At 43.4% G+C, this 72,089-nt stretch overlaps 1 protein-coding gene and 1 long non-coding RNA gene across 3 annotated transcripts; one reads left to right on the top strand and one right to left on the bottom strand.

Annotated features, from left to right (window-relative positions):
• Positions 1-11,435: 11,435 nt before the first annotated feature.
• Positions 11,436-37,952, bottom strand: LOC104607240 (uncharacterized). 2 transcript variants are annotated; one of them, XR_016068498.1, is made up of 4 exons: positions 37,491-37,952; positions 37,149-37,338; positions 12,374-13,378; positions 11,436-12,281 (listed from the first exon to the last, which is right to left on the bottom strand). It is a non-coding gene; the product is annotated as an uncharacterized LOC104607240 (long non-coding RNA). The 2 variants fall into 2 exon arrangements; XR_016068497.1 differs by having other exon boundaries at positions 12,374-13,374.
• Positions 37,953-46,406: 8,454 nt separating this feature from the next.
• Positions 46,407-70,931, top strand: LOC104607241 (uncharacterized). The gene is made up of 5 exons (XM_010272815.3): positions 46,407-46,573; positions 46,681-46,781; positions 46,885-47,030; positions 47,203-47,284; positions 70,400-70,931. Exons 1-5 carry the CDS (start codon positions 46,540-46,542, stop codon positions 70,511-70,513), a joined length of 477 nt encoding a protein of 158 aa, XP_010271117.1. The 5' UTR covers positions 46,407-46,539; the 3' UTR covers positions 70,514-70,931.
• The last annotated feature ends 1,158 nt before the right edge of the window (positions 70,932-72,089 follow it).

Raw genomic sequence — 72,089 nt, 5'->3', positions numbered from 1 at the left:
TTTTACTAATTCAAAATTGTATTTTAATGCATTTATTGAACGGAATTAAAACAAAAATTAATATAAAAAAGTTAAGAAAATATTCAGCATGGGTTAATCAAGTCAATTGTTGTTGGAGTATGTATATGTGGCATTAATAATGTGCAAGAAGTTAAACTAAAAAAAATTGAACGAAATTAAAACAAAAATATAAAAAAAAAAAACAATAATAATACTGAGTAATAAGTACGAACGAAATTAATAACTTCACGCATAACTAATACAAACATCGATAAAGAAAAATGTGAATTAAATTAAATTAGGCTGTGTTTATTTGAGGTGTAAAGGCAAAACTCCATCGGTGTAAAAGAAGATAGGTCCAATATACAAGTGCAAAAAATGAACCGAATAAATGCAACTTTTACACTGCTGTGCGTTTGGAAGAATAGTGTAAAATATCAATGCATTTTCTGTATAAGTTTGGATGAACAATGGTGTAAAACTACACCCATGTATCGATGACTGATGAAGGGAAATTTGGCCCGGCCTCGCGATCGCCCGACACGTGGCAAAGGCAAGCAGCTCGGGACAGTAGAGCACCCAAAGCAAACATCGGAAGCAAGTCCAAACTCACTACCGAGCCCGAACTCCAGACCGCTGTACTTAGTCCGAGCTCTTTGTTAAGAGTGAGCTCCCTGTCAAAGGTCTGAGCTCCCTAAATCCAGAGCTCCCCAAGTCCGAAGCTCGGTACCAGGAGCCCGAGCTCGCTAAATCCGAGCTCCCTACTAGGAGCCCGAGCTCCCTGATTAAGAGCGAGCTCCCTATCAAGGGTCCGAGCTCCCTAAGTCCGAAGCTCGGTACTAGGAGCCCGAGCTCCCTAAACCCGAGCTCCCTAAAACCAGAGCTCCCCAAGTCCGAGCTCGGTACCAGGAGCCCGAGCTCGCTAAATCCGAGCTCCCTACTAGGAGCCTGAGCTCCCTGTCAAGAGCGAGCTCCCTATTGAGAACCCGAGCTCCCTGCAAGGAGCACGAACTATACTGGGCCCCAAGCCTCACAAAGCTGGCCCGAGCTGACCCGTGACAGCTCGGAACACTCCAAACCGAACTCAAGGCACTTCGCTCGCCACTCCAACACTTCACTTCCAAAGCACCAGGCCAGCCAAACATACCCGACACCAAGGACGTCTTTATCCAAGGGCGACGTACTTGACTGATTTGGGATCTGACGCCTGACAACCGCATTTCAAACGGCATCCTGCCACCGCCACCTGCAACCATCGTCACTAGCCGCAGAGACGGCTCCGACAAAAGGAATAGTGGCGGTTCTGTCCGACCAGAGGAAATGACACCCGAACTGGCAGGAGTTCAGAAGTAATCATGCCCGACCTGACGGAGGCCTGGAAGTGAGTGCGCGAGGTGGTTATAAAAGGCTTCTACCCCCCAGGGACGAGGTATGCTAACTCTCGCGCTATCTGGTTATTCTTGCCTTTGAAGGATTCTAACTTAAGCTTCGGAGCCCTTACGCCGGGTTCTCCCCGGAGCTTCTCTTCTCCTCCCGTTTCAGGCCCCTGTTACTCAGTTCAGAGGCAAGATCATCGGCAGCTAAGACCGGCCAGATCGTGCATCATCAATTGGCGTCGTCTGTAGGAATACGCTTCAAAAAGCCTCCCTCCAAAACTTTCATACCCTTTCCTTCTTCTCTGAAAAACTCGTTACTTATGGCCTCATCCAGCAACGCCGGACGCGGCACAAAGACAAACACCACCGGGGAACAGCTCCAAGTTCCCGTGGTGTGTGTGGGGCAGTTCACCATCCCCCTCACGGTGGATGGAATCCCCAACCTGACTACGCCACAAACAGTGGCACCTATAAGCCTGCCCTCCACAAACATCTCCTTCCCTCTTCCCATCGAGACTACCTTCTCTGAACCGACCGCCGTCCCCCTGGCAGCTAGCCAGAATCGGTTGGACGACTTAATGCAATGCATGCGGGCAATGCAAGCCCAGATGCAGCAGTTACAGCAACACCAGCTTCACCAACACCAAGTGTTGCACAACCTCTCCCAATACCACTATCAGCAGCAGTTTCCCCAACTGACACCGAACCAGCCACCGCTTCCACCTCGCCACCCAGCCCCGAAGCCAGTAAAGGCCTCTCCGCAGGATGGGCGCCTTCACCAAGGAAAGGCCTCTAGGCCCCAGAACCCCCCAAACAGCCAGGCCTCGTCCCCAGGCCGGAGAGAAAGAAAAGTCATCCCCGCCTCGCGGCTCGCAGGCGGATCAGGAACCTCGCCCGCGAGGTCAGCACCTCGGGTCTCAAAACAGGAGTCCCCACTGGTGGGAAACCGATTCGGCGCACTAACAGCAGTGGACTACCAGAACTCCGAGCCCATCAAGCTCGGAAGCACGGAGGCCAGCAGCGCCAGCACAAGGCCCACTCAGCAGCGGAGACGCCGTCGAAGTCGACGAACCGCCACCCGCGTCTTATTCGAGCTCAGAGGCAAAGGCGAGGCGAGCAAGGACGAGGTAGGAATCGCCCCGATCCTCTCAGTTCCTTCCCCCCTCGCCTCAGAACTCCTGGCAGTCCCCTTGCCTAAAGATTTCAAGCTTCCGCCCCTAAACAAGTACGACGGATCCTTCAACCCCAACGACCACGTGGACGCTTTCCAGTCCCAAATGCACCTCGCCAGGGCCAGCGAATCATGCATGTGCGTGGCCTTCACCACCACCCTCAAGGGGGTAGCCCGCACTTGGTACAGGAACCTGGCCCCCAGATCGATAAAGTGTTGGGCACAGTTCGTGCAGGTCTTCACTGCACACTTTGTTACCAGCAAACGGTGCCCCAGAGCAGAGGAGAGCATCTTCGGAGTAGTCCAAAGGGAAGGAGAACCCATACGGGGCTACATCAAACGATTCAACGAGGCATGCTTACAGATACCTCGGTTGGACCCCGCGGTACAGCTCGCCGCAACGAAAAGAGGGGTGACGCACAAGGAATTCAAGTGGCACATGGTAGCTAATCAGCCCGCGACCGTGGCCGAGTTCCTCAAGCTCGCGGACAAGTTCATGAGGACGGAGGAGGAAATCAACCAAAGAACCGAGGGCGGAAACGAGAAAAGAAAGAGGGACGGCGAGCCCTCTAGCTCGGCCGACCGAAAAAACCCGGCCCGGGACCCGAAACCGAACCAGTCACTCCGAGCTCGCCTCCCAGCCCGGATGGATTACACGCCACTGAACACGAGGCGAACCAAGATCCTAATGACAATCAAGGACGCCCCCTTCGTGAAATGGCCACCTCGCCTAAAGGGAAATCCGAACGAAAGGAACAAGAATTTGTGTTGTAGTTTCCATAGGGACCATGGTCACAGTACCGAGCTATGTAATAACCTCCGAGACGAGATAGAGGGGCTCATCCGTTGCGGATACTTAAGAAACTTTGTACAACACAACAATAACAGCAATAAAGCGGATCAACCGGGCAAACAATTAAAAGACGCCCCGGAGACTAGCAGCAGGCCTGCCGAACCAATGCAGCGACAACCCCCGGCAGAAAGGCCAGTTCGAGGAACCATCCATGTAATTGTGGGAGGTTCAGTAGTGGCGGGGTGCACATCAGCGGCAGCTTGGACCTCAGTCCGCGAAGCGGTCCTCGAGGAGAGGAACCCCCCGAAGAGGCCGAAGACCGAAGAGCCGATCCTTTTCACAGAAGACGACGCGCGGGGAGTTCGCTACCCTCACGACGACGCACTCATCATTAAACTCCGGATCAGCGACTTCGAAGTTAGGCGCGTACTCGTAGATTCAGGCAGCTCAGCGGACATCCTATTCAAGTCGGCATTTGATCAGCTACGGCTGCCAAGGAGCGAACTAAAACCTGCGAGCACTCCCCTGGTGGGCTTCAACGGGGAGGAAGTCAGGCCCCTTGGGAAGATAACGGTGTCCGTGGAAGTCGGCACATGGCCTTGTGCGGTCAGACTCAGCCACGATTTTCTGGTGGTCGCGACCCCCTCCCCATACAACGCCATAATAGGACGGCCAATCACGCATATCCTGCGGACGGTGGTCTCTACCTATTATTTGGCAATGAAGTTCTCTACGGACTTCGGTGTGGGGGTAGTGCGGGGCGACCAACTCGAGTCCCGCAAGTGCTACGTCGCCGCCCTAAAGGGCAAGTCCAAGCCGGCCGGCGACCTCGACCTGGAGCGGCCTACGGAGCAAGGCGAAGAACGAGCCTCGCCGACAGAAGAGACAGTCGCGATCCCAACCTCACCTACGGACCCATCTCGCGCACTCCAGATTGGTGCTTCTGTCAAGGAACCCCTACGGGCCGAACTGGTAAGTTTTTTACTCCAAAATTTAGATATTTTTGCATGGTCCGCGGCCGAAATGCCCGGTATTGACCCTAGTCTTATAACTCACAAACTCAACACTGACCCTTTAGTCATACCCGTTAGACAGAAGAAACGGAACTTAGCCCCGGAGCACTGGAAAGCGGTCGACGAGGAAGTCGAAAAGCTCCTCGCGGCAGACTTCATAAGGGAAGTCCATTACCCGAGCTGGGTGGCCAACCCTGTGCTGGTGAAAAAGGCGAACGGCAAGTGGCGCATGTGCGTCGACTACACCGACCTGAACCGAGCTTGCCCGAAAGACTGCTTCCCCCTTCCTAGGATCGATCGTCTAGTGGACGCGACCTCGGGACACGAATTGCTAAGTTTCCTGGATGCCTACTCAGGCTACAACCAAATCCGGATGGACTAGCCCGACGAGGAAAAAACCAGCTTCGTAACCGAATTCGGTATATACCGTTACAAGGTCATGCCCTTCGGGTTAAAAAACGCCGGGGCGACCTTCTAAAGACTTGTAAATAAGCTGTTTCGGCCCCTGATCGGCACAAAGATAGAGTGCTATGTAGACGACATGGTCGTCAAAACACAGTTTTCACAAAAATTAATACAAGACTTAGATTCTGTCTTCCAAATCCTGCGTCAGTATAACATGAAATTAAACCCCAACAAATGCGTCTTCGGCGTCACCTCGGGCAAGTTCCTGGGCTACGTTGTCAATCGACGTGGCATCGAGGCCAACCCAGACAAAATACAAGCCATCCTAGATATGAGACCACCTCGGAAAATAAAAGAAGTCCAAAGGCTAAACGGCTGCATAGCCGCCCTAAGCCGCTTCATGTCCAAATCGGCAGACCGCTGCCTACCCTTCTTCAAACCGATCAAAGGCCAAGGGTTCGAGTGGACCCAAGACTGTCAGCTCGCGTTTGACGAGCTAAAAGGCTACCTCGCCAAAGTACCAACCTTAGCTCGGCCCGAGGAAGGCGAAGTCTTGGAGCTGTACCTCTCGGCCAGCGACGAGGTAGTCAGTTCGGTACTAGTAAAGGAGGCAGACCGGGTCCAACGACCCATATATTATGTTAGCAAAATCCTGCAGGGAGCAGAGACAAGGTACCCGCAGATAGAAAAGCTAGCGTATGCTCTGGTGATAGCAGCACGGAAACTCCACCCATACTTCCAGGCCCACATCGTCATCGTCCTGACCAGCAAACCTTTGAGGCAAGTCTTACTCAAACCCGAGGTTTCCAGCTGGCTGACGAAGTGGTCCATCGAGCTCAGCGAGTACGATCTCCAGTATAAGCCAAGAACTGTCATCAAGGCCCAAGCCTTGGCAGATTTTATTGCAGAATGCACGTTTAGCCTCGAAGCCCCTAAGCCGGTAGAGCCCGAGATCCCCAGTTCGGGCGAACTCGGAGCTCCCGAGCCAAACGAGTCGGAACCCCGTGAAGTAGCAGCCAGTATGGCATCCCTCCTGGTTAGACCAAGCGCGAACTGGGAGGAGGAGCCCTGGATCCTTCACGTAGATGGCTCCTCGAACCAACAAGGCAGCGGGGCTGGAATAGTGCTACGCGGCCCGGGCGGAACAAAACTGGAATATGCACTACGCTTTGAGTTTGCGGCGTCCAACAACGAGGTAGAATACGAGGCACTGATAGCCGGGCTAAACCTAGCGCACAAGGTCGGAGCAAAGCACGTGGTTATCTGCAGTGATTCCCAGCTCGTGGTCAACCAAGTTACAGGCGAGTACGAAGCACGCGAACTCACTATGATTGCGTACTTGGCAAAAGTAAAGGAAGCTCTGCTCAACTCCAATCACAGTTCATCAAGCAAATCCCGAGGTCAGAGAACGCTGAGGCCGACGCCCTGTCCCGACTGGCTAGCACGAGCCACAACGCCAGGAGAACCGTGTACGTAGAGGACTTACCTCGGCCCAGCATTCTCGGTGGGGCAGAAGAGGTCGCTCCCGTCACCGAAGCAGAGCCGAGCTGGATCGACCCACTCGCGAGCTTCTTGTTAGACGGAACACTCCCCGCGGACCGCAACACAGCCAAGAGGGTGCAGCGCCAGGCAGCCAAATACGTCATGATAGACGAACGGTTGTACTGACGATCCTACACGCTCCCCTATCTGCGATGCTTGCGCTCAGCAGAAAAAGCACTTCGACAAGGATACTACTGGCCAACGATGAAGGCAGAGGCAATCGAGCTCGTCAGAAAATGCGGCAAGTGTCAGAAGCACGCCAGCATCCACCATCAGCCCGCTGCCGACCTCAAATACCTCACCAGTCCATGGCCCTTCGCCCAATGGGGCATCGACCTCCTGGGGCCATTCCCACTAGCGACAGGCGGGAGGAAATTCCTAGTGGTGGCAGTAGATTATTTCACAAAGTGGATAGAAGTTGAACCCCTGGCAATAGTTACAGCCCGAAACATACAAAACTTCTTTTGGAAGAACATCGTATGTCGCTTCGGGCTACCTCGGGTACTGATCTCCGACAATGGCAAACAGTTCGAAGACATCAAGTTCCAAGAATGGTGCCAAAGTATGGGAATTAGTCAGAACTTCACATCGGTCGCACACCCACAGGCAAATGGCCAAACAGAAGTAATGAACAGAGCCATCCTCCGCGGACTAAAAACGCGATTGGACCGAGCCAAAGGTTTGTGGGCAGACGAACTACCAAGTGTTTTATGGGCACACCGAACCATGGAAAAGACCGCCACGGGTAAGACCCCCTTTAACCTCACCTATGGCACCGAAGCAGTGATCCCGGCGGAAATCTAAGTGCCTACGTTACGACTGGAAGCGTACGACGAACGGATAAATGAGGGCGAGTTGCGCACCAACCTCGACCTACTGGACGAAGTGAGAGACCTCGCGCACATCCGAACTGCGGCTTACCAACAAAAGGTAGCTCGGTACTACAACGCGCGAGTAAAAAAGAGGAACTTCCGCGTCGGTGACCTGGTTCTCCGTAAGGTCATGGTGCCCGAAACCGGCGTAGGGAAACTGGGACCGAACTGGGAAGGACCCTACAGAGTAACGAAAACACTCGGTGGGGGAGCGTACGAGCTTGGAACCCTAGAAGGGAAACAAGTACCCCGAGCATGGAACGTTGTCGACTTGAGAAGGTACTATCTATAGGCCACCAAAGCAAGTACGCCGAAGTCATTTCATTAAACAAACTGACGGACTGAAATGGTCAGTTCAGCAAAAAATATAAGCTCGAAGATACCAGTACACGAACAAAAAGACGTTTCATTTCAAAACAGATATGTACATTTCATTTCATTACATTTTACAAGCCCGGAGCTACTTCATCGTTATCAGAAGCCTCTCCGACAACGCCCGAAGGACCTGCCTCCCCCTCGGAGTCTGGTTCGGCATCCGCGGCATTAGCCATCTCCGGAGTGATGCGTGAAGTGGATATGGCGCTGGTATCGAGGTCGGGGTACGTATTCCGGATCATCCACTGACTCAGCTTGAAACCCCTCCTGTAGGAGTCTACCATCAGGTCATCGAAATCCGGCGAAGCAATGTAATCGCTAACAACCTTCTTCTTCGCGTCTTCGATGCCCTGAGAGAAAATCTGAGTCCTCTCCCTGATATCCGACCTGGTGTTCCAAGTCCAGCTTCCTTTCCGCCATGCGCTGCACCACCACCCCCATGGCCTCGGCATCCCTCTGAGACCTCACCTGCCTAGACCGCGCACGGCGAGCAGCAGCATTAGCAGCGCGAGCATTCTCCTCGGCAGCCCGAGCAGCCTCCTCGGCAGCTCACGCCTGCCGCGAGCATTTCTCCACCTGGTTCGCCAAGGCATGAATGGAGGAGTTCACCTATCAAAGGAAAAGGAGATCAAAGAAACAAATGAAAAAATAGAAGCTAAGCACGGAGGCAGGCCACTTACCACCATGGCATGAGTAACGGCACGGCAGGCCACTTGGTGCAGAGGGAGCTCGGTCCACGCCGCGACTTCCTCAGGAAACGTCACCTCCCTACTCCGTTGAAGAGCATGCACGGGCGACAGCACGCTCCTGAAGTCCTCTGGGGCCTCCGAGCCCGACGGCCCAGCTCACATATGAGCAGACTCGGAATAAGCGGGAGCCCCTGTGTGTGTGGTTTCAGCATAAGGAGCCCCCGCCGGCCCCTGCATGGGAGGAACCATCTCGGGCTCCTCTGCCGGACGGTCCGGCGCCTCGGGCTCCGCAGCCCGGGATGGCTCGGCGCGAGCTCGCTTGGCCACCCGCTTTCTAAAACCAGGAGCCCGAGCTCCCTAAAACCAGAGCTCCCCAAGTCCGAGCTCGGTACCAGGAGCCCGAGCTCGCTAAATCCGAGCTCCCTACTAGGAGCCTGAGCTCCCTGTCAAGAGCGAGCTCCCTATTGAGAACCCGAGCTCCCTGCAAGGAGCACGAACTATACTGGGCCCCAAGCCTCACAAAGCTGGCCCGAGCTGACCCGTGACAGCTCGGAACACTCCAAACCGAACTCAAGGCACCTCGCTCGCCACTCCAACACTTCACTTCCAAAGCACCAGGCCAGCCAAACATACCCGACACCAAGGACGTCTTTATCCAAGGGCGACGTACTTGACTGATTTGGGATCTGACGCCTGACAGCCGCATTTCAAACGGCATCCTGCCACCGCCACCTGCAACCGTCGTCACTAGCCGCAGAGACGGCTCCGACAAAAGGAACAGTGGCGGTTCTGTCCGACCAGAGGAAATGACACCCGAACTGGCAGGAGTTCAGAAGTAATCATGCCCGACCTGACGGAGGCCTGGAAGTGAGTGCGCGAGGTGGTTATAAAAGGCTTCTACCCCCCAGGGACGAGGTATGCTAACTCTCGCGCTATCTGGTTATTCTTGCCTTTGAAGGATTCTGACTTGAGCTTCGGAGCCCTTACGTCGGGTTCTCCCCGAAGCTTCTCTTCTCCTCCCGTTTCAGGCCCCTGTTACTCAGTTCAGAGGCAAGATCATCGACAACTAAGACCGGCCAGATCATGCATCATCAATGACAAATAAGATTGCCAACACTATAGTAACTAAGAGATGAAGCAACAATAATTAATTATATTTCTGTTGTTGTTGTTTTCCTGGAGCTTTCTCCCTTACTTCCTGTGACAAATTCGTCACAAACCGTGTGGTTAGTGGTGTCAGAGTGTTAGTATATAAACGCATCTAAGGTCTAACCCAATTCGTCAAACTCAATTAATACACAAAGCTTTGTATCCTCCACACATGTAACTACTTTTGGTTTATTTGTAATCTATGCATCTTCCGTTGAACATCTTCAATATTGGAAGATTATTCCATTGTAACAAGCGTCTTCCACTGTAACAAGTACATGTTATCAAACCCAAACACATGTAGGTGACTCAAGCATGTGTTATCAAACCCAAGCTCTAGGATTGTAAAGCCAAACTACGAAGGAGATATTCCTCCTTCAAACACTGCATATTCCTCTGAGCGTCTTTGACAAGGTTACCTACAACACCCACATAGCTGTAATCTATGCGTACCGACCACCAACTCCTCCAAATGCGACCATAGAGCAAGGCATCGACAAGCCCCTAGCAGAGTACAGAGAGTGGGCTGGCAGATTGGGAGCAGACAAGGGTGACCCTCTCATTCTGCTCAACGACCATGGTGTCAATTTTGTGGAAGCATCGACTGACTGCACGCTCAACCAGACCATGCCCTTCAAGCCATCGCCAGCTTTGCTAAGCCTCCACCCCAGTCTCAAGGAGACAGAAGCCTTGCTACAGGTTAAATTCACAAGGTTCACTTATGGGTCGTTGGTAGTAGGGTTTACAGCCCATCTCCTAGTCGCCAACAACCATTCCAGCTTGCCGGGGCATTGAGATGAGCCCTCGTCCCTTGCACAACCACGCAACATTTGCTCCTTGAGACCCTCCTCTGATCGAGTTCGAACACAGAGGTGTGGAGTACATGAGCAAGGAAGTTCACCTAGCCCAACTAGCAGAAAGGCGGTGAGAGGGCTTGCGAAAGTACTCGACGGTGAGAGAGACGATCAGAGGAGATGAAGACGAAGAACCATTGGCTTTACACCTTGTTTACTTCAATGGACTTTTAAATCAAAAAAATTGATGTATAAAATACATCAATAATCGAGGTAAAACAAAATCAAAAATCACTTTCACACCGATTTTCAGTATATTTTTACACCCCCATCCAAACGGCTGCAAAATTGGACCGAAATATAAAAATACACTGAACCGGATTTTACACCCCATCCAAACGCAGCCTTAGGAAAAAAAATAATAACCCCGGCGACCTAAACTCACCATCATAATTTGTCATTTTAAATTTGTACAGTTTAGGTGACACGTGTATGTTCCAGCAAGCACCACCACCCTCTACCCAAGATAGCCGACCCAACTACCCAACTATTCAAATCACCGGCAATTTCTCACCAGCACCTGAACAATCCATTCCCCTACACCGGCATAGCCTATTTCAACGCTTCATGCCATGTTTGAGGATGACTTGCCTTACCATGTACGTGTGACTGCCTCTAACGACCTCGAGAGAATTGGCTATTACAACTTCAATGGCTAGCTTTGCTCTACAATGACTGTTCACCCAAAACTCAACCCAGATTATGCGAAGCTCTTCACTCTCAGCTATGATGTCAGCTTCTTCCTAGATGGTCAGATTCTCTCTCCTCTTCTTAGATCTTATATATATTATGTATTTGGAAATATATATTTTACATTATATTGAATATTGTGGGTCGGGCCCAATGCGGACTTCAAGTGATGGGCCCAAATTTCAACCCAGAATTTTCAGGCTTGATGCAGGCCCAGGCTGGACCTGATTTCTCGGCCGGTCCAATAATGATCACCCCAAGATTTATACTTGCAATTTAAACCTAGTGTGCAGGTCGGGCCGGGCCTAAGCCTAAGTTAAAACACTTTATAATTGGTGCTAAACTCGGCCTGACCTAGCCATTATCACCCCTAAACCCAACCTTCAACCCAACTCCACCACCTGAGAACACCCAATCCAACCCCCGTCTCACCATATATGAATAGCATATGTGGCACGTGTAAAAATACGAACGTTAATGGGAGAGAAAAAGAAGGGAGACAAGAGGACAGAAATTAAGATGACTTGCAAGAGAGAAAGAAACAGAGATGTCAAGAACTGAAAAAAAAAAAATGGAAAAATACACACAGCACCCACTTGCTGAATTCTGAATTCTGAATTCCAATCTACAATAATTAAAAAAAAAAAAGACATGCGATACATTTAAAAAAAAAAAGAAGAGGCAAAATGTCACCCACTTCCTTCGGCAATTGATCCATGTACCATTTTCGATGTGAATTAATTTAGGGATTATGCAAAACACTGCTTATCTTCTTTCTCATCATTGCCGCTACCTGCCGCCGCCTCCGATAACCTCTGGTAGTCCTTCGTCTGCCTTTGCCGTCTCCGCCTACCTCTATCTATCGGAAACTGTAGCAAAATTTAAGACGAGTGGCATCCCACGATTGACGCATGGCGACAGAAACTCTCTTTTCTTCAGTAAACCATGTGACAATGAGGTGTGAAGGGAACGTCGTCTAATAACCAAAGATCAAATGCTTCCGATTCTACACTCCCCACTGACTCCGCTGGTTCTGGATCAATGGTGTTTGTTCAACGAAATGGGTGGCGGTGGTGTTGGAACTAATGGTGTTTGTTCAACGAAATTCAACTTGGCTTTGTCGCCTCGGATTCTCTTTGCAGCCACGACGTAAGCCATGGCAGCCTCTTCGGCGGTGTTGTAAGTTCCAAGCCAGACTCGAACCCCTTTCCGCGGGTCACGTATCTCAGCAGCCCACTTCCCCCATGCCCTCTGTCTGATGCCCCTGTAAATATTTTTTCTGGCCGTTTTCTTTTTACCCTTGCTTTGATCTACTCCAACTGTGCTCCTTTTCTTAGTCTTATCACTGGTTCCTGCATTCCGAGAGCAAACGCGTTTTGCTATTAAAAACTCTCAAAACCAATCAAAGTTGTCTAACTGTTTGGAATATGATTTAGTTTCTCACCTTTGCTCGATTGATGGGTCGAAGAAGAAGACGAATCTTTGTTAGTGAAGTCGAAGCCCAGAAGATCGGAGGTGGTGTCAATTCCGACCAGAGGTCTTGTGACGTCAAATTACGATTACACTTCACGGCAATGAAATCGGAGATGATATCTCCGCCGCATATATTTGGTTCAAAAAGTGCAACAAATATCAAATGAACCCGGAGTGATTACACCACCCACGCCTTTCATTTATAATGTCCAACGCCTTCGCCCACCCTCATCTCCGCTTCCGCCTTCGGCAACGTTGCCAGAGGTGAGCGGAGACAGAGGTGGGCGGAGTTGCCGGAGGCGGTGGATGAATGTGATGAATAGTATTTTTCCCTTATTTAATATTATTTATAAAAAGTTAATTTATTTTAAAAATTTTATTAAAAATATTATTTTTATTAATATTAAGGCTCAAAAATTGTCTAATCCCGTTAATTTAATGCATCTCAAAAGAATGTTAAAACCGAAAAAAAAATTTATTATAAAATAACAAGGCCCCATTTCCGATGTAAACTGACATATGAACAAAGCCCCATCTTATAATCTTACCAAAAATCTTACAAATGATTGTATTTTATTCATAATTTCACATAGACCCATATTAAAAGCATATAACTGGTCACCTCATTCGGATGATAAGTGAAAATCGAAAAAAGAGATAAATGAAAAAAATAGTTATTCAAACTAAGATAATCCATTGGAGAGAAGAAGATATATAAGAGAAATAAATAAATAGTATATAATAAATGAAAATTCGAAAATAGTTAGTGGACAATGAATCCATTTTTCTTGTTCTTTTTATTTTTTCCTGCTCTTTTGTGATGATTGGCAACCTACCCATACTCGCCCTCCCAAGTCTCTGGGCCTACCTTCTTGATAGAAAACCGTGTCCATTATCAGTTTCCATCAACTGTAGGACGAGGAGAAAAACCACAAACCACCTTCCACGAATCTACTCCAAATACCAACATACCTGTCTAGTAGAGAAAATACAACAAAAAAAATGTCGCAATAACAATATAACATAACGAATTCAGCATGCAATCAAAACCCAGAAGAACATAAGAAAAAAGGAATCCGGCCAATGCAAAAAAATATAAACCACCACTTTTGCCGCGAGCAGTAACTCTGGCCAGTGCCAATGGTTGAGATCAAGGGCATGTTCCAGTCATGGTTGAACTGGTCCAGAGAGATACGTGGCCGTCTAGTCATCGCTCGATCATTCCAGCTACATTGATATAGCTCGACTAGTTTCGCAGCACGCATTCATTTTGCGACCTAGGCCAGGTTATATTATTACTATGTCCCCTTATCTTATCCTCTCAGTCACGTCAACTACTCGTGGCACAGATAAGTGTAACTATGAATAAAGAATAGTAAGGAAGACAACTCCATCGGGATTAGGACTTTATCCCAAATACCTCGGCGACTTACCTCATCTCAACAACCCCGGGAGCCCAATCCGACCAGGACATGGATCCATGGCTATAAGAAGGTATTTCATTTTCGAGGTAAGGGACCCAAACTTCTGACACCCGTACTGCTACATAGCTTGGACTAGCACCCTTATAGCTCGACCCGACCATCTACCACCTCATACTGACTTGAGCGTCAGAGTGACAACTCGAGGATAACTCCTTGGACCTCTAACTTCTCCTTTCTTGATCATAGGTCTTGCAACGTGGCCTTGTCCTTGTAGCTCAGCATCGCCCTGTTGGCAAGGACTATCTGGTTGCTCTCCTCAGTTCGTGCACCACCTCGGATTGAGCAGCATCAGATTGGTGCCATCTGTGAGAAATGCACAAAAATCCTTTCCCGAAAATCTTTCATTCCTCACCGCACAATCAAAAAATCAATCAAGATGCCCAAGAACTAGTCCAAACGATCAACACGCTGATCCTCATCTCGGGAATCTTGGCATCGCAGCCCTCCGCATCAAGAAATTGCACAACCTCCAGTCGCGGTTGATCCTGTATAGTTCTGAGCAATGCAAAAGAAAGTCGATAAGATCTTCAAGATGATGCAGACACTAGGATCCGCAGCACCGCCCAATTGGGCCATCCCCCCTCACGCCCCGACGCATTATCCCGAGGACCCCAAAACACGTCGACCGGAAAGAAGGGGAGTGCGGTCTGAGCATGAGAAGCAAGACACACCAAGGAGGTCCGCCTCCACGGCCCGCTCCGCGCGAGCCCGACAATCGTACACATGTACCACTGCACACACATCGCGTAATCTATGCTACACAGCCGCACTACATAGCCACGCTACACCGTCGTGCTACACCGTAACTCAGCACACCTCACCGACTCAACTGATCTTTGAACGGCCTGAGCCCATGACGCATAGCTCGACAGCGTATTGCCAACCAACTTGACTCGGTTGTCTACGGCTTGAGCCTAAGGTGGAAAAAAACGCCCCTGCCCTGAGGACGGTCATTAAACTCCACTCACTCATTGACTAATAGTCGATCAGAGCTAGCCGAGCAACGACCAACCCTCAAAGGGCCCCAAAAGCTCCCAAGACCAGAAACTAAGCATCCCAAAGATGAAAGCTTGAAATATACTCCGGCCCCACTAGCCGGAGACTAAAGATCTCAATCAACCCCAGACCTTGGCCAAGGTAAGGTCGAGGAACAAAAAAAAATGATGAATGTATGCACACAAGTTCAAAACAAAAAAGATCCATTAAGCAATCAACACAGTAAGTTAAAGCTCGACATACCAAGCAATTACAAGAACAAGAAAAAACAAAGAATCCTGTGAGCCATTCAATCCTCGGCAGGGAAATCAACGGCCTTGTCACCCTCCTCACCATCCTCATCCCCATCGACCTCCCCATCAACGAGATTGTCCGAAGCAAGTGGAGCGTCTAAGTCATACGCCTCCCAAGTTTGCACAATCTTGCTCAACTTTGGGTAGTGGCGCAAAACCCTCCTGCGGAAGACGTTGAATCTAACTTCAAAGCAAGTCGAGGCATACTGGTCCATTTCTTGTCGGAGCTCCACCGAGGCTTTGTACTGATCTACCGCCTCCTCGGTGGCCTCCTGCCTTAGTCGCCCCTTCCTCGACACCCGGTCGAGCTAAGCCCCTGACTTTAGAGCTCAGCACACCATGGCCGAGCATCACAGTGGCCTCAACGTCGACATCAGAAAGCCCTTCCTCGACACCTAGCCGAGATAAGCCCCCGACTTCGGAGCTCGACACACCATGGTTGAGCATCACAATGGCCTCAACACCGAAGCTCGGCCTCCATTGGCATCAAAAAGCCCTTCCTTGACACCCGACCATGCTAAGCCCCCGACTCCAGAGCTCGACACACCATGGCTGAGCATCACAATGGCCTCAACACCGAAGCTCGGCCTCCACCGGCATCAGAAAGCCCTTCCTCGACACCCGACCAAGCTAAGCCCTCAACTCTGGAGCTCGACACACCATGGCTGAGCATCAAAATGGCCTCAACACCGAAGCTCGACCTCCCACCGGCATCAGAAAGCCCTTCCTTAGCCCAAACCAAGTTAAGCCCCCGACTTCAGAGCTCGGCACACCATGGCCGAGCATCATAGTGGCCTCAACACCGAAGCTCGGCCTCCACTAGGAATCAGAAAGCCCTTCGTTGACACTTAGCCGAGCATCACAGTGGCCTCAACACCGAAGCTCGGCCTCCACTAGGAATCAGAAAGCCCTTCCTCAACACCCGACCGAGCTAAGCGATCGCGCAGCACAGCCGAGGAATGAAGATCCCTTCTCAGCTCCACCAGGAAGACGGACCTCGAAGCTCATCTCGACGCCCTGTCGAGCTACACGACCACGCAACACTTCGACCGAGCACTCCCCCTCCTCGACTACAGAACTGGGGGAGTGGTGTTCAGATTATGAAGTTAGAATTCTTAGAGCTCTATAACCGACAATTAAAGGACTCCCCGGCCACAACCACATTGCGCGGACCTCACATTCTACCAAACACCGAGGAACATCAAGTGGACTAGACGCTCAACTAGACTTCGACTTGGAGTTCCTTAGCCGAGGAACAAGGCGTCCTACCGTGCTACACCTCGGTAGAACACCTCATGCCTCGATTTCAAAATTGGGAGAATGGTGTGCGGGTCATGGCCGGGCTGGTCCAGAGAGACACGTGGCCACCCAGTCATTGCTCGGTTAGCCCAGCCACATCGGCATGGCTCGGCTCTCTCTACAGCATGCACTCATTCCGCAGCCTAGGCCGGGCTACGCTATTACTATGGCCCCCATCTTATCCCCTCAGCCACGTCAGCTACCCGTGGCGCGGATAAGTGTAACTATGAATAAAAAGGAGTAAGGCTGACAACTCTATCGGGGATTAAGAGTCTATCCCGAATACCTCAACAACTTACTTCATCCCAACAACCCCGGGAGCCCAATCCGACCAGGACACGGGTCCGTGGCTATAAGAAGGTATTACATGCTCAAGGTAAGGGACCCCAACTTTTGACACCCATACTGCTACTTAACTTGGACTAGCACCTTTATAGCTCGGCCCAACCATCTACCACCTCCTACTGACTTGAACGTTGGAGTGCCAACCCGGGGATAACTCCTCGTGCCTCTGACTTCTCCTTTTTTGATCATAGGTCTTGCAGTGCGGTCTGCACTGCCTTATTGACATGAATAAGGCAGTGCCAAGTTATCTCGATTCGTGCCAAATGCACTAACCCAGAAGAACATAAGTAAAAAGGAATCCGCAACAATGATAAAAAGAAAACGGCAAACTGAGCGCACTAATCCAAAAGAAAATAGAGATACAAATCTGGTCGCTTGAAATGGCAACCGTGCTCTTGTCACCAGTTGCTCCTTGAGGCCATGACTGGTCTAGTCTGCTATCACGTAAAGAAGTCATTGCCACCGGAATTTTTATTTCAATCCTCACAAGCAAAGCACCGAAGATAGAACCACATGAAAATTACAGCAAATTAGGAGCATCAATTTTTCTTTGAGGGATATCATGCTCCTAGAAAATCAGATCCCGATGATGATGTTCGTGGACATCTGCTTCATCTTGAACTTCATGCAACAGGCCCTGGGCAATTGGACGCCAGACCTAGACGTGGCCGGCGGTGGTTATGATACTTCTTCCAGGCTGAGCAACCACAAAGAGGCTCTAGTGGTGAGGGATATCATGCTCCTAGAAAACCAGATCCCGTTTGAACTTGTCTGGATATTTTGAGAGAATCCGAGCAACTATAGCGAGAGTTAGAGAAGATGGTTTGAGAAGCCAAAATAGATAGATACTAACTTGTCAATATTAGAAGTAAGAAGTCTGTAGAGAGATTTCCCAAGAGGCCTGTGACGCTTGAACACGGCATGCAGATCCCGAAATAAATTGGCGGGTGAAGAAGAAGATGAAGAGGAGAAGGGGGAAGTAAAGGGGCGAGAGCGGTGAAAGTTGGCCAGGGTCGGACAGTGGAGGTTCTTGTCGGTCGAAGGTAAAGCTGGAAGATTAGTCTCCCCATCCAAGGCCGTATCTCAACGGCATCTCCGGTTGGAAGATGAAACAGATGATGCGTGGGTTTGAAGAAGAAAAGATCAATTAATACCAGCGGAGAAGATTCAGCGCAGAAAATCTAGGCCTTAATCCATCAGGAGGAGAGCTGAAGTTTCTTGCGGAGGGAGTTGATACCGTCGATGAGGCAGAAACGGCAATTGAAATCTCCTCCGGTCCCCAAGATGAAACAGATGATGCAAGAGTTTGAAGAAGCAGGGATCAATTAACATCAGTGGAGAAAATTCGGCGCAGGAGATCCAGGCATTGATTGGTTGATCCATCAGGAGAAGGAGAGCTAAAGTTTATTACGGAGGGAGTTGAATGGGGGTTCGCATCTGCCCCCCACAGACTTGCCCCCAAAAACGTCCCACAAAACTTTTGCACGACGCGTGTTATGATACACGAGCATTAGGCGCAACTTTGACGTCGTTTTCAGCACCTCCGTTAATTCCTCTCTCGCCCAAAAGGATTTTTTCTCCCATTCTACTTCCAACCGAAACCTTAGCGCCCAAAATGATTTCCAGCACCTCCCGTCGAGTTCCGCCGGCCGACGCCGACGGCTATACCGGCAGGAGGTAAGTAGATATGTGTTGTTTAAGAAGTAAAATAAAAGAAAACCGGTTTCGATTAATAAGTGTTCGAGTTCCTAACTACTTCCCACTAAAACTTCGACGACTTAACCTTGTTATGCAACTAATGCTGTTTAAGAAGTAAAATAAAAAAAATACTACATATAAGTATTTTTTAAGCCCAGGCGGTGATTTCTTTTTGGGAAATGCCCACACTAATTCATTCAACGATCAAAGTTGATTGTAAGATCTTAATTGGAACAAAAGTAACTGAGAAGGAATCGGGGTGATGCGACAAAATACACCTGCAACTAGAAATGAGCTTAAGATTAATGCTCCAAGGAGAGTGAGGAGAATCCCCCCCACCAAGAGTTTTACGATAAATTCTACATCATCTTCAAACGTAGCATTGGAGAGACCAAGAGAAATTGCAAACTGGATAGCTTCAGACAAGCTAAGGTGAGTGAGAAGAATCCCCCAACAAATGGTGCTATTAAAATGAATTTTAATGAAGCCTGTAAGAGGTCTCGTCCAGTGAGTAGGCAAAGCATGAACCGAAGGGGCAAGAGATAGTGATGTAGAGATAATACAATCAACTCGGACGCCAAGCAAATCGATTAGGTCTGTGCTAATCGACCGGAGGTGCTGGCGGCCGGTATCACCGTCGGCCTCGGCCGGTGGATCTCGACCGGGGATGCTGGAAACGGATGTGCAAAATCCTTCTGGGCGCAGGAGTTTCAGTTCGAAGTAAAATGGGAGAAGAAACTCTTTTGGGCAAGAGAGAAATTAACGGAGGTGCTGGAAACGGCGTGAAATAGAATCCGCACGTGCGCTTAATGCGCGTGTCATGACACCCGTCGCGTATAGATTTTGTAGGACGTTTTTGGGAGCAAGTCTGTGCGTGGCAGATGCGATCCCGTTGAATGGGAGCAGACGGTAGTTAAATCAGAAAAAATTATAAGTGCTGTCAATTATTTAGTAAATTCAGAAGTGAAATAATGAATTCAGGAAGCCTAGAGGGCTTTGGCCACCAGTGTTGTCCAGCGGGCTTTGTTTAGTTAGAAACATGCGAGTTTAAATAAGCTCGCACGCGAAGATTCCATTTAGCGAGCTATGGGGAGGCGAAAGATTCCATTTCGCGTCCTCGGGGGTTCGATTTTGCTTTTAGTTTATATAAGAGGAGAAAGGGCCCGTGCTGAGTACGGGCAAATGGTAAGGCAATGAAACAATTTTGAATAATTGGGACATTAAAAATGAAGTTAAAAGATAATATAATTTTCAATTAAAAATCGAAGTTCAGCAATTTACACTAATTCTATACTACCTCGTTTTTGGGGATAAATAACTCAAATTATTCGTACTTGTAAAAGAATGGATACAAGAAAGAGCCCTATAAAGTTTAAAATACCAATAAAGTTGGAGAAGGCTCAATAATAATACCATGCAACATTTTTTTTACAATTAAAAAAACAAAAAGCCTAGATGGCTATTAATTATCGGCTAATTCAGGATAACAAAACTTGGTGGTCTAATATGGTTTCAGGGTTCAACCCAGTGATACTTTTTGGCAATATCAATTGGATCAACATTTCCTAAAAGGTTAATATAGGATTAGGTGGACCACAAAGTGGAAAGTGTTATTAAAAAACATAACGTTAGGCCACTATGTAGCATACAACACCAACTATAGAAGGCTTTTAGACCAAATTACATAATTACATAGAACAAGAGCTCTTTGAAGATGAACCCAATAAATAACCTAACAAATATGCGATATCCATTTTGACTAGAGATGTAAAACGGGTCGTGTCGTGCTAGCCCACAGGTCATGTCTCCCTTCCTTTGGATATTTTTGGAGATTAGCCCAACATGGCCCATGGCTCGAGCCCGTGTGGGCCCATGGGTTGCGCCTTGGGCTACGCTAGGCCAAAGCCTAGGGCGCCTTTTAACCCATTTTTTTTCACTCTTAACAAACCTTAGCCGCCCCTAACTACTAAATCCTCACTTTCCATCCCTTCTAATCTCCACCATCTATTTTAGGGCACTCTCTTTTTAGCATTCTAACCCTAGGAGCCACCTAACTTCTAATCTTCACCATTTAGCCTTTAGCCATTAAATCTCAGCCTTACATAATATTGGGTGCCTTCTCCTCAGCCTTAGGATCACCCTAGAACCATCCTAACCCTTCATTCTAAACCCTAGGGCACCCATATTTTTGCTAAAACCCAGTTGCCGCCCCCCTCTTTCTCTCTAGTTCCAGTTATATCCACCATTTTCTATAAAAAGGACCCTAGGGGCCTTGGTTATTTCATATGAATTTTGATGTATACAAAACAATTGTTTATTTTATATATATATAATAGGTAGATAAAAATAGATAGATAGATAGATAGGCCCAGCACAGCCTGCATGACAGTGTCGGGCCTGACACAACCCGCATGTCGTTGTGCCAGGTCGGTCCAAGAAATACTTTGAACAAATTGAAAAGTCGAGTCATAAAGGAAACAAATTGAAAAGTCTAGGCAGATAATTAAAATGAACCCTATGACATTCTTGATTGAGTTAAGCCTATGTAAATCAAACTAACGCATTATTTTTTTGGGGGGTTTTGAATATCGTGCAATAAATGGAAACTCTACTATCAAATATTATGATGGAAGGAAAGAAGAAATAATTGAAAAAATCCTAGTTAATTTAAACCAACAACAGCTGAGAAAAATCCAAAATAAATATATATTAGCAACTTATTATTAATTAACTAAATAAGCATATAAATGATCTACTTAAGTTACTTAAATAGGTCAAATTATAGGGGTGGTTGGTCAAGCTACATGGGTGGCTTATATAATTTACATTAGGTATATTGTGTTGATTTATATCAAAGTTTTGTTTAGAAAATTTATTACTTAATTACCAACAATCTTCAATGGATGGAGAAGGGTTTTCCATCAAGGGGTTCAAATCCTCAATTTTTTTAATTAAAAGCTTGCTTTAGAATAAAAGATTTACTTACAAGAAAGAAAAAAATCATTAATATAAAATGATTTAGCACTTAACTAACATAAAAACAACCAATATGACATGAAAAATTGATATTTATCCAATATTTATAATGGCATGTTGTCATTATATAGAACTGTTGTCAAATTTTGATATTCCAAGGTCAGGTTGGGGTGGGAACTTCACTCCCCATCTCAGAGCAAGTCATCCCAATTAACATTTTTTATTATTTTGTATTTTTTTTAATTTTAAATGACTATACATTTAATAATAAAAGAAACAATTGTTGTATTAATAAAATTTAAAAAATAATTTTAGAACTTTAAAAAATTAAATTTGATCACATTTAAATGGGTTTTAAATTATTGATATTTAATTCTAAATTAAGAACTGTAAATGGATTTAACAAATTTAATAATTAAATTTGATAGTTACAAGTAATTATAAATTAACTATTAATAATTTATATTATTTAATTATAAATTAAAGTTCATAAAGTTATTAAGTAATATTATTTTTTTAAATGGATTTAAAAAAAAATTCTAATATTAATAATTGTTGTTTTGTTAATAAAATTTAAACATAATTATAAGGTAATTAGATAACTAACCGATCTAGTTTAAGTAATTTATGCTAACTTTATTAGTTTGCTCAAATCTAATTTAAATAATTGACAATATAAGATAATTAATTAATTAACTTATGTGATTTACTTATTACTCTAACTTTATTAAATTTATTATAAATTAGTACAATATCTAAGTTGAGAAAATCTCTACTTTAATTAATTTACGTTAACTCGGTAGTTGGTTGACCAGGTTGTGGGTTTTTGGGCTAACACTCGTCATTAAATTAAAATCATTAAATTTTAGGCCCAGCAATCAAATTTGAGTTATTGGGCTGAGCCTCGTGATTAAGTTATTGGGCCCAACAAACAAATGGAAGTTATTGGGTCCAGGTTGACCCTCATCAATCGTCATAAGCTTTAAATGGGCCATACATGACCCGTTTAGGGTCACCATCTTGACCCGGAAAAAGAATTAAGTCATTCGCTCAACAGAGCGACAACAGTGGCATAGCAGAGCTCGTTGGGTGGCTAAAATAGGCTGGTTTTCCCCCATTTGGTGATATTTTTAGTGCAATCGATACACAAAGGAAGAAAAAAAAATATTAATTGACTTAAATAAAAAATAAACGAAGAACGATATATATACATGGGTCGCTGATCACAGCCGGTAAGAGGAATTGAGTAGTGGAGTGCGTCTCCCCTCACTCTCTCTAAAACCTTCAAAACAACCATAAGGAGTGTGTATCGTCCTTTCAATCACTTACAACTAATCCCCACGTTCATGGAGAACAGAGTCGATGATGCAGGATTTAATGAAGTTCAAATATTGATAAAAATGTTGAAGGAGAACACAACCAAGCCCTTACCTGTATAGAAAAGATGATGCAGGTAATAAAGTTCACAATAATAAAAACTCACTTAGGTAAAGAAGTTCACTTTATGGAAGAAAACTGAGAAGTTCTCAAAACAGGATCATCAAGCAATCCCCCTTGGACCTGAATGAGTCACGCTACTCCCTCTCACCCTCCGTCGCCAAAACGGAAGACAACCTCGCCAGTTGAATACAAATAATCTATTTGTTTTTTACTGATAATCTATATGTTTTTTATTTAAAAAGTTTCAACCGGTTGAATACTGATTGGCGTGTCAAAAACGCACTGGATTCGAGGGGGAAGGGGATTGCTCCACCGTGATATACACGATCATCTTCGCCACATCCGACATCGTCGGCGTCTTCTCCGCTTTCTCTGCCATGCATGCTAGCCCTACGCACTAAAAAGAAGAGAAAATGGGAATAACCGCCATCGCTGCGACTTTTCATGTTTCGTCACTGATGAAAGAAGATTTGGCTCGACCTCGCAATCACGCCACGTGGCAAAAAACAAATAGCTCGGCACTTAAAGCAGCGTACCCAGGGCGCAAACACCAAAGGGAAGAAACCAGCAGTCCGAACTCCCAACGAGAAGCCCGACCTCCCTACTAAGAGCACGGACTCCCTACGAGGAACCTGAACTCTCCCTTAGGCCCCGAGCCACACAAAGCAGTGACCCGAACTGACCCGCGTCATGGCAGTTCGGGACACTCCCCTATCCGAACTCCCTACGAGGAGCCCAGACTCTCCCTTAGGCCCCGAGCCACACAAAGTAGTGACCTAAACTGGCCTGCCTCATGGCAGTTCGGGACACTCCTCTATCCGAACTCAAGACTTCGCTTCGCACACCGCTCCAGCAATTTGCCTCCAGAACGCCGAACTAAACAAACCACACCGTACTTGACATCGAAGGAATCCGAATCCAGGAGCGGCGCACCTGACTGACTTAGGATCTGACGCTTGACAGCCGCACTTCAACGGCCACCTGCCACCGCCATCCCAAATTACAGAGACGAATCCAACAAAAAGAGCAGTGGCGGTTCTGCCCCAGCAGAGGTGATGACACCCGAACTGACAGAAGCACAGAAGTAATCATACCCGACCTGACAGAAGCCTAGGAGTGAATGCGCGAGGTGGTTATAAAAGACTCTCTACCCCCCCCCCCCCCCAAGAACATGGTATGCAAACTTTGCGCTATCTGGTTTTATCTTGCCTTTGAAGGATTCTAACTTGAGCTTCGGAGCCTTTACACCGGGTTCCCCCTAGAGCTTCCTCATCTTCTCCGTTTCAGGTTCCCTACGATTCGGTTCAGAGGCAAGGTCGTTGACAGCTAAGACCGGCCGGATTGCGCACCATCAATAGGCGCCGTCTGTTGGATCGCTTCAAAAAGCCTCCCTCCAAACTCTCATAACCTCTTTTCTTAAAAAAACCCAACACTCGTGGCTTCTTCCAGCAACGCCGGACGTGGCACGGAGACAAACACCACCGGGGAACAACTTCAAGTCCCCGTGGTGTGCGTTGGACAGTTCACCATCCCCCTTTCGGTGGATGGGATCCCCAGCTTGAATGCGCCACAAGTAGTGGCGCCCGTAAACCTTTCTGCCATGAGCATCCCCTTTCTTCCCCCCATTGAGACAACCTTTACTCAACCAACTGTCGTCCCCCTAGCAACCAGCCAAAACCGATTGGACGACCTGATGCAGTGCATGTGGGCAATGCAAGCCCAAATGCAACAGTTCCAGCAACACCAGCTCCATCAGCACCAAGTACTGCACAACATCTCCCAGTATCACTATCAACAGCAGTTCCCCCAACTGCCGCTAAACCAACCACAACTTCCACATCGGCACCCTGCTCCGAGGCCGGTTAAGGCCTCCCCACAGGATGGACGCCCCCACCAGGGAAAGGCCTCCCGGCCCCAGAACCCCCCTAACAACCAGGCCTCGTCCCCAAGCCGAAGAAGGAGAAAAATCATCCCCGCCTCGCAGCTCGCAAGCGGGTCAGGGACCTCGCCCGCAAGGTCGGCACCTCGATGCTCCAAGCCCAAGTTCCCGCTCACGGAAAACCGATTCGGGGCCCTGGCAGCAGACTACCAGGATTCCGGGCTCATCGAGCTCGACAACACAGAGGCCAGCAGCGCCAGTACTAGGCCCACTCAACAACGAAGGCGTCGTCGAAGTCGCCGAACTGCCACTCGTGTCCTATCAGAGCTCAGAGGCAAGGAAGAGACAAGATCGGACGAGGTAGAAGCAGCCCCGATTCTCTCAGTTCCTTCCCCCCTCGCATCCGAACTCTTGGCGGTCCCCTTGCCCGGAGATTTCAAGCTCCCAACTTTGGACAAGTATGATGGGTCCTTCGACCCCAACGACCACGTTGACGCTTTTCAGTCCCAAATGCACCTCGTTAGGTCCAGTGAATCGTGCATGTGCGTGACCTTCACCACTACCTTTAGGGGGGTAGCCCGCACTTGGTACAGGAACTTGGCCCCTGGGTCGATAAAATGATGGGCCCAGTTTGTGCAGGTCTTCACCGCACACTTTGTCACCAGCAAGTGATACCCCAGAATAAAGGAAAGCATCTTCGGAGTAGTCCAGAGGGAAGGAGAATCCATCCGGGGCTACATCAAGCGGTTCAATGAAGCATGCTTACAGATACCACGGTTAGACCCCGCGGTGCAGCTCGCGGCGGCCAAAAGAGGAATAACGCACAAAGAATTTAAATGGCACATGGTAGTTAACCAGCCCGCAACCGTGGCCGAATTCCTCAAGTTCGTGGATAAGTTCATGAGAACAGAGGAAGAAATCAACCAACGAACCAAAAGCAGGAATGAGAAAAGAAAGAGGGAAGGCGAACCCTCCAACCCAGTCGACAGAAAAAACCCGGCCCGAGAGCCGAAGACGAACAAGTCGTTCCGAGCTCCCCTAGCAGTTCGGACGGATTACACCGTTAAACGCGAGGCGGACCGAGATCTTAATGACGATCAAGGACGCCCCATACGTAAAGTGGCCACCTTGCCTAAAGGGAAATCCGAACGAGAGAAATAAGAATTTGTATTGTAGTTTCCATAGAGACCACGGTCATAGTACCAAACAGTGTAATAATCTCCGGGACGAGATAGAGGGACTCATCCGTCGCAGATACTTAAGAAATTTTGTATAGCATAACAATAATAACAATAAGGCAGGTCGGCAAGGGGAGCACAGAAATGATGCCCCCAAATCTAGCAGCAGACCAGCCGAACCATTGCAACAACAGCCTCCGGAAGAGAGGCCAGTTCGGGGAACCATCCATGTAATTGTGGGAGGTTCGGTGGAAGTAGGGTGTACCTCGGCAGCAGCCCGGACGTCATTTCGCGAAGCGACCCTCGAGGAACGGAACCCCACAAAAAGACCAAAGATTGAAGAACCAATCTTCAGAGAAGACGACGCGCGAGGGGACCACTACCCCCACGATGACGCGCTTGTCATTAAACTAAGGATCAACGACTTCGAGGTCAGACGCGTACTCGTAGACTCGGGCAGCTCAGCGGACATCCTATTCAAATCAGCATTTGACCAGCTACAGTTACAGAGGAGCGAGCTGAAGCTCGCGAACACTCCTCTGGTGGGTTTCAACGGAGAAGAAGTCGGGCCCCTCGGAATAATAACAGTACCTGTGGAAGTCGGCACATGGCCTTGTGCGGTCAAACTCAACCATGATTTCCTGGTGGTTGCGACCCCCTCCCCATACAATGCCATAATAGGGCGGTCAATCACGCATAATCTGCGGGCAGTGGTCTCCACCTAATATTTGGCCATGAAGTTCCCTACAAACTTCGGTGTGGGGGTAGCACGGGGCGACCAGCTCCAGTCCCGCAAGTGTTATGTTGCCGCCCTGAATGGAGAAACCAAGGTGGCCGACGACCTTGAACTGGAGCGGCCTGCGGAGCAAAGCGAGGAACGAACTTTGCCCACAGAGGAAACGGTCGCGGTCCCGACTTCGCCTACAGACCCAGCTCGCACACTACAGATCGGTGCTTCCGTCAATAAACCACTACGAACCGAACTGGTGAGTTTTTTATTTCAAAATTTAGATATTTTTGCCTAGTCCGCAGCCGACATGCCCGGTATTAGCCCCAACCTGATAACTCACAAACTTAATACTAACCCTGTAGTCAATCCTGTTAGATAGAAGAAACGCAACTTAGCCCCAGAGCGTTGGAGGGCGGTTGACGAGGTCGAGAAGCTCCTCGCAACAGACTTCATAAGGGAAGTCCATTACCCAAGTTGGGTAGCCAACCCAATGCTGGTGAAAAAGGCAAACGGCAATTGGCGCATGTGCGTCGACTACACCGACCTGAACCGAGCTTGCCCGAAAGATTGCTTCCCCCTCCCCAGGGTTGGCCGCCTAGTGGACGTGACCTCGGGACATGAGTTGCTAAGCTTCCTAAACGCCTACTCAGGCTACAACCAAATCAGGATAGACCAGTCCGATGGGGAAAAAACCAGCTTCATAACCGAGTTCGGCCTGTAGTGCTACAAGGTCATGCCCTCCGGATTAAAAAATGTCGGGGCAACCTTCCAAAGACTTGTAAATAGGCTGTTTCGGCCCTTGATTGGCACGAAGATAGAATGTTATGTAGACGACATGGTCGTCAAGACAGTTTTCACAGGAATTAATACAAGACTTAGATTATGTCTTCCAAATCTTGCGTCAATTTAACATAAAGTTGAACCCTAACAAATGTGTCTTCGATGTCACATCGGGTAAGTTCCTAGGGTACATTATCAACCGGCGCGGTATTGAGACCAACCCGGATAAGATAAAAGCCATCATAGATATGAGACCACATCGGAAAGTAAAAGAAGTTCAGAGGCTAAACGGCCGCATAGCCGCTCTAAGCCGCTTCATGTCCAAATCAGCAGACCGCTGCCTACCCTTCTTCAAAGCAATCAAAGGCAAAGGGTTCGAATGGACCCAAGACTGCCAGCTCGCGTTTGACGAGATAAAAAGTTACCTCACTAATGTGCCAACCTTAGCTCGGCCCGAGGAGGGCGCGGTCTCAGAACTGTACCTCTTGGCAAGCGACGAGGTAGTCAGTTCGGTACTAATAAAAGAAACAGACCGGATTCAGCGACCCATCTATTATGTTAGTAAAATTTTGCAAGGAGTAAAGACAAGGTACCCGCAGATAGAAAAGCTAGCATACGCACTGGTGATAGCAGCTCGAAAACTCCGCTCGTACTTCCAGGCTCACACCGTCATCGTCCTAACTGACAAACCTCTGAGGCAAGTTTTACTCAAACCCGAGGTTTCCGGTCGACTGACGAAATAGGCCATCGAACTCAGCGAGTATTACCTCCAGTACAAGCCAAGAACTACTATTAAGGGCCAAGCCTTGGCAGATTTTAACGCCGAGTGCATGTTTAGACTCGAAGCCCCTGAGCTAGTCGAGCCTGAGATCCCCAGTTCGGGCGAGCTCGGAGCTCCAAAGCCAATAGAGTCCGAACCCCGGGAAGTAGCAGCCAGTGTAGCATCTCTCCTCATTAGGCCAAACGCGAACTAGGATGAGGAGCCCTGGATCATTCACGTAGATGGAATAGTGCTACGCGGCCCGAGCGGAACAAAACTAGAATACGCACTACGCTTTGAGTTCGCGGCATCCAACAACGAGACGGAGTACGAGGCACTGATAGCCGGGCTGAACCTAGCGCACAAGGTCGAAGCAAAGCACGTAGTTATCTACAGTGATTCCTAACTCGTGGTCAACCAGGTTACGGGCGAATACGAAGCACGCGAGTTCACTATGCTTGCATACTTGGCAAAAATAAAGGAGGCTCTAATCAACTTCCAATCACACTTCATCAGACAAATCCTGAAGTCAGAGAACACCGAGGCCGACGCATTGTCCTGATTAGCCAGCACGAATCACAACGCCATGAGAACAGTGTACATAGAGGACTTACCTCGGCCTAGCATTCTCGATGGGGCAGAAGAGGTCACTCCCGTCCTTGAAGCAGAGCCGATCTTGATCGACCCACTCGCGAGCTTCCTGCTAGACGGAACCCTCTCTGCGGACCGCAATGCAGCCAAAAGGGTGCAGCGCCAGAAATCCAAATACGTCAATAATAGACGAACGGTTGTACCGACGATCTACACGCTCCCCTACCTGCGTTGCTTGCGACCTGCCGAAGCCGAGCTCGTACTCCGCGATACTCATTAAGGACTGTGCGGCAGACACCTGGGGAGAAAAGCCCTCGCTCAAAATGCACTTCGACAATGATACTACTGGCCAACAATGAAGGCAGAAGCCGTCGAGCTCGTCAGAAAATGCGACAAGTGTAAGAAACATGCCAATATCCACCATCAGCCGACTGTCGACCTCAAGTACGGAAAAAAATGCGACTGCCAACATGCGACTGCGGGCTCACCGAACCACGGAAAAAACCGCTACAGGAGAGACCCCTTTTAACCTCACCTACGACACCGAATCGGTAATCTCGACGGAAATCGAAGTACCTACACTGCGACTAGAAGCACACGACGAGCAGACAAACGGAGACGAGTTACGCACCAACTTCGACCTACTGAATGAGGTAAGAGACCTCGCGCACATCCTAACCGTGACCTACCAGCAAAAGGTAGCTCAATACTATAACGCCAGAGTAAAGAAGAGGAACTTCTGCGTCGGCGACCTGATTCTCCGTAAGATCATTGTACCCAAACCCGGCGTGGGAAAATTCTGACCAAATTGGGAAAGACCCTATAGAGTAAAGAAAGCACTCGGGGGAACATACGAGCTCAAAACTTTAAAAGGTAAACAAGTACCCCGAGCATGGAACATCATCAACCTAAGGCGATACTACTTATAGACCGCCAAGCAAAGTAGATAAAATCACCACCAAAACAGGCCGCGCGAGTGCGACAGCCCGGACAGGAAACAGATCAAGAGTATGATTAATTCGGCAAATATGCTCAGTTCGGGAAAAAAAACAACCAACACTTAAACCAAAAGAGTCATTCCATTTCAAAAGTAATTTAGTACAAAAAAAATAAATTTTACAAGCCCGAATCTATTTTTTCATTATCAGAAAGCACTTCAACAATACCCGAAGGCCCCACCTCGCCCTCGGAGTCTGGCTCACCGTCAACAGCATTGGCCATGTCCTGAGTTATGCGCGAAGTGGATATGGCACTAATATCGAGCTTGGGGTACGTATTCCGGATCATCCACCGGCTTAGTTTAAAACCCCACCTGTATGAATCCACCATCAGATCATCAAAGCCCGGCAAAACAATGTACTCATAGACAGCCTTCTTCTTGGCATCTTTGATACCTTGAAAAGATCTGCATCCTCTCCCTGATCTCCTCCTGAAGGTACTCAACCTGATGCTGCAGATCCAGCCATAAGTCCGCCATGTGCTTCACCACCACTCCCATGGCCTCGGCATCTCTCTGCAACCTCTTCTACCTAATCTGTGAAAAACGAGCAGCCTCGTCGGCAGCGCGACAAGCCTCTTCGGCAGCTCGTACCTACCTTGAATTCCTCTCCACCTGAGCCGCTAAGGCGTGAATAGAAGAATTCACATACCAAAAAGAACCGAGTGATCAAAAGAACCAACAAAACGAAAGCCAAAAAACTCTAAAAAAGGGAGAACACTTACTACAATGGCATGGGTAACGGCACGACAGGCCACTTGATGCAGAGGGAGATCAGTCCACGCCGTGACCTCCTCGGGGAAAATGGCCTCTTTATTCTTCTGAAGAGCATGGATCGGCTACAGCACACTCCTGAAATTCCCCGAGGCCCCCGAGCCTGAGGGTCCACCTCGCATATGAGCAGATCTGGAGTAAGTAGGAGCACCGGAGTATATAGGAGCCCCTGTGCAAGTAATCATAGCATAAAGGACCCCCACCGGCTCCTGCATTGGAGGAACCATCTCGGGCTCCCTAGGCAGATCTTCTGACGGATAGTCCAACACCTCGGGCTCCGCATCCTAGGGCATCTCGGCGTAACTTCACTTGGCAACCCTCTTTCTCCTCTTTATGCCTTGGAACAAGTGCCCCTCACGGGTCCCTCGAGAGTCCATCACACCTGCGAAAAGAAGTTCGCCATCAGTAAAAAACAAGACAGCAAGACAGAATCTCCAAGTGAAGAACCTACCCGAGCTCAGGCCGGTCGCAATGAGCTTGGCCTCCGTTAGATACTGTTGACACTTCAGCCCAAGCCGCACCCATTGTCGGAGGCCCTTCGCCGTCTCTTTGTCAAGTGTGACCCCGGAGTCGGGAGCCGTCACCCCCCACCCGGTCTGAAACAGCCACCCCAGCACACTTCGCACCCCGAAATAGTCTCGCTTCCATGCTAGGACCTTGTTAAGGAGTTCATGTAAAATCTTAAGGCCCGGGCGATGAGACAGGTAGTATGCCCCACCTACGCCCGGGGAGGGGACCCGCTTGCTTCTTAAGCATCAAGATTGAAGAAAAGATCTCCAAGTCCAAAGGAAAGCTCTCTTCGCAAAATAAGGAGATTGTCCCCACCAAATTTCGAATGGAGTTCGGGTGAAGCTGGTCGACCGTCACGCCGAAATGATTCAAGACTTCAACAAGGAGGGGATGGAAAGGCAATCGCAGCCTCGCGACGAGCTGCTCCCGGAATATCACGATCTCATCAAGACCGTGTTCCCAAGGAAAGCTACCCGAAGGTATGTAAAAAGAGTACTCCCCGGGCAAGTTATAGTAGGTAATGAGAGATTGGAGCCCCTCGGGCATCATGGTCGAATGACCAAACTTATCTAACATCCGACCCCGACGAGAAGTGGACGCCAAACTACCCAAAGCACCTCAGCCTACGAGTTCGAACTCTACTTCCGACTCGCTAGGGCTATTAGGGGATGCAACTCGATTCGTACAACCTGCATCAGACCCGCTGGAAGGACTATCTGAGCTATCCAAGCTAGACATCGGGGAGTGACATGGGATCTAGGAAAGTACTCACCCGGAAAAAGGTTGTAGACCGTAGGAGCTCGGACGAGCAGAAGACCTTGAACGCGAGCTGAAAAAACCTGGACGCGAACTGGATGCGAGCTGAAATTCGAACGCAAGTTCGAGAGAAAAGCGACAGCTTAGATCAAAGGCAATCCGACGGCCCACAGCCGCACTGACCGCACGTCCCCTGAGACCGAGATGTGATTGGCGCACGTCTTTTTGAAACTGATAGAGCACCGGCGCACATCTTTTCGAAACTGACGGAACGCCAACGCACGTCTCCTTAATAAAAGCGACAACGACACATTTTTTCAAATTTGAAAAGACGCCTACTATCGCACCTCCCAAGTGGCGAGCTTTTTTGAAATTTCGAAATAAAGTGCACGTCGTCACATCTATCAGCGCTTAGGCCAGCACGTTTCCCGCCTTTTGGACGCTCGAAGAAACTCAAGGAACCCTGACAACGCACCTCGCGCCATCAGAACCAAGATTCAAAGTACAAGGCAAATCTACCTGACACCTCGCGAACTCCTCACGCCAGGGCAAGACCCTTAGTACAAGGAGTGAAGGACAATTGATGAAGGAAGATTTTGCCCGACCCCGCAATCACGCCACGTGGCAAAAAACAAATAGCTCGACACTTAAAACAACGTACCCAGGGCACAAACACCAAGGGAAGAAACCAACAATCCGAACTCCCCTCGAGGAGATCGAACTCCCTTCGAGGAGCCCGAACTCCCTACGAGGAGCCCGAACTCTCTACTAAGAGCTCGAACTCCCTACGAGGAACCCGAACTCTCCCTTAGGCCCCGAGCCACACAAAGCAGTGACCCAAACTGGCCTGCCTCATGGCAGTTCGGGACACTCCCCTATCCGAACTCCCTACGATGAGCCCGGACTCTCCCTTAGGCCCCAAGCCACACAAAGTAGTGACCTGAACTAGCTCGCCTCATGGCAGTTCGGGAGACTCCCCTATCCGAACTCAAGACTTCGCCTAGTACACCGCTCCAGCACTTCGCCTCCAGAACACCGAACTAGACAAACCACACCGTACCTGACACCGAAGGAGTCCGTATCCAGGGGCGGCGCACCTGACCAACTTGGGATCTGACGCTTAACAGCCGCACTTCAACGGCCACCTGCCACTGCCATCTCCAGTTATAGAGACGGCTCCGACAAAAAGAGCAGTGGCGGTTCTACCCCAACAGAGGTGATGACACGCAAACTAACAGAAACACGGAAGTAATCATACCCGACCTGACAGAAGCATAGGAGTAAGTGCACGAGGTGGTTATAAAAGGCTCTACCCCCCAAGAACATGGTATGCAAAATTTGCGCTATCTGGTTTTATCTTGCCTTTAAATGATTCTAACTTCAGTTTCGGAGCCTTTACACCGGGTTCCCCTCGGAGTTTCCTCATCTTCTCTATTTCAGGTTCCCTGCGATTCAGTTCAAAGGCAAGGTCGTTGACAGCTAAGACCGGCCAAATTGCACACCATTAGTCATCGATTTTCTATGGAGAGAAGCTACTTCAACTTCTTTCTATGCTCCCGACACCGTCACTCTCACAGGCAATAAGAGTTGGGAAACTGTTAAACGGTTTAGAAGACCAGCAAAGGGAGTCCTGTGGAAGCATCCCCAGGGTCACCTTTCTCCCGCATGGGGGTGACGTTGAGGCCGAAGGCAACTATCTCTTCTCAGCATGGCAGAAGGCAATGAGAATATCTATCGATGCCAGACTCCATGCAAGAAATACAAAGATGAGGTCCGGTTAGAGTGGGAAGGAAGCTTTTTGGAGGGTACGTGTTGAACGGTGGGGGTGTCCGTACACCTTCAAAGTGTGATAATATATCAACAGAAATGGCCCGTACTGAGCACGGGCAAATGAGAAAACAAGGAAACAATTTTGAACAATTCTTTATTGATAATTGGGAAATTAAAAATAAAGGGAAAAGTTAATATAATTTTCAATTAAAAATTAAACTTCAAAAATTTACACTAATTCTGTGCTACCTCATTCTTTGGGATAAATAACTCAATTTATTGATACTTGCTAAAGAATGGATGCAAGAGAAAGAGAAAGGCTTTTAAAGTTCAAAATACCAATAAAGTTGGAGATGGCTCAATAATAAGGCCATGCAACATGTCAAATGTGCAAATTAGTTTTTACAATTAAAAAAAACCTAAAAGCATAGATGGTAATTAATTATCGGGAAATAAGTTGACAAAACTTATTTATCTAATATGATTTCAGGGTTCAACTCTGCGATACTTTTGGCAACATCAATTGGATACAAGATCTATGGAAAATTAAGAAGTGAGAACTGGGAGCTTTGATCACTTGATCATTAATTTTATGCTAAAATTACAACCAAAATAGATCACGAACAACTATTTCGAACAAAACGAATCTAACGTATCTAGCTGTAGTCTTTCTTCTTCTATAGTGTTTTCAAATGTTGGGATTTTTGTTATTTATAGTTCTTTGCGTGTTATTTAGGGTTTCACTTCTAGAGGGCGGCCCCTACGTTGGAGGGGCTAATGATAAGGAATATGAAATTAAACTATATAAAAATAATAATAAAACAAAAAAAGTGATTGTTGGAGAGGAAAAGTTCTGAGGCGCGTCTGAAGACACCGTCTTTAGAACGTTATTTGCCCCCATTCTCAATTTTACTGAGTTTATTATTGGGTTACAGGCAAATTCGTTCATATGATACAACAAAGCATTGGGCAAGAATCTGCAACCAGCAAAGTTGAAGAGTCTCCAAAGAAACCTTCTATGAGACTATAACAGATCAGACTGAGAGAGACAGAGAGTGAGTGAATTTCGAAATTGTGTGTTTTGGAATCTGATTCATACTCCTTAAATAATTTGTAAAAAAATATGAAAAAAATGTAAGTGCTGACTTAGAGAAGGCACCTTAAACAATCACAATTTCAAACATTGTGACTATTTAAAAAGTTATCAACAGTTAACTTTGAATTGTGCCTCTTGGTCACACCCGATCGAATCGGGACCGTTGATCTCATCAACGGTCAACCACGCGAGTGCGAGCAAAGTGCGCCTCTAAAGCGCCTCATTGCGCTGCACACACGCGTGTGCGCGGATTGCACGTGATCGATTCCCCATACTCTCGTCTACTAATTCTAAGGAGTGTAAATCAACTCTTATTGAAATATTGAAAACAAAAATTATATTTTTCTAATGTGGGTCAAGTTCAAAACCCATTGGATTTTTCAATCAAGTGTGCAGTTGCAATTTCTCATGTAATTGACCAATCGAACGACGGTTGCCTTATGCTCAAATCTTCTCGACTTATAAGACGACTATTAGATTTTAATTTTATAAATGATTAAATCTAATGGATTTAATTGGCCAATTACACGAGAAATTGTAACTTCACACTTATTGAAAATTTAATTTTTCTCTTATAAAACCCACTTTTGAATTTCACATATTGAACTTTGTTTTTAGTATTTTAATAGAAGTTGATTTATGGTACTTACAAATAGTAGAGGAAAATATGGGAATTTGACACCGTGCAACACGCACACACGTGTGTGGTACAATGAGGTGCACTTTGCTCGTACTTCACGTGACTCACGAAGAGCAGCTTTAGTTTTGGTGTGGTACTAGTCGTTGATCACCATTGATGAGATCAACGGTCACGATTCAATCAAATGTAATCAAGAGGCATAATTCAAGGTTAACAGTCATTAACCGTTAACCACTTTTTAAATAGTCACAATGTTTGAGAAATTGTGACTGTTCAAGGTGCCTTTTTTGAACCAACACCTATATTTTCTTCGTACCTCTTCATAAACTATTTAAGGAGCATGAATCAAATTTCAAAAACATACAATTTCGAAATCCACTTTCTCTCTCTCAGCCCAATCTACTATAGTCTCAGAGAAAGTTTGTTCAGAGATTCTTCAACTTTGCTAGTTGCAGATTCTCACCCAAGGCTCTATTATATCCTGAGAACGTATTTGCCTATAACCCAACAGCAAACTCGATAAAACTAAGTGGGGGCAAATAACATTCTAAAGACAATGTCTTTAGACGCAACTCATAACTTCTCCTCCAAAGTTACAGTGACCCCATTTTCCAACGCAAACCACCTTCCTCGAATCTAACCGAGATACCAGCATACCTAGGGTTATTCATAAGAAGGCCCAAACCGACCAAACCGACCAACCCGACCAACCCGGACTAACCCAACCCGAGTCGATCGGGTTTTCATCAACACCGATCGGTTTCAGGTTGGGCAAATTCATAAACTGATATATTAGATCGGTTTCGATTTCCTCACTGAACCGAACCAATTAATCTTCTAGTTCGATAGTTCCTACTTAACTAGTCTTCTAGTTTCTACTTAACTAAATTGTATTTATCCCAGTTTCTGTAATCTTTTACACCAAATAAGCAACCCATTAGGCAATTGCAATTAGAACTAAATGTCATTTTTTACCTAGATTAGAATTTAGAAAGTTTCTTGAAATATAAATATTTCAGCCTTCTTTCTATAAAACAATTTGATTTTCTATTATATTGATAACTTTGTGTTCTATTAGAATTAGGTGTCATTTTTTACCTAAATTGTATCTATCCTAATTTCTAGTCTTTTACACCAAATAGAAAACCCATTAGGCAATTACAATTAAAATTAGGTGTCTTTTTTACCTATATTAGAATTTAGAAACTTTTTATAAAAGAGTTTGACTTCTATTTTATTTGAAAACTTTTGTCATCTTTTATATTCTCTAACTTGGTCTGCCCCCTCAAGTCCTCAACTCAAACCATCATTTGATTTTTTAACTCGGCTCTCCCAATTCTCCCATCTTCTCAAATAAATTTCCTTCTAGTTATAGGCTTCTTTGTCCTTTTTGTCCCGGAGCAAAACAAAAACAGACCCAAACCGATCAAGTTGATTTTGCCTATCAATGGGTCAGTTTCGGTTTCCACTTCAGGTAACCCGACCAGGTAGAATCGGTTGGGAAAACAGAACCCAACCCGACCCGTGAACCTGAGAGAAAATAGAGAGGGGGAGAGAGAACCCAGACGAGTATTCAGTGAACACCTGCTTGAAACATGGATAAACTGTTTCCGTACCCTCTTTCTCATCCTTCAAGTCGCATGTGAACCCCATTTCCACCATGCAAGATGAAGAGAAAAATCAAAGCCCAACATCCATGAATCTAATACAAAATGCCAAAAGCCTACAAAGAAAGAATAGAGAAAAAAATGTACCCAACAGAGAGAAGGCATGCGAACCCATGCTCCATTGCGGACGCGGAGCCACCACCGTAGGGAAACCGCGGCCAACCAAAGCTTTAACCACGAACAACCACCACCACTTGACGGCCTCTGCAAACATAAAGCTCGAACCCTAAAACCACAACTGCAACCAGAAATAGCGCCTCCACCGAAACATGCGTGCCTTGCATCCAAAAAGTCGAAAAAATATAAAACTTAAGCAAATACTTGTAGTTAAATCCCAAGCAAAACCTAACAACAAAACCAAACTAAATAGTAAAAAGGCTGACGGAGCAACAAAACCAACGAAAGAAAGAGAATAAAAAGAGAGCCAACCTGCCAAAGAAAGAAAAAATAGAGCAAAGTAGAACTAAACAGAGCCAATCTTCCATATGCCATGTCTCCCTCTCTCTCCCACACTGTCTCTCTTGCTCCCTCACACTATCTCTCTTCCTCTCGCTCCCCAGAAGAAATCGTTTTTAGAATCCATCGGACTATTCATATTTCTGTTGTACTTAGTCTTTGTCCATCGGACTAGTCTCCATTGTTCACCGTCCAAAAAAATAGGAAAGGGGGAAAGGGGGGAAAAGGGAAGAAGTGAGATTGAGAAAGCCACGGATAGCAGTCGCCATAGCTTGATCAATACAGCCACCACCATGGCCTTTCTGCGGCTGCGATCGCCTCTATCTCCAGTTCTCCACGGCCAAGAGAATTAAGAGAGGAGACTGGCTTGCTCGGCAAGCATCTCCTCGAGAGAGGTGATCAAGCATCTCCATCGGGCTCTGCCCAAGGCCAATCTGCCTTTGTCCATCGGTCCAACGGGTCATTGGGTTGTCCAACGGGTAATCGGTATCTGTCCTATCTAAATGCATCGAACACGTGTCGAACACAAAATCTTTAAAATTGTAGACGTATCGAACACTTGGAGAGTTACCCTACACCATCCAAGGCTTTAAGTATATACAGATATAGATAAAATGTGTGACATATTATAGGGTAAATTATACATTTATACACACGGACCCTCGTACTATGGGGTCTGCGATAGATACCCCTCTGTATTCTTTTTTCCAATAAAGATCCCCTCTCTGTTTGTATGGCTGAAGGAAAGTGCTGGTTTACCAAAATACCCCTCCATTAAGTCATTGGGTATACAGAAGGAAGAAAGAAACTCATAAGAAATTAGAAAACTTAGAAATACAGAGGGAATTCTGATTTCTTTTGTTGGGTTATTATTTTTAAGTTTCAATGCATTTTCTATATGGTTGGTATATGGGGCAATAACCAGCCATCATTTGGAATAATAGAGTTGTAAGAATGAAACTGTATAGGATAAGGGACTTCTGTTAATGTTTCAACACTCAGAGGGAACTTGAAATAAGAGCAAAAGGAATAAAGAACAAATTGAAAATAATGAAGATGACGCTTAGAATCCTCCTGATTATCTTGATTAACTCTCTTGCATATCAGCTGGAACCTTGTCGCCTACCCTGAGTTCAACGATATCACCTGAAATGAGTTCAACGAGTAATTTCCCCCAGGTCGAGCAATTGTAGAATCCGGACAATGTCATCGTCTTCCTGGATGAATCTCTTCTGATTCCTTGGGACTCAAATCAAGCGATTGAGTGCTTCGACCGCCATTTCTCTAACTTCAAAGGATTTTGCATCAACTCTGGCATAAAACCCGCATGTGAGGCATTGATAGAGAGAACTGTTCTCGTGAGATCCTTTCATGTGAGATATTCCCTTTATTGGCACAGGATCAAAATCCACTTGAGACCAATACCTACTTTGCATAAGCATGAATTCACTAATTAAACAAATCTATGGTTAAAAGCAAGCATTCCTAAGTCGTGCTTTTATTCATTCCTTCTCTTGTTTGTGTTCCGTTTTATTTGTTTTCCCTAGTAGCTTGTCTAGTCCATCCATGATACATATGCAAGTAATATCAGTTTTCATGTATTGCAGACCATTGGTTTTGTTGGTTTTCCTTTTATCAATTATGCCAAAATTCTTAGGAGCTTAAGAAACAATCCAGAATTCTTAGGAGCCATTACTATTTCTTTCCTTCTAAGTTCTATGCCCCTATCTTTGCATTATTAGTATATACAAGTTCAATAAGAAATGGCATAAAGCTTTTCAATGGCAGCTTGGTGCCAGTTCAGCTTACTATTGATTTCAAGCCAAATTTACCCCTCTACTATTCCCTCCACCCCCACCCAACGGATGGGCTGAGGGCAACAAGATAACTTTTTTGTTTTCTTAGCTGGACGCTGATGTGTCTAACTTGAGAACATGAGATTACGTCAGAGGCCCTGCATGTTATCCCAGGGGCAGAATCTCCGACGGTCAAATTAGTCGAATGCACAAGTGAGGTTAGATGAGGCCTGAGGTGAGAGTTCAGAGGATGTCACTCAAGAGCAGAAATGCTGGAGAGTAGTAATTAGCAAGATGCCAAGATAGCTTATGGAGGAGGCTGAGCGGATAACTCAGTGCAAAGGACGGCTTTTTCTCTTTGCATGATGAACAAGGGTGCACAGGGTCTAGCTACCAAATAGTGAAACACCTGGGCTGGCGATGTCTAGCATTTGGTGATTATTGTGTCAAGGATTTCAGACTTATTTCGGCACCTAGTCACACAAAGGAGTATAACCACCAGAGACCAATTTATTGTGTTGGCAACAGATGGGGTAATGCACTTACTATTTCTAGCTTACTGATGTTTTGAACTTATCCATAATTTATAAAGATATGTAGGACATGAAACTCCAACTTAATTATAAACAAAAGACATCAAACATCTCGAGACCTCACTGTTACGGAAAAGTAAAGAAGACGATCAAGAAACTCATATCCAATCAAGAGGTTTAGAGAACTCGCAGAGGCGAAACAGAGACTCTCCATTATTTTAAGCATAGTTTCCAACAACAACAACGCAGCCAGTGCCATCACTACCAATCAAAAGCTCTTCAATATCCCAGTCGCCACTTCTAAGGGCAAATCCGAAGATTTATCAATGACCAACAGGCATCATCATAACCAGAAAGCCTTCGGTACGTTTCCGATGACTCCAAGCTCCCTGCCTTATTGTTATGGGGTTAGTCGTTGGGATTCCGTGCGGCACTCGAATGCGACGAGTAAGCCTAAGCAATAAGCAATAACACAAGAAAAGGCAACAAAGATGGCACACGAATTAGATAAAAGACAAATTGTATTGCATTAATGGATGACAAGCATAAGTACACAGTTCAATGTCGAGGGGATCTCATGCTTAACCTTTACATGCTCATGACTCACTCGACTACCTACCTCTCCTCAAAGATTATGTTAAACTTTTGGGGGAATGACAATAGGAAACATCAAAATAATGAAAAATCATACTATATAATTATAATAACGCCATTGGCGGTTCCCCCTTACAAAATACATGCATAGCCACCCATGACACACATGCTGACACCATGAAGGCACGTGGTTGGCACTCTGATGGCACACGGTAGGTGCTTGATAGCACAGTGAAGGAGTCACTTATGACATTATGGCTTCGTTAGAACTAAATAAGCGAGGGTAAGAGGCGGCCGAAAGAAAAACCACGTGTGTTCAGAAATTTCAATGCACAAGGGGATATGTCGCTAAAGCCAAGCTTTATTAGGGGTAAAATGGTCAAAATTGTCAAAAAGGGTGGTTTGGGTATTTAAATATAAAGTAATAGCGAAATTCTAATTTTTTTCAATGATAACTGGAATGCTAGCGAAGGGGGTCTTTGACTAATGGTCAAATGTTTGTCGCAAAAAAAAAAGTACAGGAGGTATCTATCACAGACCCCAGGGGGTTCATGTAATTTTTTCAAAGGAAAAAGTTTGCATAGATGATCAAATGTAAAGTCTGAATTGAGTTATCTTGTGATGATAAATTTAGAGATAGTAGTTAAAGATTAGGTAATACAACTAAAGATGTTATGTTGTTTAAAAAAAGCATGTTCCTAAGAAAACCAAAAATGATAATAAGAAAGTTGATAAGGGCAAGCATCTTTAAACAGAGATGAATCATCAAATTCGCCCTGAAGTATTTTCTCCAATGATGAGCTTCCTTTTTTTACCTAGATCTGATCAAGGTTCAAAGTATCAGTGTAGGCCTATAGGCTTGTACCGGTTCTTTTTTTTTTGTGTTTTTGTTTTTGAATCTGGTTTAGAGGGATTGATTTAAGGCTTGGCTATCATTTGAACCGTGGTCTGACCTAAACCACTCCCTATAAGGGTGTACCGGAAATTCCATGATACGATACATATCAATTGATACGAGCCAATACCTAATGATATTTTAAACTTTAGATTAGATAGATAAAACCATAAAAACATAATCAATGGCTTACTATGTATAGTTTTTAAGTAATGTAGGGAACGAAAATGAATGTTGTATTCTTACAATGGGAACTTTCATTTAGTGGTTTAATGTCTCTAGGAGGGGCTATCTCTACAAAATGAAGCAAGCTAGTGGTTAGACATGAAATAAATGGTCATCTCTTGAAGTATGAAAAAAAAAAGCAAAAATGAGACTATGTACGAGCCTTCCCCTTTACTTTTTTTATAACTTTACTAGCTCGCGCTAATCAACAAGATCCTCCAACTATTAGTTCAAGAAGGGAATAAATAAAGCATTAATGATCAAAACCTCAAGAAGTAATGAGTGATACTAGTTAATCAAAACATGAAGGAAACAAAGGAAAAATGCATGCTACTACTTAATGTATATACTTTTATTTCTTAACTTATTTTGTAAGTAATTGATCTTATACCTTGTGGAGAACTTCCCATGATTGAAATATTTGAAATAAGGACACCTACAATTGTTCAAATAAGGAAAAGTAGAAATATTTACTTCTTATTCATACAAATATTTACACCCAAATTATAGTAATTTCATTAAAGAGTTCCAAGCTTTCTGTTGCCTAGTTGATGTCAGTTACAAAGCTAACAATAGGTGAGGTCTGCCTTGGTGGTTCTATGATAAAAGTAAAAGGCTTCCAAAGGCATGGTAAAGTAAGGTTGCGTAAGCTATTAATTAGATTTTCTTAAGAAAATGGTAATATATTGTGTAAATTTATGATAGTTATTAATTTAATGAAAATAGTGAAAAGAGTGTAAAGTATGCTACATGAGAGAAAGAAACTTTTTAACAAAAGATATTGGCTTCCTAACAATAAATGTTGTTTGTTTGTCAAATATTGTAAGTACTCTTTAAGCAATATAATCTTGGGAATGAATGCATAGTTTACACTTGTAAAATTTAAACAATATTAATATATGTCTAATAGCATTTTTCTATGCTTGTGTATTATCTTGAAAGTGTGTTTGCTAGTGATTTATTGCAATATGAGCAATTGTACACTTGGTTAACAAGATTCACCTTTCTCTTGCAAATAACATAGGATTTATACCAAAGACCTTGATCAATATCAATGTATACAATGTATGTTGAAATTCTATACCTACTAGACAAGTTTTCAATCCTAAATGTAATAAATTGTAGAGATCAATATTGTAATAAAATGCATAAGAACATGTATGGGAAGAGATTTCATAAGCAGAATTACTAACTAAAGAGATCTTGAGCTTCATCAATCTTACGTTCAAACATCACCCTTATATACTTTATAGTTAAAAGTGACAACTCTTCCGAAAACATGACATACAAACAAATTGAGGAAAAATTTTGTAAATACATACACTTGATTACAACCTAACAAAATATTGTCACGGTGTTTAAGTGTTTACCATAAAATCCTATAACTTTCATAGTTGTAGCTGCCATTACAATAATTCCAATATCTATTTGTCTCAAATAATGTTCTCCAATCTCTATATATTTGTCCTAGAAAGTGATGGTGGTAGGAAACATACTACAATTATCATGAAAGAGAAAGGAAAAACATCTTTGAAAAAGGAAATTACAATTCTAGCAAAAAAAAAAAAACATGCTTAAATTGTATCAAGTAGAAGTATATCCCTTTTGTTGAACTTGATGATATCTATTTATATACTTAAAGCATTGGGTGGGTGTACGACAACATTGGGAGGTTTACACTTATATATTTTTTGTTCTCTAAATTATTGATACATGTTTCTCTCTCCTTTCTCTTCTTTATTCTCTCTTTTCTCCCACCTCTCTTTGTTTGGAAAATTGAAAGAATGCCACATATAAGACAAACCTCCCTATATATTCACCTTTATAATATTCAAAAATTACAACAATGCCACATATAAGATAAATCTCCTTGTATAATTGACTCAATGGCATTCAAAAATTATATAGTCCCACATACAATTATCACATACTATAAATAAAACGCCATTCCTCTTCTTTCTCAACTCTCTCTTTCTCTCTCCTATTCTCTATCTCAACTTTTATTTATTCATTTATTTATTTTATTTTTATTATTTAAATATTTATTCATTTAATAAAATTAAATAAATTGTTTATTTTAATAAAATAAATCAGTATAATAAAAGAGACGTGACATTAAAAGATAGATTTCAATACACATTTATTTATTTATTTAAAAATAATTTATTAACAAATTATTCTCTCCCCTTGAGCCCAATATTTAGTGTTATCAACGGGTTAGGTCTAGTTTGAAATAGCCTATACCAGTCCCATCCTAATAGACTTTTATTTATTTATTTAATTTATTTAAGAAAAACTAGGGCTGAACCAATGGGTTGGGACTATCCGGATGGAGCTAAATTGACTGAACATAATTATAACGCTTTTTGGTTTCATGAATTTGTCTTGATTCTCATTCTTACTTGCCCATAATTGATTCGTCCGGAACCAAACATTTTATGAAATATATAATTTTTTATCTTTCTTATATTTTTTATCATGTTTTATGTTTGAAAAGTAAGTTTGATAAATAATAAATAAGATAATATTAGTTAAAAATATTTAACTTATTAACATAAAAATAAATTCGTATTATTTTGACTATTGCTTTCAATATAATGAGGTCTATGATTTGATCCCAATTAAATAATCGGTTCAGGACTGATTCTACGTGGTTGTTTATTATTCATAATAGAATATAATTATAGTTATTTTATTTAAAAAAATATAACCTAATTTATTATTGTATCTCCAAATGGCATTTTTAAATTGGTCATATGACTCATATATAAAATACATGTATTTGGCCTCTGTGCAACATTTGTGTAAGCTGCCAGGGTTGTGGCATGGGTTTGGCACCCATGCCGCCCAACAAATTAAGGCCACGCTTTAATTGTGAAATTAGTTAATACTAATGGTTAATCTCTTTCTTTGATCTTGCAAATTTGGATTTTGTAGGCTGAAAGATTACTCAATGAAGCCTCTGAATACCATATTACTTTTATTGTTTAATTTGTTCTTTTTTTTGTGATTTTTAATGTTTTCTACCTGCTAAGACAAAGGTAGAGATATATTTTCTTTTATTTAGGATCCTTTTAGTTGCCAAGGAGAAAGTGAAATAAATTAAAAAAGAAATAAAGAAAATGTTTGCTTTCTTTAAAATTTTTGGTTTGCAAGAAAAAGCTAAGATATTTCAGAGTTAGTAGTTTGCAAATGGGTCCACTGCCAAATTGTGCCTAATGCAATCAATGCTTGTAGATTTTCAAGTACTTCCCTAAGGTGAAATCCCATAATTTAAGAGAAAGTTTTATGGGATCAAGGAAAGGGCCGATATAAAAGGATTTGGGTGAAAGTAATAAGAAATGGTTTAAGTGCCCATAAACTTAATGATGGATATGACAATGACTAAAATGGAATGGTAAAACAAGATTCATGTAGCTGACCCAATAAAGTTGGGAGAAGATGGTTATGAATTTCTATGGTATATAATACATAATTGTATATATTATGTTTAATTGATCTGACTTCTATGTTCATATTTACATTTATAGTTTTATACTTTTATTTAGGCTTTTGCAATTTTTATGTTAGTGCCAGTGGCATCTAAATATATAAAATAATGTCTTACCTAATAAAGTTTTCTTTCCCATTTATTGTTATTTGTTCTTCACTATTGGGACACAACACTAGAGAGAGGCATTAACACAAGATAGAGCAGTTGGACGATGTTGGACACATGCAGCCTACGCTGCTGGAACACAATAGCTCTTGACACTGGTCATACATGGACCCACAACCACTCAACCTCCCACTATGGGGCCCATATATGTATTTTATCACTAGCGTGGGGTGATATCATTGATTCTACTAGGTTCCTCACACTTTTATCTCTGTCTCTCATCCCTTCTACTGGCTATCAATTGGTGGTGTACTTTTCTTTATTATTATTATTACTATTATTATTATTATTATTTCAAATGTCAATGATAAACCCATTTAGCACCATTATTTAAATAATATTCTATATATGTCGTTCTTTTTAAAGTCTCCATACGTATGCATGCATAAGGGTGCTCACGGTTTGATTAATCGAACCATGGTATTTTTTTGAAATCGAAACAGTCTTATTATTTTTCGTATCCCCAAATCAAAACTGAACCGATATCACCGATTAACCAGTTAATTAGTTTCAGTTTTTGTTTGATTTGGTTCTTTGGTTTTTTATATTTATAACATATATTATAAATATCTATATATAATATGTAATATATTTATAATATATTATATATTGTAAATAGATTATTATAAATATAATATATGTATATATGATACATATATATGTATGTATGATATATATACATAATATAGATAATATATGAGATATATATATGTATATATATCGGTTGATTAAGTGCTAGTTTTTCGTAAGTTAATTGAAAACTAAACTGATCCTTCGATTTTTCAAAAATGCCAAACCAAAACTAAATCGATCAATTTGACTAACTGTATTTTTCAATTCCGTCTGCTTGATTCGATTCGGTTTTTTTATGAGCACCCATGCATTCTCTATGTATGCATTTGTAACTGGGCGTGTGTCAAAAAAGATATATGCGTAATCGTGCCAAGTTCAGGCTGGGTTAGGGTCGGCCTAAGCTTGGACCGGGCTTTGGCAATCTAAGAGTTAGGTCCGGGCCCAGCCCGAAAATATAGAAAGCATCAAAGCATAGTGCTTTGGGCTCTAAGTCCTAAGACTGAAAATCCAATCGTAGCCTTGTTTGGGTCGATCCAGGTTCGAGATGAGCCCGCCCAAGTTGCACTCTAAAGTCTAAACTTGTGCAATTTAAGGCTTTAAGCGAGTACCGACTGTTCAAAGCATATTCCCTCAGTCCCTCAGTCCCTCAGTCCCTCAGTCCCTCACCTTTCATCTTTCTTTTACCTTCTTTGCTTTTCTCATTTCTTCTGTATTTCTACACAAGAAATTGATCTCGGAAATACAGACGATGATGATTTCTGGGTTAATGTTAGAAAGTTCAGGTTCTACCTTCTTTCCTTTATTTCTTTTTATTTTCTCCATCATTCTGGCTGTGAATTTTGTAGTGGAAAAGGATAATATACTTATCTCTTATTCATTCCTTGTATAGGTTTGGGTTGTCTACGTATTCCTAAGCTACCTATTAGCAATCATAGATTCAATGGAACCAGATTCATAGGTTCTAATTCAGTTCGAATTGCGGCGGGACGGGTTAGTTTGGGTAGCTTTCCCTTTGAATTCTCTCAAGCCAATTGGTATGCAAGAAAGTTTCAGATTTGAAATTCTGGGTTTTGTTCATTTCATCTTTAAACAGATATCAGGAACATGGATTCGACATTTTCTTGGGCGGCATACCCTTATCAAATGTGCTACTTCATCGGGAAGGAGCTATCAAGAACCGAGTTTTGACGATTACCGTCCAGAGCCCTATTGGCTAACTCTGACTAAAGAAGCATACTGGTACTGTATCTTTTAATACTTACGTGTTAAACAGTTGCATTACTACTTCAAACGAAATACAGAACTCAAAAATTGATAACCCATTTGGAGGAATTGCAGAAGAAATGACAGAATTGACTGAAGGTTTGTCGTTTGTGTTCTGCAAGTAACCATTGTTTTATTTTCTTTGCAGGGCCTTGAAATCCTTGTTTGTGTTTCTGGCCGAACAGCCTGGTCAGCTGAGGTATATAGAGTGGCCAAGCTTTCAAGGCACGGTTGGTATTCCATTACTTTGGCCAGCCTTTTGGTGCAGCATTTATTTTATTGTAATAGTGATTGTAGGGATTGTTTGCAAAAGAGCATGCCTCATTTATCACGTTATGTGATAAACTGGAGAAGCATTTTGGGTTCTACAGTTTAGGAATTGTTTGGATTGCATAATTGTGCTATACTATTGGTTCCCCTTAGTGACATTTGCTGTGTACTGGTAGGCCTTTACCCATTTTTCTATTGTTATAAAATTCTTCTTGTTTCTTTAAGGTTGCATTTGGTTTGAAGGAAAAGGTAGGGAAACCTATACAAGGTTTGTACAATTTTCTCTTCCTTTCCCTACCTTTTTTCCTTCAAACCAAACACAGCCTAAATGTGCTGAATAAAAGGGAATTTTAGTGATTTTCTTTTACTTTGTTGCTTATTTGGTGATTCTTATCTTATTTTTAATTGTGAACTGTTTGAGGATTACCTTTGTTTGTATACCATAAGATATCTTGCATGACATGGTCTTGGCAGCAATAAGTATCCCAGTTCATGGAATTGAAAGAACTGGATATAAATTAGGGTAAGAAGAAATAAGAAAGGGAATGAAGAACTAAGAAATTCCAAGAACCATAGTGTACGACTTGCACTTGACCTGCCTTCTTACAGATTGGAGGTACAAAATTCTGCATCAAAAGGATTAACTGGGGTGCCAAGGAAGAAGGAACAAAAATTAAATATTAATTCAGCCTGGTGTCATAAAGGAATAGAAACCAGACCATATTATGACAGATAAAGTAGGTTTTCACCTTTTTCAGTGCTCTTAACATTTTATTATGGAGACTAGATCTCTGGTCTCTAGAATGAACAGCTTTTTAGATGGGTTAGAAGATCAGTCAACACTCTAGCAGATTCACTTGCAATAGAGGGAGGAGATTGGGTTGAATTGTATTGGAGGTCTGCACTCTTAGGGTTGACTGATGAGTCTTTTATGCATATGGGGTGGGTGAGTTTTGTGGCTCAACTTTACTCCAGTTGGGAGATTCATATATCTATGCCGATAATACCTTTGGATAACGTTTCTATATCTGTTAATGATAAACAAACATGTTAGAGAAAATATAAATCTGAAGTTCAAAGTCCAAGCTATTTACTATATACCAATAACAGATTATAGAAATATTTATATATTCATTAAGATTACTACAAAGTTCTAGAGCCTAGTGAATGTTAATTATGAACTTCATTTTCCCTGTTATCACTCCCCACTGCAATTGTCTATTCTTTGAAATCTACCCCAACAACTTGCTACTGTGTTTCTATTGTGACTGCCACTGGTGAAATGGTTATATTTTTTCCTCTTTATTCATTAACTATTTTAAATGTTATCTAAAACCCATTTCTTATTTAGGGGTTGTTTGATAACAGCTGAAGTGGCAGAACTAAATGACTTATTGCTTTGTCTTGTAGACTTGTAGTTGATAAAATAATTAAATAATGAAGCATTTGATCTTATAGTAAGCAACCTATCTTCATTTCCAACCATTTAGAAACTCACAACCTCCTTAAAACTTGTTCACTATTATGCAAAGTAACAAGTTATTCGGTTTAGCCATTTCAGCTGCTATCATATGACCCCTTAGGACTCCTTTGGTATCTTTTATTGTAGTTGACTCTTCAATCCATCTTAAATTTGGATAGCAGAAATGGAACTCAGGGAGGTTTTTGGTTGGGGGTGCATCTTGTTTAATATTGTACTCTAGGGTCATTGTTTTCATTCAGGGGTTTTATTTGTTGACTAAAAATGCTTTATCTTTTAGAGGTTTTATCAGAAATTATGAAGTGGCCGACAGGGTGGGACTTTGCAAGTTAATTTCTGCAAATACTCTTATCCTTTTCTAGAATTTCAACTTTGATCTGGGGCTTGTCATATATTTTTCATCCATGCATTTCAGAGGTTTCTTTAGAAGAGGTGAAGTGGCTGACAAGATGGGTTTGTATGAGTAAATCTGTGAATGATTGATCGCAGTTTGATGTCCACTTCAGCCTTTTCACCCATAGACTACTTTCAGAATTGTAAGGGTTGTCAGCATATATTCTTTCTTTACATTTCTCGTTTTTTTCTTCTGTGTTACATTTGGTGTCATCTCTTTATTCTTCCATGTTGTACAATGTATGCATTTAAATTTGGCTATGGCAACCTAAAATCCTGGAGTATAGAAAAAATAACAGCCTTCTGTTTTGTATAGAGCAAGTTGTTAATTGATAACTATCTTCTAGCTACAAAGTTTCTTCTATCTGTGGAGAGAGTGGGCTTCCCTGTCCAATTTAAATCTTCTATCTCTTATTTGGGACTTCTTTCACACTCTATTAAGAAGAGATTCCTTCTTTAAGTCTGGTTCTTATTTTATTTTTTTTTTTAATTTTCTATCCCATAATGATAACATGAGGTTCCCTGGAATTCCTGTGGAGATGGATTTCTGTGATCAGGATCGATGTTACAAACTTCTTTACAGCCAATTCCTGCTCTATCAATATTTCTTTTTGTTGGAGATTGATTTTTCTGGTCAAATATAACATGCAAATAGGCAGGCATTGGGGATATTTTTAATCCTTATAGTAGCATACCATAGTTCTTTAGTCATCTGTTGAGGATAGGATATTTTTAATCCTTATGGTAGCATACCATAGTTCTTTAGTCATCTGTTGAGGATACCCTGAAAATTAAAATTAGGGTGTTTCTAATGGGTGGACACATCACCAAGCAGCTCCAGTTGGGAAATAAAGGCTGTAATTTCCTCTCCTAGCCTATCCACTCTAACTCTTTTATATTTGCATAACAAAAATTATAAACTAGATGCTCAATAATTATTTTCCTGCATACTTGTAATCTATATTAACTTATTTATGAGATTGCATTCTATGAGCTAGTAAGTGCCTAGGCACCAATTAGTCATCATATCTACTAGAGAGGCCAAACCAATTAGTCATTGCTTCATCACATTGATCATACTGGCGATAGCTTGATTATCTTCTGGAAGAAGATTTTTGATTACTTATTCGCTGAATTCCACATAATCTATAGTTTGGAAAGTACTCATGGGTTTGAACTCTGTTTCCTGTTGAATGTTCTCTCATATGTAATCCAAGTTTGATCTCTAGACATTACTATGGTCTTACAAGTCTTTTGTGATTTTTCACCCGTAATGGTTTGCTAGACTTGTCTGGGTTTTTGTAGTCTCTCATTCATTTTTTGTAATTATTGCCTGCATGGTGAAAATTTCAGATAAGCAGTAATTAATACAAGAAAGAGTAATATGCAATGTTCAGAAAACCAGACCAGGCAAGGGGAGAGGTTCATGAGTCAGAGGTTCAGTCGTGGTCAAATCGGAGGTTGAACCATGATAAAGTATATATCACATAAATTGTTAAATACTATATATACTATTTTACAAATAAAGCTACATTTGAATGTGGTGGATAGATGGCAAGTTCCCCATTTTTTAAAGCAAATAACTACGGCTCAAGCCTCTTGAACTCTTGTTTTCTTTAAAATATGTATATATTAAAGCAATGTATACATTAAAGAGGCATAAATAAACACAAATAAAGGAATGACTTAATGGTAACAAGACATTTCACATGAATAAAAGGTCAGGGGTTCAAGTCTTGCCATTAGCATTTTGGAAATTCCATCATTTATTGACCTGGAAGGTTATATAAAATTGAGACTGGTTCATCAGTTAAACCGTCAGCCAGTTTTGATTGGTTTTTCATGAATTCTGATTCTTAGGGTATGGCCAAACTGGCCAAGGGGCTAGGTCACAGTTTGGCAAAACAATTTGGTTTGTTACATAAGAAAAGCCATTTTGGAACTTAACACCACCAGAACCTGTTGCTATTCTTCAAAGGTTGTGACAAGTATAATTACCAATGCAAGTGGGGGAAATATCCTTCACATTCTCTTCATTATTGAAAATGACCGAATGGTCTTTTTTCATCACAAGAAACAGTTTGTGAAACTTTGGTTCTTGCTTTTGCTTCCATGATATGCTTAACATATTTACTTTAAGGTGTGATAATGAGACACTTTCAATTGAATGTCCACAAAGTCAAGTTTCTACGCTTCGTAGATCTGAATGCAATTGATTAAGTAGAAAGGTGCTGAAATAAAAAAAAATTGTAAAAGAAAAGAACATTTCTTGAAGAAGAAGAAGAGAAGAAAGGAGAAAAGATTTGAGAGAGAAAAGAGAGCAATAATATTGGCTGCCCTCTTCACTATTTTTTATAGTCTAAAATAATAAAGAATACAAAGACCAATATGCCCTTATAGGGCGACTAACACATAAAACAATTAAAATAACTGTTCAAAAAGGACCCAACAAGAGTGTTGTGATCCCCACTTCCTATCTAAATAATAAACAATAAAAAACTACCACTATAGACCACAATTTGTCTAAAATCTCAACACTCCCCCTCAAGTTGGGAGTAAATGTCACACATTTCCAACTTGCATAGATTGTATTCAAGCTTGTTCTTTGCAATCCCTTTGGTGAAGACGTTAGCCAATTGTAGTTCAGAGGAAACATAAGGCAAGTAGGCTTCTCCAGTTGTCACCCTTTCTCTTATGAAGTGCCTATCAACCTCAATGTGTTTAGTCCTGTCATGCTGAATTGGATTGTGGGTGATATTGATTACAGATTGGTTGTCATAATATAACATCATGGGCTCCTCACTTAGTAGAGATCTCATCCAAAGGAGTTCTGAAACACCATGAGCCATAGATCTATATTCAACCTCTGCACTTGATCTAGCCACAACTGATTGTTTTTTACTCTTCCATGAGACCAAGTTTTCTCCCACAAAGGTGCATACCCTTGATGTAGATCTCCTGTCATCTATGCAACCTGCCTAATATGCATCTGTGTAGGACTCCAACTTTAAATTTCATGGTTTGAGAAAAGAATCCCTCTGCCAAGATGCTTCTTTAGGTATGCAAGTATCCTCTCAATGGCTTCCTATTGCTGAACCCAAGGAGGATGCATATACTGACTCACAACACTAACATAGGGGATGTCTGGACGTGTCATACATAAATATAGTAGCCGACCTACCATCCTTTGATATCTTCCCACATCCTTAACCAACTCACCATCGAAAGCATTAATTCTACGATTTGGGTTACTAGGAGCATCGGCTGGTTTAGTTCCTAGATTCCTAGTCTCCTATAGTAAATCCAATACATACTTCCTTTGAGAGATGAAAATCCCATACTTGGATCTTGCAACCTCAATCCCTAGAAAGTATTTCAGTTCACCTAGATCCTTGATCTCAAACTCTTGTTATAGTGACTTCTTAAGTGCATCAATCTCCTTCAGGTCATTTCTTGTAACAATTATATCATCTACATATACAATCAATACTAACAAGAGTGCCTCTCTCCCTTTTACAAAGAGAGTATGGTTGGATTGAGTCTGTGTGTACCCAAAATGGATAAATGCTCCTCTGAATCTGTCAAACCATGCCCTAAGTGACTATTTCAAACCATATAGTGATTTCTTCAGCCTATAAACTTTTCCCTTACCAATATTCTCATAAAAACTAGTTGGAATGTCCATATATACCTCATCTTGCATATCACCATTAAGGAAAGCATTTTTAACATCAAGCTAGAATAAAGGCCATGAATCATGGTTTAAAGTATCGATACGATATGCCCCGTATCGGGCATATCGTATCGTATCTTTTGAAAGAGATATGTTCCAAAACGTCTATTTCTTGGTGTTTCAGAACCCCAACTTTTTTTAATAATAAAAAACATGTTTTTAGCTTCCCAAAAAACCAAAATTTGAAAAAAAAAACTAAAAAGAAAATAGTGTTTTGGGCGTTTCTAAGTACCGATACGATACTGCCGATATGCGTATCGTATCGATACTTTGAACCTTGCCATGAATAGGTAGCTGTTAGGGGCAAGAGAATCTGAACTGAGCTTATCTTAGCAACTAGTGCAAAAGTCTCTAGGTAGTTAGAAGGTTTTCAAGGGATATGCAGTTGATAATCCGGTGGACTCCAAGATCGGCTAATGGTCTAGCGCTCAGTTGCAAGACTAAAGATATTAAGGTTCTTCTTGTTTGTTTAGGGAGGTAGCCGAGGCTACCCATGATTTGTACATGCATTATTTCTTTAATAAATTTTGATTCTGTTACTAATAAAAAAATAAATAAAACAATGCCAGCTCAAACAGGATCCTATTGGCTCGCCTCAGGGTTTGCAATGGTGAGGCTGCCTTGAGAAAGGTTTGCGATGTCTTGTAGATCTTTTTCCAAGTTCCATCCGGGTGGAAATAGGAGATGGGAGGCTGGGAATTGGTCTCGGAGAGGTGGGGCTGATGCGAGAACCAGATCTAAAGTATCTTACAGTAAGGTGACGATGGCAGGTGCTTGGCCGCGTATTGGTACTGCGAAGGTGAGAAAGTGGGAAAATAAGTTAGTGGTGATGACAGAAAGTCAAGCGGTGGAAGCAAGAAGGAATTTTCTGCAGCAGTGTTTGGTGGGGAGATTCAGATGGGGGGTGGAAGCCGGAGAGGTGGAAGCATGGGTGGCTAGAACATGGAGGGGGGTATGGGGTGTGAAGGTGAAGAAGATGGCAGATGACTTATTTTTGTTCATTTGCCCTTCGAGTACTGAGGCGGAATGGATCTTGCACCAAGGGCCATGGCAGATGGACAGAAACCCTCTTCTTCTGGATTGGTGGGGTGCTAGTGCGGGGTGTTTCTACCCAGAAGCTGAAGATGAGAAGGACTGTTCAGATTCCATTTGGATTAGGGCTTTTGGTCTCCCACTCCTATGGTGCCCTAACATTATCAAAGCAATTGGAGATGTTTGTGGGGGCTTCATTAAAACAGACACTCCCTTCAGAAATCGCTACCTGCGAATGGGTTAGAATGATGGTCCGTAGAGGGGAAAGTATTCCGAACAGGGTGGAGGTGGTGGCTGGTGAGTAGATGGAAAGGGGGACCAGTGGGGGTTGAAGTTCAGCAGGTTCGGAGGATGGTGAACGTGGACAATGCAAAATCCATATTGGTGGAGGATGTGGACGAGTCTCCTCAGTTGCGGACTCCCTGTATGGAAACCCATGCTACTTTCGGCTCACCTAAGCGCTTTCCGGTGACCAGAGATGGAGAAGAAGAGGAAAGGGCGCGTTGTATGCCGAAACATCTGATCACGGACGAGATGAAGGGTCAGGATGGGTCCTCTAGATATAGCCCTGAGGTTGGAATTCAAATTTCTGAAAAAGGGATGTGTGGGTGGGCATTGGATTTAAAAGAATTAATCAAGGAGTGCATGAGAGTGTTAAACGTGGCCACCGCAGAGGAGTATGCGCTGAACTATGGTAAAGACTTGTGTCAGAGCACGGTCTTCGAGTCCTGTTCGGGTCAGGAGGCTTTATTAGAAGGGCAGGAAGGTTTTTTAGAAACCCAGAAATTCCAACTAAGTCACTTACATATGGGTAGGGGCCAGTCATGGGGGTCAAATAACGGGTCTGGGCCGAAAGCTCTAAGTGAGCCTAGGTCCCTTTACCGAAGAAAAGAGGTGGTTAGCCCTGGGTTCGGGAAGCCCATTAGTTCCAGTACTGGTTCTCAAGCCGTTGAATGTAGGCGCATGCAAAATATGCAGGGGGTGGAGTAGTTCGGCAGGGGCGGTGATCACGACAGGCCTAACCAATCTCCCAGACCTTCGTGTTCTCGTTCTCCTCATCAGCAAGTGAGGTCATGCTAGGATTCACAGGAATTGATTGTGGCGAGAATGGAAGAAAATATTGTGGAAGCCGAGCCTTTAGTGGTGGTAGACTCTACTGGTTCGGTGGAGAGGGGAGAGGAGTGTTTTTAGAGAAGTGGAGAGGAAGGGAGGGAGAAAGCAGGTGGTTCCTAGAAGTGTAATGGGAGTGCTGTTCAGCTAGATGACTTAGAGGTAACACTCCCAACCTGATTCTTCAAGGTGGATTGCAACATGATAATCCGTCTTCAACCTGGGTAACTTCGAAACTGCTGGGTTTAGGGAAATACTTGGGGGTTTCGATGGAGGGGTTGGAGGACGAAACTATCAAGTTTTTGGAGGGGATTGAGCATAGGGTTCTGTTAGAGAGAGGGAAGAGTGCGGCGAAGAAAGGGGGAGCGAATTCGAAAAGGAACAGGGAATTGATGATGTTAATTTGGGGGGTTGAACGATAGGGCAGGGTGCAGTGAGGGGATGGCGAGAGGAGGGAAGAAGTGTTGAGGTCAGGTTGGGAGTTGCTTGTCTGTTACTGCTGTTTTGTTATGGTTCAGCTGAATTTGAAAATTCTTTCGTGGAATGTTAGGGTTTTGTGTTCAGGAAGGAGAGTTGCGGTTTGTGCTTCTTTGAAGAAGTCGGGTTCAAAGGTTGTCTTGCTGCAGGAAACCAAATTGGATTTTATGGATGCTGCTACGGTTAGAAGTATTTGGGGAGAGGGTGATGTCAGATGGAAAGCAAAAATGGCTGTGGGTAGTGCAGGAAGCTTGGTGACTCTTTGGGACCCATCTTTCTGCAGTCTTGTTTCTGTTCAGATTCGCAATTTCTCAGTTTTATTGGTGCTGAAATTTACAAATGATGAGGTCTGTCAGGTAACAAACGTTTATGGCCCTACAGATAGAATCCGTCGGAATGAATTCTGGGAGGAATTAGCAGGGGTGAGAGCCAATTTGTCCATTCCTTGGATGATTGGAGGTGACTTTAATGTCTGTCTTTATGCTGATGATAAGAATACAAGGTGTAGGAGACCTAGAGAGATGCTCCAGTTTGCAGACTTTATTAACAGTTTTGAGTTGTTGGATCTTCCTCTTCAGGGCAGTCGGTTCACTTGGACAAATAATCAAGATTCCCCTACTTTGGTGAGACTTGATAGATTCTTGGTTTCTCAAAGTCGGGAGAATCTGTTTCCTGATTTCAGATAGGTTGCTCTCCCTAGACCTGTTTCTTACCATTGTCTAATTCAGTTGATTTGTGGCTTTCGAGATGATAGAATTCAGGTCTGCCTTAGAGTTTGGCCTGACTGAGTTCAGTTATGTAGAAGAAGAAAAGGTGATAGAGAGAGAGAGAGAGAATTCTGGTTCGAACTGAAAGAGTCAACTTGACTTCTCCCAGTCGGCCAGTAAGTATTTATATTATTATTAAAACATAATTGAAAAGACCTATGTGCCCTTACTTAAGTTAAGAGCACTTGTTCCAACACAACCTTACAGATCAGCAACATTAATCAAGGTATAAAGACAGAAATACCCCTACGCTAACACTCCCCCTCAAGCTGGTGAGTATATGATAGCTTGTTACATATGTAGTCCACTCTTCCCCGACTCAAGCCTTTTGTAAATAAGTCAGCCCACTGATTTCCTGTATTAACATGTGTAGTGTCTAGCTCTCCATTCAGCACCTTCTCCCTCACAAAGTGACAGTCAACCTCAATGTGTTTGGTCCTTTCATGAAACACTGGATTAGAGGAGATATGAACTGCAGCCTGATTATCACAATAGAGCTTCATTGGAGTGTTAATGTTGTACCCTGCTTCCTGTAGAAGGTTCCTTAGCCACACTAATTCACAAGCGGTGTGCACCATAGCCCTATATTCTGCTTCTGCACTGCTTCTTGCCACAACCGTCTGCTTCTTACTTTTCCATGTTACCAGGTTACCTCCCAGAAATGTGCAATAGCCTGTAGTAGACCGCCTATCAGACATAGACCCGGCCCAATCAGCATCAGAATATCCTTCTAATTCAAGTTTTCCCCCACTCTTGTATATCAGACCGTGACCCGGAGCCCCTTTTAGATACTTCACAATTCTCAGAACTGCATTCCAATGAGGAATCAGGGGTTTTTGCATGAACTGGATTACCACACTAACTACAAATGAGATGTCTGGTCTGGTGATGGTTAGGTAGTTCAGTTTGCCCACAAGTCGCCGGTATCTGCCAGGGTCTTCAAACACTTCACCCATATCACTGCTTAGCTTGATATTTGTGTCCATGGGTGTTTCAGCTGGTTTGGCACCCAACATGCCTGTTTCTTCTAGAAAATCAAGCACATACTTCCTCTGGCACAGGTTAATCCCATACTTGGATCTCGCTACCTCTATCCCCAAGAAGTATTTCAGTTTACCCAGATCCTTTGTCTGAAAGTGATCTTGCAGATAAGTCTTCAGCCTGTCAATACCAATGTTATCATTCCCAGTAATAACAATATCATCTACATACACCACTAACAGTATTTTTCCTCCCGGAGAGTCATGACTAAATACAGAATAGTCAACTTTGCACTGTTTCATACCAAACTTCTTTACCACCTCACTGAACCTACCAAACCATGCTCGAGGAGACTGTTTAAGCCCATATATAGCCTGCCTTAGTCTGCACACCTTACCATCCTCCCCCTGAGCAACAAACCCTGGAGGTTGCTCCATGTAGACCTCCTCGAGTAAGTCACCATGCAAAAAGGCATTCTTGATATCAAGCTGATATAGTGGCCACTCATACATGGCTGCAAGAGAGATCACAACACGAACTGACCCTATCTTAGCAACCGGTGAGAAGGTCTCTGTATAGTCAATACCATAGGTTTGGGAGTACCCTTTTGCAACTAATCGCGCTTTCAGGCGTTCAAAACTACCATCAGGCAGATACTTAACCGTATAAACCCATTTACAACCAATAGCTTGCTTCCTAGGAGGAAGAGCAGTGAGGTCCCAAGTATGATTATGATGAAGGGCTGAGAGTTCTTCTTCCATGGCACGACACCACCCTGGAGAGGCAAGGGCTTCCTGGACATCTTTAGGAACAAGAACTGATGATAACAAGGTAACAAACTGGCGATGGGAAGCGGAAAGGTGAGTAAGAGAAACATAATTAGAAATGGGATGAAGGGTGCAAGTATGTTTACCTTTCTGCAAAGCAATGGGTAGATCAAGCTCAGATGCTAAGTGCGGGTCTGGTGCCGGATCCATCGACGGAGATGTAGCCGGAGGAGTAGTAGCTGGTGCGCGTGGGCGATGTGTATACACATGACGGATAGGTGGGCGTTCAACAGGTGGTGGCACCAGAGGCAAGGATTTGGTCACGACTGGAACAAAGGAAGGAGGATCGACAACGGGAAGTGGAAGAGGAGGAGGTGAGGAGGAAGAAGCATCACCGGACCCCAAAAAGAATGAAGTAGACTCAAAGAAACTGACATCAGCACACACAAAGGACCATCGAGAACCAGGATGGTAACACCTATACCCTTTCTGGGTCCGAGAATAGCCAAGGAAGATGCACTTGAGAGAACGGGCATCGAACTTGTCATTCCCGGGACCCAGATTATGGACGAAGCAGACACACCCGAAAACTCTCGGCGTAAGAGGGAACGGAGACAAAGTGGGAAACAAGACCTGAAATGGAGAATGACCATCAAGGATGAACGTGGGCATCCGATTAATCAGAAAACAAGAGGTAAGCACTGCATCACTCCAAAAGGGTTTGGGAACATGCATGTGATGCATTAGGGATCTTGCTGTTTCAAGGAGATGGCGATTCTTTCTTTCAGCCACCTCGTTTTGTTGTGAGGTGTAGGTACACGAGGTCTGATGTATAATGTTGTGTTGGTCCAGGTATTCCTGAAATGATGAGGATAAATATTCACGGCCATTATCAGAACGAAAAACTTTGATGTGGGTACCAAATTAGTTACGAATCTCAGCATAAAATTTTTGGAAAATGGTAAACAATTCACTTCTTTCTTTCATTAAATAGAGCCACGTCATCCTTGAAAAATCATCCACACAAATGACAAAATATCTGTATCCATTATATGACATCACTTTATAAGGACCCCAAACATCTGAATGAACTAAAGAAAAAGGACTCGACACACGGTTATCAACCCTAGAACTAAAGGGAACACGATGGTGTTTCCCAAACTGACACGACTCACAATCCAAAACAGAAAGCTGACTCAAGGACGGGACCAAGGACTTCAAGACTTTTAGCGATGGATGACCAAATCGGCAGTGCCACTGGAGAGGAGAAAGAGATGACTGGAGAGTTGTTGAGGTTCTACCACCACCACCGTCAAGATAATACAGTCCACCTGCTTCATGCCCTCCACCAATTTTCATCCCCGTCTTGAGATCCTGAAAAACACACATAGAAGGATAAAAGGTAATGGAGCAGTTAAGTGATTTGGTCAGCTTACTAACAGATATAAGGTTAAAAGGCAATTTAGGAACATACAGAACTGAAGAGAGGGATACAGGATCTAGGTCAACATTACCAACACCACAAATTGAGGATGTGGAACCATTAGCAAGGGTGACAGATTGTGATGTTGAGCAATGAGATAAGGAGGAAAATACACCTGAGTTCCAGTCATGTGATCGGAGGCTCCAGAGTCAATGATCCAGGGATTGGGTGTAGATGCCAGACAAGCCATACCTGAGTGAGCAAAAGTCGCCGTGTTCTGCTGTGATTGGATAAACCTCTCATATTCATCACGGGGAACACTCACCATCTCCTTCATGGGACCATCTGTGGATGTAGGAGGCATCTGGTTAGATGAATGATTCTCTTGTCTAAAGCTGGAACTTGAGTCACCGGTCGCGGCATGATTGGCCCAGGTTGAGGGAGGACCATGTAGATCATAACAATAGTTGATGGTATGTCCATCCATACCACAATGAGTGCACTTCCTCGGGCCTGAGCTACGTCCTCTACCACGGGCTCCCCCTGAATCTCTGCTCCCAGTACGACCACCACCATGGTTATGAGTAGGCCCACCATTGCCACTTCGGCCATATGCAAAACCACTACCACCACCACGGCCAGACTGAGCTCCCTGAGCTTCACCTCTAACACCATGGCCTCTCGATGCAGCAAAGGCAGATCTATCTGAGATATTAGAGTTCTCAGTAGATCTGATAGAAATCCTCCGGAGTCGAGCAAATACCTCTTCTAGGGACGGAAGAGCTGATCCCCCTAATATCTGAGCCCGTACTAGTTCATATTCAGACTTTAGTCCCACAAAAAATCTTGTCACATCAAGCTGCTCTCTCTATTGTTGCTGAATCTTGACATCAGAAGTGAGAGGATGATAGACATTCTACTCATTACGTATGTTCCTCATGTTGGCATAGTACTCCTCAAGACTCTGATTGCCCTGTTGCAGGTTAAAGTACTCTTGATAAAGCTGATAAACTCTGATTGTATTGTCCTGCCAAGAATACAATTTCTTCGCATGGTCCCACACATCTTTGGCAATATCAAGGAACATGAAGTTCACACTAATCCTGGGTTCCATATTGTTCCACAACCATGTGATGATCTGAGCATCCTCTTGCTCCCAATCTTCATACTCGTGAGAATCAGAGGAGGGTTTCTCCTCTCTGATGTGTTTTACCTTCTTCTTTGCCTTCAGAAAGACTTCAATGGATTTAGCCCAAGGTACATAATTCTCTCCATTTAATTTAATGGAGGTCATCTGAACATTCAGGTAGTCTGTAGGCACCATCACACTAGGTTTATAATCATTATTGTCTCCCATTATGTTATCACCAATTCTGCCCACTTGCTGAATTCTATTATCACCGAGATCTGCACACTACACACCACTAGGTCACACCTGTCACACTGATTGCAGCACTTATCGTTGCTGGAATGTGTGCTCTTTACACCACAAACCCTAGATCAAACCTGTCACACTGATTTCAGCACTTGTTGTTGCTGAAAAGTGTGCTCACACCACAAACCCTACTCCTACAACTACCTGAAATCTCACCACTATATGATCATATCTCTTCCTTCAAAATGCACAAAGAAACCAGCATAAACCCTAGCACTTACTGGCCGAAACCCTAGCATATGGTCTGAAACACACCTCCTATTTAATCCATAACAGATTTCATGCACCGAAATCTCTTACCTTATCGTTGAAGTAACACCCATACGAGCAGGAAAGCAGTTCACACACAACAGCCGTTGCACACACAACAGCCACTGCCCACACAGTTCGGCCCTCTATTCTTCCTCTACTAGGAGAGGGCGATCTCAGAAATCACAGCAACCGACCACATACGACCTGACTGGAGGCATAGAGACTTCTAAGGGAAGAGGGCGATCACTCCTTTTCAGCCCTCTCCCTTATCTCCAATCGAACACAAAAAGAAAAAGGAAAACCCTAGATAGGGTGCGCAAAGAATGAACCCTAGGCAAGCAGAAATCTAGGCAGATTCAAGATGCTCTGATACCATGATAGAATTCAGGTCTGCCTTAGAGTTCGGCCTGACTGAGTTCAGTTATGTAGAAGAAGAAAAGGTGATAGAGAGAGAGAGAGAGAAAGAGAAGAGAGAATTCTGGTTCGAACTGAAAGAGTCAACTTGACTTCTCCCAGTCGGCCAATAAGTATTTATATTATTATTAAAACATAACTGAAAAGACCTATGTGCCCTTACTTAAGTTAAGAGCACTTGTTCCAACACAACCTTACAGATCAGCAACATTAATCAAGGTATAATGACAGAAATACCCCTACGCTAACACGAGACAATGTCAAAGCCCCGTTTAAGATGGAGAATTGCTGGTTTGAAAAGGCAAACCTATCCCAAATTTTGAAGCATGTGTGGAGTGGGCTGCAAATGGAAGGTATGGCTTATTTATTTTGGCCAGAAAACTTGGAACAGTTAAAGAGAAATTAAAAATCTGGAGGAAGGAATTCTCCTTGAAGTCAGAAATTGAAAAGGGCAGCATGTTGAGTATCATTGAGGAAGTGGATTCAGCTGAAGAGGTTGGCCCTATTTCAGAGGAAAGTAGGATTAAGAGATCCCAAGCTAAGCAAAGATATGACAAATTGGCAGTGGAGGATGAAATCAAGTGGAGACAGAGGGCTAAAGTGAAGTGGCTGAAAGTGGGGGACAGAAATACCCAATTTTTTCATAAAATGGCTAATGCCAGGTTGAGGGCATCTTCTATTTCTAAGCTGGAATGGGAAGACAAGATTGGGAGCTCTGATGCAGATATAAAGAGGGTGGCAATAAGTTTTTATAAACATCTCTATACAGAATCTTGGGCTTGCAGACCCTTTCCCAGAAACCTTCCTTTTAAACAGCTAAGTGGAGAGCAAAAGTTGTTTATTGAAAGGCCTTTTTCGGAGGAGGAAATTAAATCGGCCATTCTCTTGTTGGTGGCTGATGAATCGCCTGGCCCGGATGGCCTTACTAATTTGTTCTACATCAAATGTTGGGATATGGTTAAGCAAGACATCATGAATGTGTTTCAGGCTTTCCATGTGAATGCCTCCCTCCAGAGAAGTTTGAATACTACCTTCATCACTCTTATCCCTAAAATTGAAGGGGCGGTTAATGTGAGAGATTTCAGGCTGATCAGCCTCCTTCACAGTTTTTATAAGATTTTGGCTAAAGTCCTAGCTGAGAGAATGAAAGGAGTGATTGAAAGTGTCATCTCTAACAATCAAAGTGCCTTTGTTCCTGGTAAACAAATGCTTGATTCAGTCCTCATTGCTAATGAATTAATTCACTCAAGAAGAGAGGGAGTTCAAGGTTTAATTTGCAAGTTGGACATTGAGAAGGCTGATCATGTTAATTGGAGGTGTATTGACTTAGTCCTGTACCATATGAATTTTGGGCAAAAGTGGAGGAATTGGATTAAAGTTTGTACTTCCTCTCCTAAGTTCTCAGTGTTGATCAATGGCCAATCGGCAGGTTTTTTTGATAGTTCTAGGGGGCTGAGGCAGGGGGACCCTCTGTCTCCTTTGCTTTTCATACGTGTGATGGAAATTCTGACCCTGTTTTGTAAAAGGACAGTTGATGATGGAAGTTGGGAAGGCTTTGCTATCTGCCTGGGGGGAGAAAAGGTTAATATTCTCCAGTTTGCTGATGATACATTGTGCTTCTTGGATGCTTCTTCGTCCCAATTGAATCTCATCCTTGGTATTTTTAATATGGTTCGAAGTGGTGTTTGGTCTGAAGGTGAACTTGAACAAAAGCTCTATCATTTCAGTGGGGCCGGTTGATAATATAGAGGAATGTGCTGAGGTCTTGGCATGTAAGATTGATTATCTTCCTGTGAAGTATTTGGCTCTCCCTTTGGGGGCTAACTAGCTCTCTTCCTCGATCTAGGATCTTGCCATTGAGAGAATGGAGAGAAAGCTAGCATCTTAGACGGCAAAATACCTTTCTTTTGGTGGAAGGGTAACCTTGATCAAAAGTACACTCTCAAATCTTCCAACTTATTTTTTATCCCTTATCCCTATCCCGGTTGGTGTGGCTAAAAGGTTGGAACAACTTCAGAGAAATTTCCTTTGGAGAGCTTGGGAGGAGGACAATAAGGTCCATCTGGTTAATTAGGACCAAGTTTGTCTTCCTAAAGCGGAAGGTGATCTAGGAATCAGGAAATTGAAGAATTTTAATTCTGCTCTCTTATGCAAATGGATTTGGAGGTTCTCAGTTGAAAGGAATGCGTGGTGGAGATCTCTCATTGCTGAAAAATATGGGGTTGATTGGGGAAATTGGAGAATGAGAGATCCCCCTCCAAATTGGGGCAACTCTCTCTGGAAAGGAATTATGAGGTGCTTTCCTATCTTTGGGAAGGGATTTCAGTGTGTGTGTGGCAAAGGAGATAGAACAAAATTCTGGAAAGACAAATGGTGTTTAAACAGCCCCTTGCTAGTTCCTTCCCTCGCCTTTTCAGATGTGCAGTCAATCAGGAGGCTACTGTGGCTGATTACTTATCATTGAATGAGAGTTCAGTGTCTTGGTCCCCTCTCTTAAGGAGGAATTTGTTTGATTGGGAATTGGATGACTTCTTGGAGCTGATGTCTCTGCTTCTTGTTCAGAAGATTGATGTGCTGGGGGAGGATTTGTGGTGTTGGAAATGGAAGCCGGATGGGGTGTTTTCTGTGAATCCATGGCTGATAAGTTAGATAATGTGGGAGGTTCTGAGTTCCCTGCTGGGCAGATTTGGAACCCTCTGAGCCCTTCAAAAGCCAACTTTTTGTTCTGGACGATGGCCCTTGATAAATGTCTTTCCAGGTCTAACTTGTTGAGAAGGGGTATTCCAATTCTGGATGCAAGTTGTGTGCTTTGTGGGACCGCTGAAGAATCTACGGAGCACCTTTGTCTTCATTGTCCATTTTCTCTACAGATTTGGCTGCATTTTCTTAAAGCTTTGGGTGCTAACTAGGTTTTGCCGAGATCAGTTAAGGATCACTTGTGTTCCTGGAAGCTGAAAGGTCTTAGTAAGAGAGGGAAGCTTGTGGAAGACAATTCCAGCTGCAATCCTGTGGTCCATTTGGGCTGAAAGGAATAGTAGAATCTTTTGTAATAGGTATAAGGATGTTGATCATGTAATTCAGAAAGTTGTGGGCAAGTTGATCTCTTGGATTTCCACATCTGGGGAATTCAGAGATCTTAGTATGTCTGTTTTGTTTCAGTCTTGCTCTTGGTGGAGGTTGTAATTTTGGTTGCTTTTCAGATTGGCTTCTTGGGTCTGAATTGCAGCCTTCTTTTGCTTATGATGAATAAACTTACATTACTTTTTTCTAAAAAAAAATCAATACCATAGGTCTGTGTAATACCCTTTTGCAACCAACCTTGCCTTGTACCTCTCTATGCTGCCATCAGCCCTGTACTTCACAGTGAACACCCATCTGCATCTGGCCGTCTCTTTGTCTGTAGGAAGATCAACTATTTTCCATGTCTGATTTTTAACTAAGGCTTTGATTTCTTCTTGCATAGTTAGTTTTCACTTAGGTTTAGGGAGAGCCTCACTGACATTCCTAGGTATAGACACAAAATCCAAGGAAGAAAGGAAAGCACGGTAGGAGGGTGTTAAGGCATTGTAGGAAAGATGGTGTGAAATGCAATGGGTTATACACTTTCTCTTCCCTTTGTGGAGTGCAATGGGAAGATCAAGATCAGAGGGATCAACTGCCACAATAGTGTTAGGTGCAAAAACATCATTATCAGGGGAAATAATAGGCTCAGGCTCAAGGGAAATACTTGGAACTGTATCAGCTGAATTTGAGATCTCAGATGGATTGATGAAGAGTGGTGCAAGTTCTTCGATCTAAGCATGTGTGGAGTCAACCCTCTTCTGGTGGCGCTGATAGACCTGTGAGGCTAGTCGTAGTGGATCCTACAATGAGATTATAGTTGCTGATGGTGGAATAGGTGGATTAGATTAAGGAACAAATGACACCAGAAGAGGGACAGGTTGTGAGTTCTCCCCAAAACACTCCCCTTGAGGAAAACTACCCAAGAAAAAGAAGTAAGACTTAAAAAAGGTAACATCTAGTGACAAACCTGCTACAAACCTGCTCCTTGACACTGGATTATAACAACAATACCTCTTTTGATTTTGAGCATGCCTAAGGAAAACACATTTCTTGGCCATAGAGTCCAATTTCTTGCGATGAGGACCAAGAATGTGAACAAAGGAGATACACCCAAATGCTCTCAAAGGTATATGAAATATCTCCCCATCTGGAAAAAGCAAGCTGAAAGGTGCCTTAAACCCCAAAGTGCGTGAAGGAACACAGTTAATCAGATACACGATTGTGAGAACTGCATCCCCCCAAAAACGAATAGGAATTGAGGTACACACTATAAAAGTATTCTCAAAGGAATACAGTTCCTCTCTGCTACCCCATTCTGTTGTGGTGTGTATGCACAACCACTCTGATGAATCACACCATGCTCCAAAAAGTATAAGGACAAGTCCTTCTCAAAGTATTCTCTAGCATTATTTGATTTGAAGACTTTTAGTCCTCACTCCAAATTGTGTGAGAACCATTTGGTAGAACCGTCACACCAAAATGGGTACTTTATCACATGATCTCATCAGATATATCCAAGAATACCGTGTATGATCATCCACAAACAAGAGAAAACAATGGTAACCACCCATGGAAGAAATGTGGCAAGGACCCCATACATCAGTATGAACAATATCAAAAGCAAATGAACTTCTTTTATTACTTGGTTTAAAAGAATGTCTTCAATGCTTTCCCAATTGATAGATTTCACATTCCAAACTAGACAACTAAATAGACTTAAGCAACTTTGGAAACAAAACCTCAATGAAATGAAAGAAAGATGACCCAAACGATTATGCCCAAGCATAATCCAACTCACTGACTCTGCTCCAGTACTACTGCTACTACTAACTTGATGGCTTTGATGTCTTGGAATCTCATTTAGAAGGTAGACTCCATTCACCTCATGACCACTCCCAATCATCTTATTTGATTCCAGATCATGCAAAACACAATTACCAGGAAGAAAGGTTACTGAGCAGTTCAAATTTTTTATTGGAGAGCTTACTGAAAGAAGATTAGTGTGGAAGATTAATGTGGAGAGCCACAAGAGCAGCCATCTTATGATCAGTTTAGGAAGAAAGAAATAATAAAATCTTTAAAGGTGTGGAGAAATCCAAGGAGGCAATTGTAGAAAGGATAATTATTATAACTATTCATTGGTTGAAGACTTTGGATTTGTTTAAAGATTTCTCAGCTGAAGATATTTACAGGAATTGGGAAGTGGTGGCTTCTACAACTTCCATGAAACCTATTGTGCAGGAATTGTGGTTCCCACCAACACAACAAAGAGTGAAATTGAACTTCGATGGGAGTTCAAGAGGTAACTTGGGCCCTTCAGGTATAGGAGGAGTTTTCAGAGATGAAAATGGCAGAATTGTGGCTTTGTTTTCAAGACCAATAGGAGTGGGGGGCTCATTGAGAGCGGAGGTGATGGCCTTGCTTCAAGGTGTAAGATATGCAAAACAGTTGAGGTTACACCAAGTTGAGATTGAGGGAGACTCTTAATTGTTGATTGAGTGGCTGCAATTTGGTAAGTTGGGAGCCTGGATTTATAGACAACCCATAAGGGAAATCCACAATATAACAAGGGAGATCGGTGCATGCTTCAAATGGACAAGGAGATCAGCTAATGGTTTAGTTGACATGTTGGCTAAACAAGGGACTGTGAGGGAGAGTATGTTTTGGGCAGCTCTGTAAGAAAGATTACTGGGGGCTCAACACCTACTTAGGGGTTGACAACTGTACTTAAATTTGGAAAGCTATTTTTAAAGTTATTTAATGAATTTACCGTTTCCAATCAAAAAAAAAAATGAAGAAGATTAGTGTGGAATTTAGGGACATGTAAAACAGAGGATAATGTAATGTCATTAATCACTCTAATTGTTCCTTTCATAGCAATGGGAATATGATAACCACCTATTGTAACTATCTCTACCAGAGCACAACTGGTAAGAACTAAAGAGGATAAATATATTAGTCATGTGCTTAGATGCTCCTGGGTCTATAATCCAGGGAAGTCCCTCCTAACCTGAGGTGGATACATGATTTGCAACTGTATATGAACTACTTGTATGAGCAAAGGAAGTAGTATGGTTGGCTCTTGCACTGCTCTACCCATCTGAAGAACTAGAACTAGCTGAATCCTTCTTACTCATAAGTTATTCATAGTTTTAATTCAATCCTCGTTGTTGTTGCTGCAATGGACTCCAGATCAGCTTGGGAGAGGGGTATTGAAGGGCCTCCTGTAATTGCCACATTCGCATTTCCCTTCTTGTTCTTGATTCGAGCTGGTACGAGATGAGGGAAAAGCTTTCAACAGGTGTTTCTGGTATGCTTAGTCTTCTTGCAATAGTTACACACCAAGTCCTTCTTGTCCTCCTTCCTAGCCTCACTATTCTCCCTGTCTCCATTTGGCTTAGATTTAATTGTACTGACCATAGCTGACTGATCAATCCTAGGCTGTCTCAACATGACATTCCTCCTACTCTCTTCCCCAAACACAAAGGCATAAGCTTGAGAAAGAGTCACACTTTCTCTAAAAAGATGTTGCCTGGCAATGTCGAATTCAAGGTTTAGCCCAACCAAGAACTCAAACCCTATTCTTTTCTATCAACCCCTGATAGGTTGTTGTATCCTTCATACTCTCCCAAACCATAGTTTTTAAGTGGCCGATCTCCTACCAAAGAGTTTTCAACACGGAGAAATAGGGGCAGGAGGTCTATCTCCTTTTTTTGTACTAATCACCTGATTCCTTAACTGATAAGCTCTAACTATATTTTGTTTCTGGGAATAGGTTTTAGTCACTTCATCCCAAATCTCCTTTGCAATATTAGCCCACAAAAAAATATTTACCAATGTGAGGTAACATAGAGTTGCACAGCCAGGTCATTACCATGTAATTCTCCTGTACCCACCGGGAGGGATCTATATCAGGTTTCTTCTCCTCCCTAGTGATGTACCCCAATTTTCCACGAGCACCAATGGCCATCTTGGTTGATTGTGCCTATTCTAGATAATTTGTACCACCAAACTTCACTATAGTAATAATTCCAGACGTAAAAATATCACTACTACCTCCAACACATAGACCCATGTTACTGGCGGACTTTTGCTCGGTACTCCAACTCTCCATTTTACTTCAAACAGTTCAAAAGTAGAAAATAATTATGTAGAGAGGCTCCAAGGTCAAATCGGTCTCACACAGGAAGGTAACAAACCTTTTAGAAAGAAGAAAACCCTATCCAGAGAGAAATCTCTCTCCTCCCACCGTCTCCCACTGGAGAGAAAAGGGAATCGGCCACTCTAGAAGGCCTAGAAAATTCTAGAAACCTAACCGCCCCCTATACAATATTCGAGCACCCAAGATCATATCAAAATTGAAGAGTCCAATTTGACTAGGACTCTTCCCCGCACTCTAGTTCTTCCTGAATTTGATGCCAAAATATAGATCACCCTCCTGATGATTAGATCACACCAAAAAATCCAAGAACTAGGCAATCTGAAGTAGATCGATCAACCCTTTATGTCCTCATGCAATCAGCTGATCTAGGACTGCATGGAAAAAACTTCAAGAAACCCTAGTTGAGCTCTGATACCAAGTAGAAAGGTGTTGAAATAAAAAATCTGTAAAAGAAAAGAATTTTTCTTGAAGAAGAAGAGAAGAAAGGAGAAAAGGAAGAGAAGAGATTTGAGAAAGGAGAGCAATAATACTGGCCACCCTCTTCACTATTATTTATAGTCTAAAATAATAAAAGTACAAAGACCAATATGCCCTTATAGGGCAGCTAGCACATAAAACAATTAAAATAACTGCTAAAAAATGACCCAACAAGAGTGCTGTGGTCCCCACTTCCTATCTAAACAATAAATAATAAAAAACTACCACTATAGACTATACAATTTGTCTAAAACCTTAACAAATTAGGAGAGTATTAATTATTAAACTGGGCTTTACAATATTACCCCTCCCAAACAACATGACCATGCCATCCTTTAGCAAACAAATATATTTGGGTGATTTTTTTTTCCAACTTCACTGCTAAGGTGGGTAACTGCAAGTTTTATGAATCCCTTCACTCCCTTTCTCTCTCCTGTGTTTATGTATGTAAATTGCTTATTAAAATAGAGTAACCTCTGAAGAATTTATCTATCTTGTGACATGTTAACCATAGGTCTTACTGTTAAGGCCAATTGTGTTGGATTAGTCTTTTAGTCCATCCCCATCCAAAGTTCAATTCAATTAGGAAACCCCTCTACTGAATTGGTAAGGCAAAGTGTAAAGGGTATGCAGATAAGCCAACGACATGGATGAAGAAACCTCATAGTTTTGTTGCCTGAAGAAACATCATAGCTTGTGTTGCAAGAAAAAGTGAGAAAGGTTGAAAATTGCTGGGAGGGGCAGAATCATATAGTGTAAATAGGTATGCAAATCAGCCAACAGCATGGCTGATGCATTGGCAAGGCATGTTGTAAATAGAGATCAGGTGTTCCCGGGAATATGTATTCATCGTACCTGGGGTAAATAGAGATCTGGAGGGTGAGGGTAAATAGATGCCAGAAGGGGGAAGAGGAGGCTGTGCTAGCTGAGACATAAGGAGTTCCAACTCTGAATATTGTATTCAATGTACCTGGGGTTGGCAGATCAAATATGGATCCTGCAGATTTCCAGATATTCAGTTTTTTTTTTTTGTTTCAGATGTTCAGATTGGGCAGCAAAATGAGACATGAAAACTTGTATTCTAACCAGGTTCTTTTTATTATTTGCAGCTGAAAACTGCAACCCTCACTCTTGTGCTTGTAGCCTTGCTTATCATTGCGCTGTCTTCTGTTGACTCAGCCCTTTGCTATCTCTTGGCTTTGCTGCTGCGGAAACCTGCATGAGCCACTGATCTGAAGGCTACTTGGAAAATGATTTTCATAGTAAAGAGTTCCAGATTTTAATTGCACCACCACCCATAAGTAGGCATCACAGGCAAGTTCCCCATTTGCCACACTAAAACTGATATTTCAATCTCTGGTTATAGCACAAGTGGCATGTTAGGAAGGTCACTGCGGGGCAAGGTGCAACCATGCAAGAAGTGCTTTCTCCACAATTATTACAGAGTACCTTTTCAGTTGAAATTGTTTTATGGTGACATGAGGGGGTCAGATAATTTTTTCGTTTATACTTTTGAAAATCATAAGATACTATTTTCTGTGGTCAAGATCATTTCAAGGTACAGTATTAACAATCAGTAGATCAGACAGGGAGCTGAGATTGGAGCAGGTTCAGTTTAATCCATTTATCAACTTACATCAATCTTCAAAAGTTCAAATTGATAATGCACTGTAAAGGGTTGGGAAAGGATCAGAAAAAATGAAAAAATTCAATTAAAAGCTGAATTGTCATTGAATGAGAAGTTCCATCATTTGGTTTGAACCGTATGGGCTTCTGCCCACTTTAAGGTTTTAAAACAGTTCAGTTGATATTAATAATTTAATATACAACATCTGGATACTGGACCAAAGGGGCCATTGCTTGTCTAATGGTAAAATATCGGGTTGACAAACGTGAGAAGTGAGAACACAGGTTGAGTCTGAAGGCGCATTATGTGGGAAAAAAATGCCAAAGGTCAGGACCGCACCTAGTCTATTAATATCGACCAACATTAGGTAATGGCCTTTTATCTGGATTCTTGACCAAGCTGATGTGAATTGAAGCTCAACGTGTTCCAACGCTTCAGTAGAAGAATATAAGATGCTATGGTTTGGACTTCAGAACAACTTTTAAAACATTGCATGCACAATGGGTTATTAGAGTGAAAATGCCATTACTCTATGGAGTCTGGATCTGCTCCTCACAGTGTCCTCACATGTTCCAGCTGAACATTGAAAATATCTCCTGTACTTGTATGTTATTATTCATGGGAGATGTTTCTAATACACGGTGGGATGTGGCTGTGAGGAGTGCTCTAAGGAGCATATCCCAATTCTGTTCTATGCACATAAGGTGTGGGTTCATGTATACCGACAATTGGAGCTTGTCTCCTTGGGGAGCCTTGGGGGGGGGGGGGGATCGTAACACTATGAAGGGAGGATGTGGTAGAAGTAGTGGAAGAATTGATAGGCAGATTCTTAATTTTCATTAAGTGTAAGAATGTAGATGATGGGTGTGTATGGGTCTTAACCAATGTTTATGGCCCTAATTCCTATAGAGAGGAATGAGATGTGGGAGGAACTATATGCAATCAAGGGGATATGGGATGACCTTTGGTGCCTGGGTGGGGATTTTAATGTCATTAGATTCTCTGATGAAACCAGTAACCCCTTTGTGTTCGAAGTTGGACAGGTTCTTATTTAACCTTGCGTGGGAGAATAATTTGAAAAACTTGGTTGCTAGAGTGTTACCCAGGGTCACCTCCGTTCATTGTCCTATCCAGATAGGTATTGAGTTTTTTCCTATAGGGCCCAAACCTTT

The sequence above is a fragment of the Nelumbo nucifera genome, chromosome 4 (genome assembly GCF_055504915.1).
Source record: "Nelumbo nucifera cultivar China Antique chromosome 4, China Antique-T2T, whole genome shotgun sequence".
Classification (NCBI taxonomy): domain Eukaryota; kingdom Viridiplantae; phylum Streptophyta; class Magnoliopsida; order Proteales; family Nelumbonaceae; genus Nelumbo; species Nelumbo nucifera.
Note: the sequence above shows the minus strand (reverse complement) of the source record. Positions and strands in the feature narration are given on the sequence as shown.

Bases quoted from the DNA above. Each gene is read 5' to 3' on its own strand.
- LOC104607241 (XM_010272815.3), top strand. From the start codon at position 46,540: ATGATGATTTCTGGGTTAATGTTAGAAAGTTCAG. The intron at 46,574-46,680 runs GTTCTACCTTCT...TTCCTTGTATAG, and splicing joins GTTAATGTTAGAAAGTTCAG to GTTTGGGTTGTCTACGTATT. The intron at 46,782-46,884 runs GTTAGTTTGGGT...ATCTTTAAACAG, and splicing joins TTCGAATTGCGGCGGGACGG to ATATCAGGAACATGGATTCG.